Source organism: Canis lupus, chromosome 15, assembly GCF_003254725.2.
Source record: "Canis lupus dingo isolate Sandy chromosome 15, ASM325472v2, whole genome shotgun sequence".
In the NCBI taxonomy this organism is placed as follows: domain Eukaryota; kingdom Metazoa; phylum Chordata; class Mammalia; order Carnivora; family Canidae; genus Canis; species Canis lupus.
In genome coordinates, this window is record NC_064257.1 from 30975589 (window position 1) to 31047677 (window position 72089).

The following is a 72089-nucleotide window of genomic DNA, read 5'->3' on the forward strand; positions in this document are numbered from 1 at the left end:
GATTCCCCACTATTTTTTTAACTGCAGGATATTATAATTTTAAATACTTGACTTTCATGTTTTTCAAAGTATTGGAGAGATATGAATGACCTTTGCAACTGATGCAGGAGTCACTGAGAGGTTCTGAAAAATAGCAGTGTTTCCTGGAATTTGCCAGCTTAAAATCTTATTTTATAGAGAAATGTTATAGTCATTGATGGGAACCTAGTATTTCTTCACAAAAGAAATAGCCTTTTATAAATAAATAGTTGCCATGTGATCACAAATAGATTTGCACAAATCTGGGAATATTTTGAGGGCCCATACACATGACTGTTTTGTGTTCTCTTTGATTTTTTTCTAAAGTTATTAACAGGGATGGAATTTGGCTAAGAACCAATACTATCCAAACCTGTTTTATACATAGTTATATGCCCACTCACTCAGGGTAAATAATTCTTTCTAACAGGTTGAATATAGGATACAGGTTTTTTTTTTTTTTAATGTATTTATGTGCATTGGACTTCATGAAGGCATAGTTCTTAATGGCAAGGTGGAATTAAGCCTGAAAAAAATGAGACTAATAACTCTTACGGGAGAGACTGGGAACAAAATACTAAACGGAACTTACTTTTGGAAATGAATCTTCCAAAGATCTGGTCAGCTGCAAGCTGGTTGAGCTAAGCTCAAACGCTGGATTCCTTGGTCTTGTCCCACAATGGGGCAGAGGTTAAGTGGCCAAATATGAGAGATGAAAATCATAGGGAAGACACTGATCTCTGCAGGGATACCCAAGCAAGAGGGATATGTTATCTAAGCCAAAATAGCTCTTCATGTGTAAGAGGAAATTATTCTTTTTAAAAAAATATTTTATTTATTTATTCATGAGAGACACAGAGACACAGGCAGAGGGAGAAGCAGGCTCCCTATAGGAAGCCCGATGGGGGACTCGATCCCAGACCCTGGGATCACGACCTGAGCCAAAGGCAGACGCTCAACCGCTGTGCACCCAGGTGCCCCAAGAGGAAACTATTCTTTAGTAAAAGTGCTAGCATATTTCTTGAAGCCATTTTTACTGACCTTCAAATTAAATTTTAAATTGAGATTAAGAAAAGAAGTTGTCTTTTCACAACATACTCTGTCCCCTAACCTATTCCTGTTAGTTTTAAACATGATTAACCATTTGACATGACTATCCAAATGATAGACTGTTTGTATTAAACACATATTACAATTTATTTTCCTGTATATAATTAGAAATAATCATTGCTGCCAGAATCTAAAATGACACGTCAACGATAAGTAGAGATAATAGCAGCTGCATATAAGAAAAGGCGTACAAAACACCTGAAGCTTGTAATTACATCTCCCTCCCCACCCCTTGTATTTGTGTCATGATGCATCTTAGGTAGCATAGACCTTAGGTAGTCATTAAAATCACATGAATATTCTACTAGGATTTAATGCAAATGCATAGGTATCTCATGGGCGCGTGAATTTTCAATATGGAAAAAGGCTAATAATTTAGGAATGCATTTTACCCAAACAAGATTTCTTTTTTTTTTTCCAGGAAGCTTGAATTATGCATCATCTTTATATTTTTATGCATTTAACAGGATATCCATTCTATGCTGAGTGCTGTGCTCATCACTTTGGAGGATACACAAAAGAGTGAGGCACCAAGACAACAGGTGAAGCAAGAAGAAATGATATCATACCCACCTACTCTTTCCTAAATTGTGTAGTTTGGAGAGCATCAGTGTTGTAAGGAGGTTGGAGAGAGATCAGGAGAGAGATGGAGAAAATGTAAGCTAAATTTTGAAGGCTAAGAAGATTTATATAGGTGTAGATGGGTGTCAGAGATCATGATTCACAGGTTTCATGACTTAGAATTAATTAGATTCTCTTTCTATTATCTGAGCTGTATTACATTCTCTCATTTAACCAGCATTATCTAAAATATAGAGATAATTGCATTTAGCTTGAAAGAGAGATTCAAAAGAAACAAGAGGGATGCTCCCCTATCTGATCAAACTGAGCAACAGAACATACATCCATTAAGCTACTAGATAACGAATACAAAGAAAAGGTCTTTGGTTTTATCTCTGTTTTAACTCCATGGTTATGTGGACCATATGGCTCTAAACTTCCTAACATTTCTCTACTCATAAATTAAAACGTTCTATATAGTAGGCCAAATAGGTTTTGGACAATCCAAAGACCTTTTACAGGGTTCACTTGGAGGCAGTGTTTGACAGGTAAGTTTGTCAATTTTGCTTTCATCTGACTTGTTGAAAACGAAACTTTATAAAGCCATAGACTGGTCCAGCTACAATGTTCTACAGATTATGTTTTAATTCATGTAAAGACAGATTTTTGTAAAGATCTATGATCCTTTTATTTTTGATATTAAACTTTATTTTGTTCTTGTTGGTTAATTATTTCTATCTGCAAAACACACATTAGGCATTTTAAATGAATGACTTTATGGAGTTATTTATGCAAAACATCTTAATCCAGACTTGCCTAACATTATAGCTAAAGGGTAGGTTTAATTTTAGTGACCTAAAATGCTTTATGACTGATTTATGCTGACTTGTATAAGGATAATAAATTCCCTGAAGAGGTGTTGAGATCGGGGAATAGTAACCCTGATTTTATCTTTGGGCTATTTGTGGTCTTTGAGGCCTTTTCTGGGCTGTTATTTGTGAGAAAAATTGTCTCCAAGATCCTGGCTCACCCAGATATCACAGTGTAGTCCTGTAAAGGGTAGACCTCATGGTTTAGGGTGCACAGAATTGTTTCTGTGAGAGCAGCAGATGCAGGCACATGCTTTTTTCCTAACCTTGTGGAACTATAATAAAGATCTTGTGATTCTGCAAGGGTACAATCAGAGAGAAGTACTCAGAATTTTAACTCTTGGAGAGCGCCATCACGGGATCATCTCTGTGCATTGGCACACGTGTTTTCATGCTTTTCCTGATTTCCTGACCACAGCTTATGTCACCCAGATGTATCAGAACTGCAGTTTTTATTTTAGGCTCCTGCGTAAGCACATCACTTAGACCTATTGGGGTAGCTTGCTATCACCACTTGCTCGTAAATACTCTTCAGAAAATAACACAATATTGGACAAATTAACTAATTGTTATTAATTCAAGACAACAAATAACATAATACTTATAGGCAAGATATTAAGTATTATGAGCAATATCCAGGTCCTAAAAGAAAATCCTAACCTTGAAAAGAATGTAAAATCTAGTAAGAGATATTAGGACAAGAACTACAAACACTAATCAAAAGAGGAGAGCTATGTGCTTTGAAGTTGTGATAAGGTCCACAAAGCAGGTAGAACTATAGAAGAGAGATATAGAAAAAATAGAGAGAAAGAAGGTTTCTGTGTGTGTGTGTATGTGTGTGTGTGTGAGAGAGAAAGAGAGAGATCACTTCTGAGTCAGAAACATCAGAAAAGGCTTCAAAAATGAGGCAGGATCAGAAATGGAACAAAAAGGGTGAGCAAAGCCAATGTAATCTTCTGATTTTGCAACTGATTTTTAATTTTCTCGTTTGCAAATCTTCATTCCTGAGAATGGTTTCATTAAAAAAAAAATATCCCAGAGGCCCATAAATGAATGATTTTATCTATGGAGTAATAGCATCCAAAATTTTGCAGATCACTAAGTATAAGAATGTGATACAGAACTTAACTCTGTGACATAGAACTGAATATTCAGCGGACACTGACCACACTTTGAGAGAGAGAGACGAAGGGATGTCTGTGTGCATCACTTATTTGGCTTGTTATTAGTCACAGCTTATTACATTGGTTATTGTCATTGAATCCTTTCATGCTGGAGTTTTGCTGCTGTTGATGCCTTTCCCTTAGAAGGATAGCATTACAAGTCTTGAAAAGGTCCTAGAGATCATCTTATATGCCCCTTTTCCTTATATCATAGATGTCCAAACTAAAGCTAAGCCCTGAGAGAGGCAAACGTTTAATCTTTGGTAGCAGAATTCAGATGTTAACTCAATTTGGTAGAGCTCAGGTTCCTAGAACTCATTCCACCATGCATAAAATAAGACACCCCCTTCCTAGGGTTTAGCTTAATTTATTTTGACTTATTTTGTTCTTCATAAAACCACTGGGAACATTTCTGGAACAACAGTGTCAGTGACATTGGTCTTTACTTCCCCCTTTTTTTTTTTAAGATTTTATTTATTTATTTATTTACTTATTTTTTCATTCATTCATTCATTTATTCATTCATTCATTCATTTGAGACACAGAGAGAGGCAGAGACACAGGCAGAGGGAGAAGCAGGCTCCATGCTGGGAGCCCGATGTGGGACTCAATCCTGGGACTCCAGGATCATGCCCTGAGCTGAAGGCAGGTGCTTAACTGTGGAGCCACCCAGGCATCCCATGGTTTTTACTTCCCATTAATGGGTTTAAATACACACAGAAAATAGTTTTGCATAATTCAGTTAAGATTAAATACATTCTGAAAAGTTCTAGAAAATCCCAGTTTTGATGTAAAAGGGTAATGCTTTAATTTCTAAGAACTATTTCTATTTGGAGACATACACAGAGCTTATCAGTACTTTCTCTGGTTATTCAGGTGTAATATTAACTACAATGATAAAAGTTAAACAGAATAAATTATAGAAGTAATCTCATTTTATAAATTTACTGCCAATTTTGAGGCAATATGTATTCTCAATGTTTCACCTACACATGAGGCCACGTGAAAATAAAGCTTGTCTCGTATTGGACTTTGACTCATATTAGGTGTCAATAGGTTCACTTGAACCCTGAGACTGTTGGAAAAAAATAATTGTAGATAGCATTCTAGGTTAATGGGTTTAGACGAATTGAACTTCTGAGGCTGTTTTATGACATATTGTATACATAGAAAAAATAAAAAGAAGGTCACTGTCTTGTAAAAAAAAAATAAAAGTAATACCTTCCTTTATAAGAACTTCTTTATTGAGGTTATCTTAACCTTATTAAAAACCTTCATAAATACGACCTTACAGGTAGTATTGCAGGGCACTGGGTTCAGCAACGGAAGGCACTGGGGTAGCCTCTGTGCCTTGTGTAGACTGACACACTGGAGATAAATCTACCCTTTGACTCAATAATCAAAATCTTGGTATTTGTCACAGAGAAGTAATCTAATAGAGACAACATATGTAGATGCAAAGGGCTTTGCTATGTCATCATTCATAACCATGTATAATTAGGAAAAATGAAATTTGTATCCAGTAGGGTGACATTAGTTGAGTAACTTATTGCACATCCCCTTAGTCACACAGGATAATGGTGCTAAGTGTGCCTTTAAAATTTTTTTCCCCAAATATTGCTATTACAACATTTCAATAAGAAATGTGACAAAATGTAACAATAAGAAGCTAATCTTCAAAACACACATGACTTTTTTTGAATAGAATTATTGGTTTTGATATGCCCCATTATGTCAGACTAAATGCGTAAACTACTTTGACGTTGAAATCAAAATGAATAGATAAATGTATTGCTTTGATTTCAAAACTAAGCAAAATAAAGAAACTTAAGTACTGTCTTTTCAAAGAAATGGCCAAATAGCACCAGTAAAATAATGGTATTATATAAAATTATGAACAGTATGATAAGCCTAGATTAAAGCATTTACATAATGTTGTAAAATTAGTGTCTTTAAAACACTGATGCATCTTTCGACTCCAGTAATCCCTAATTATATGCCAAGGCCTCCCACCCATGGAAACTGGCATTTGCTGCTTCAGAAGGAAGACAGACACAACTACTGGGATGAAGTTGTCCTTACTTGGCTCCAAATTTCATCTCTTTTTTGGAAGTCCACAGCAGTCAGAGTCCTCTGAAGGCCACAATATCATCAGAAGCCTCTTGGCAGAAAACAGTTTTCACTGAAGTTCAAAAATTTGACTTGGTAAACCAGGAGCAAGGCCTAGAAAATGGAGGTGTTGCACTTATACCCTAAACCACATGGTGGAGGAACTGTGATACCTTCAGGGCAGCTTTCCTTCCCACGTGGCATTCGAGGACCTTTGAACCCTGTTAGGCTCAATGAAGGGAGCAGATCATGGAAGATTTTCAAGGGAGAGCAGGAGTGTGGATGCTGGAGCCGGTCATGCTCCTTGGCCCCTGCAATCAAAGCTCTTCAATCAAAGAATGGGACTCTAATGGGCTCACAGTTCTGAAAGGAGGAGGGGCTGGTATCCTGCTTCCAGGCTGGGATTCTGGAAGGAGAGAGCTCTCGGGCTCTCCATCTGGGTGGGCCTGCCACTGTAGATGGAGATGGTAGGGCGATACTTGGCAGAGGGAAGGTCTGAGTTCCATGTCTGCTGCCTCACCCTCAGATCCCCTCCTTAGACTCATCTAGGAGATCTGAAACATTGTGCCTGAGAGAACATGAAAAGTAGTTGCAAACTGCCAGCCTTCTGCCACGGATCATCAGGGTGCTGAGAGGGTGGCCCCATGGCAGAGACTCAGGTGAGAGAGGCTCAGAGAGAATGAGCAACTGGAGCGAGGGCTGACCTCATAACCTGAGATCAAAGCTCCCTGAGCAGAGCTTCACAATGTTTGACCTGGAGCCTGGGCCACATCACCATCTTGGGAACGCCAATTCTGGATGCAGCACAAAGAGGCTAACTCACCTCAAACAGGAAGGTGAGGTATGTGGCCTAGAACAGATGAGGCCTCTTGGACCAGAAGTCTCTGCCCTCAAACCAGGATGCTCTGTAAGTCCTGACAACTTACCTCTCTCCTGAGAGAAAGGAGAACAACTGCAGATGTGGTGAGCCCTGGGGAGCAGGGCACAAATTGTCAAGAGACTGAGTTTGAAAAAAGAAGAATCTCTTATCCCACCAGTAGCAGAAATGGAGGTTTAAGGCCTAGGTTACTTTTAACTATAAGAAATAAAGAAGTTTCTATTTCTGCACACCTGTGGTTTTGGTTTTGTGTCTCAAGAGATAGATACCTGCTAAGGTGTGTGTATGTGCACGTGCATGCGTGCAGGCATGTGAGTGTACACATATAAACCTCAAAAAGAATGAGATTTTTTTTTAAAAGCAATTCTCTGGCCTCAGAAACACACTGAGGCCTAAAACACAGTGGATCAAGCCTGGACAGACCAGTGGTAAAGATGTGCGGCAGCGGGTGCAGAGCCTGCATATGAGGGAGAGAGCTTCCTGGGCAGGATAGAGGAGACAGGGGTCAGTAGTCTCAGGTTCACTTTTGACCTGGACATAGTTGTAGCTTTGGAAATGGGGAATTGCTAGCAATTTGTCCAATCTGAGGTAAATCAGGGTTAGTCTGGTAGTTGGGAGGAGAACCAATTTGTTTAGATCCTTAGGTCCAGGATCTAGGAATTTAGGAGATAAAAAAATAAATAAAAAATTAAAAAAAGACTACAAACCAAGATATTTGAGGCATATTACCTCCGAGTTATTTTTACTTTGTTTCCTACAAAAGTCAGGGACACAACTGGCTGCCCCCCGGGCATATGGAGAGGACAGGGCTGTTGGAGGCTGGTTAAGAGTAAAAGAAACCTGGTTGCAAATGTGCTGTGGGGAGTGGCTAGGGTGAGAAGTAACAGGTGCAGCAAAGCATTGTAGGAAAGTGGAAAATGGAATTGAATATGTGCATCTAGATTTAAATCTTGGGACTTCTGTTTACTTGGTGTGACTTGGGCAAGTTGATTTCTTCAGTTGCAAAATGGGGACAATCCTACTCGCACTGCTAGGTTTCTGTAAGCGTCAGGGGCATGCACAGAAAGCAGGTGACTCCTCTGGGTGCCACTCTGGTAGGTGCTCTGCAAGTGGTATGGAACACTAGAAAGAGATACAATTCTTTTGCGGGGGGGTTGTTTTTCTATCACCTCTCTTTCTGTTTTCTGTGTCTTCACCGATTATATAGGTTTATGGGGCTGCTGTAACAATTTAATTATGGGGCTGCTGCAAGTGTGGTGGCTTAAAAAAATCAAATTTATTGTCTCACAATTCTGGAGGCCAGAAGTCTAAAATTACGGTGACAGGCTGCCCCCAGAGGCTCTAGTGGGTGAATCTACTCCTTACCTCTTCTCGTATTCTGGTGGCTGTTGGCATTCCTTGGCTTGTGGTTGGATCTCTCCTCTGTCCTCACACCACCTTCTTCTGGGTATGAGCCTACTCTCCCTTTCTTTCTCTTCTACAGATGCATGTGATTGCATTTAGAGCTAACCCAGACAATCCAGCACAAACTCCTCTTATGATCCTGAATTTAATCATATGTATCGGTCTATTAGGTAATATCCACAGTTTCTGAGGGTTAGGGAGTGAATGTATATTTGGGGGGCAATTTCTTTTTTTTGCCCACCACACCTGTGTAAAGCTTGTGCTATGTTGAAATTCTAACGCCTTCTGTAATTGTATGAGGAGGTGGGGCCTTAGGGAAGTGCTTGGGTTGTGTGAGTGGAGCCCTCATGAATGGGATTAGTGTTCTCATAAAAGAGGCCCTGAACCTCACCCCTTCCTCCAGGTGCAGATATGATGATAAGTCTGCCAGCTGGAAGCCGGCCCTCTGCTCGACCCTACTGACACTCTGATCTCAGACTTCCATCCTCCGGAACTGTGAGAAAGAAAATTCTGTTTGTTGCAGTCACACAGTCTGGGGTATTTTGTTACAGCAGCCTGAATGGACTAAGACGTCTTATAATAAGAAATTTTTATAAAAATGAAAGCTGAACAAAGCAAGATTTCAGAAACACGTTAGCCTTTGCCTTAAAGTGGGCTGAGGAAAGAATATGTTGGGAATAGGGGATCTAGTTGTCAAAATTAAGGAGAAGAAAACCCCAAAGATGAGCCCTTGAAACAAAACAGGTGGGAAAGTGAAAAGGAGACTTGGAAGAAAGAGATATCTTTAAAAAATGCAGTATCACTTACTTTCCCAGATATTCTGACACATTTAGCTCTAAAGTGAATCCCTAGAAATCAAATCCTATTTTGCTACTGATTTCTACTATATAATTGAAAGTATGCGTCTGCAGAAAAATCTTCTCTGTCATCTGAACTGAAACTTTTTTCCAAGAGACTTCCAGCTGAGCCCGTTCCCATAGCATTGTATCTGTTTAGATACTGATAGCATAAATATTGCTTACTTCACCCCTCTAAAGTTGTTCCTGAACTGTGGGAATGCCTCCTTGACTCAGGAACCACTGAATTGTGTAGTGGCAGCTTCTTTGATGATCCTCTACAAATAATATTTAAATATGACCTTTGGACTTAAGTGACTTATATATAACATATTTCCAACTGTTATTATTCTATTTTTAAAGAGTATAAGTGCATATAAAAACATACATTTGTTTTAAAATATAAAAATAATTCTATACTAAGGCTCATTTAAAGTGAAGGAATTATATGCAATTAGCAAAATGATGTCTTATTTTTTGTGTAGTCAGATTTTTGCCTGCAAAGACATAATCTCATACTTATTCCTAAACTAGAGATTTATTTATTCCTGGTCCTGATATCAGCAATAGTCATGCTTTTTTCACAGCACTTTGTTTTGTTTCAATCTCAATGACACTGTGGATTGTGTAAATGATCAGATTTCTGTGTTAATGCAGATAATTAAATTTATCGCCTGTCTGTAAGAGTATAAGGGAATTTTGACATATATTTGTGCAATTCTGCAATTTTTCCTTGGCTGCCTTTTATGTTACTGCTCTCATTTTGTCCCTTGTGTGCATCTGTCAGGAGCTGAATTATTGTCCCCCGCTACAGACTCAAAAATTGTCAAAATCCTAACCCCTGATATCTGTGAATATGACCTTACTTGGAAATAGGTCTTTGTGAATATAATCAAGTTAAGATGAAGTCACGTGGTTCTGATGTGACATTAGAAAGACATGATGAACATATTTTTGGAAACTGGAAGAAAGGCAATCCTTGTCAAGAAGCAGTAGAAACATGTTGAAATTGTGTTCTGCTTTTGAGTGGAAAACAAAATTTTTCAATGATGAACCTGGATGGTTAGCCGAGGAGACCTCCATACAAAGTGTAATGGGCATAGCCTGATTTCTCTTCACTGCCTACAGTGACATTCAAGAGGAAAGAGATAAACTGAGGATGAAGCTGTTAAGACAAAAAGAAACCAGAACTTGAGGATTGCAAACATTTGAAATTCATTCAGATCATGTATTCTGGAAGCAGAGCCAAGGATGTTGCTGGACAAACCTTCCCTGAAGGGATCAGGTGTGTAACCCATGGAGCTAATCAATCATCTCAGCAGAAGGCAGAACGAGGGATGGAGTTACCCAGGAAACTTCCATAGAAAACCCTAGTATTGAAGATCCCCTTGATATCCATGAAGGCTGAGAAGGTCTTTGAGAATTTTATACCAGCTGAAAGACTGTTGGCCTAGGTGGAAAGGGACAAAGAAGAAACAAAGTGAAGGAAGAATGACTGAAGGCAGAACCATGGATGCAGAGGCCACAGAGAGCAGGACAGCCATTCTGGAGGGACAAAAGGACAGAACACCGAGCCACAGAGGGTCATTCTCAGGCCTCGGAAACCTAAGAGGATTTGCCTTCCTGTGTTGCAAACTTTTTAGACCAGAAATCCCTTTATTCCTTTTTTCTTTTCCCTTTCATAATGAGAATGCCTATCCTGGACCTGTCCCATCGTTGTATTTTGGAAACAGATAACTTGTTTTCTAGTTTCATGGGTCAGAGGACAGAGGCTGGATGATACTTAGAGTCTCATCCATATTTACATGATTACTTAGATGAGGAGATGTGAAACTTTTTTTTGAATTGGTGGCATTTCAATGAGAATTTTGGATTTAGAATGAATGTGACAATGGCCTAAGCCTGTTTGGGATGTTGAGATGAGCTGAATGTATTTTGAACGTGAGAATAATGTGAATTTCTTTGTGGTGACAGAGAAAGACTGCAGTGGATTGAATAGGGTCCCTCAAAAATTCACATCTACTTGCAACCTGTGATCTGATTTGAAAATAGGGTCTTTGCACATGTAATCAAGTTAAAATAAATTCATACTGGATAAAGGTGGGACCTAAATCCAATGTGACTATCATTCTTATAAGAAGAGGAAGGGACAGATAGACACAGAGACACAGAGAAGGAAGATCACCATGTGAAGATGGAGGCAGAGATTGTGGAGTTGTGTCTACAAGCCAAGAAATGCCAAAGATTGCAGTCAACCACCAGAAAGTAGAGAGATTCAAGAAAGCATTATTTCCAGAGCCTTCATTATTTCCAACGTCTTCCAGAGCATTATTTCCAGAGCCTTCTGGATCATGACTAACATACTTTGATTTTGAACTTCTAGCTTCTGTATCTGTGAGACAATAAACTTCTTTCAAGCAACCTAGTTTGTGATATGTTGTTACTTCAGCCCTATGACATTAGTACACATCCATGTATTTGATTGTGTGCATGTGTGTATATGTGCATGTATGTGTGGTTTTTACATATGAGAGGTATTATCACTTACTTCAAATTTTTATCATCTAACTTAATTTTTTAAGTGAAATTATTAAAATATTCTTCTCCTATATCACTCAGATTTTATCTCTTTTTTCAAGGTAGTTATTGGGATATATCCCCATTTGGATAAAAATGTAATGAGCTTTATTGCTCCTGGGACAATGACCCAGGAGAGATTTTCTTAACCTATGTATTGTCCTGACTCTGTCAACAATAACCTTGATGGTATTTTTCAGGAAGCTGTCTCAGATTCCAAACAAGGCTCAATATGATTAGGGGGCACATGACTTCTGGGCTTGAAAGACCAGAGATTCCCTCTGTGTGGGTGTTTCATTAAGATGAAGTGCATCTGGATTTGCTAAGAGATGGGTCAGGCCAGCACACATCCAGGTTTGTCCCTCTATGGCATCTGCCCTATTTCATGTGGTCACAGAAAGCCTCTGGGTGAGATAGCAAGCAGATGCACTGGAGACATTTCTAAGACAGAAACAGATGAGTGACAAAGGCATTTTCCCTCATTTCCATTTTATGCATTTCAGGGTTTGGGAGGGGTGAGCTCTGCTTTCATGTAGATAATAATGCAATGCTGTAAAGGAATCAAATCAAGTAAGATTCTCGCTGAGCTATAGACTGTTTCCTGCTTTTTTTTTTTTTTTATGTTTTCTTTTATTCTTGAAAACAGACAACAATAAATCTTAAAAGCAGGGAGGCAGCTTTTAAGTTTGCTATCGTTATTCGAATCAATTTGGAACCAAGTCCCACCTCCCATCTCTTCTAATTTGGATGTACATTCTCTGTTGGCCACTGGCCAGAGCAGAATTCAGGAAATGATAAATACTCATTTATTCCCAGACACAGAGGTTAGTGCTGAAATGGGTGTCAGCATTTATAGTCATTAAACCTATTGCATTTTTTGTTTCTATTAGTATCAGACTGGGTTAATGTTCGTGCCATCCATACTAGAGCTGGTCAACTTTTGCTAGCTTTGGGAACAAGCTTGTTTTTAGTGACTTTCTGGCCCAGTGGTCCATATTCACTGTCTTCAAACTTCAGCAACGAATTATTATTATTTTTTCAGATTTTTATTTATTTATTTGAGAGACAGAACAAAAAAGAGAGAGAGAGAACATGGGGAGGAGTAGAGGTAGAGGGATAAGCAGATTCCCCGCTGAGCATAGAGTCCAACTCGGGGCTCAATTCCACAATCCTGAGATCATGACCAGAACTGAAATCAAGAGTCGAATGCTTAATGGACCGGGCCACTCAGGTACCCCTTCAACCTTCAGCAATGAATTATAATATGAATGCCAAATAGGGTTGAACCAATCTGGTTTAACACCAACTGGCCATGACCAGATATCAGAAACTCCTTGTAGTTTGATATAGCAAATACCAGAGAAATCCAGCACATGTTAAAGATAATATCTTTAGAAGAAGAGAACAGCTTGTTTGTTTTAGTGCTCAAGAAGAAATTTCTCCAATTTTAAAAATTCTGAGAGTCATGGGGCGCCTGGGTGGCTTAGTCAGTTAAACATCCGACTCTTGATTTTGGCTCAGGTCATGGTCTCACGGTTGTGAGATCCACCTCTGCTTCGGGCTCTGTGCTGGGAGTGGAACCCCCTCAAGATTCTCTCTCTCCCTCTCCTTCTGCACCCCTCCCCTTAAAAAAATTCTGAGTGTCTCTTGGCAAGTAGGTCAATTAGGTAACCCAATGATGTTTTTTCTCACTGGACAATTGGGTTGATCATCAAGCTGAAGTTAGTGGAAGAAATACAAATCAGGGTTCTCAATTTCTTGCTATGTTTTCACGCATTCAATACTCTGAACTGGCCTCAACCAGATATCACATAACTGAGAAACACCCTACATTCTTTTATTTGACAAGGATTACAAGTATCTGAAGCAATGAGCTGGCACAAATACACCAAGCTTTAGCAAAAGCATGGCCAGGCTTGATATGGTGTCCCACCCAGACAGCACCTGCCCCTGAAATCAGGCCCACCACTCTTCAAAAGACAGTCCCTCCCCCACAAATATGTCCTTTTATTTGTTCATTTTTAAATTAAAGATTGACTAAAGAAAATAGAAAGCACAATTACTCTGGTTTGGACACACATACAGCCATGCAATTAACTTGAAATTACAAAGGTAAAAAGCACACTGACTAAATTATCATTTAATGGTTTGTAATAAAGAGAGATGTTTGCCTGCTTTCAAAACAGAACCCAGAAAACGGAATGCAAGGTATGTGAGCATGACATGAAAGCACAGAGTGATATTTTTCTGGATTAAGTAAGACAAAGCACTTGAGAAATTAGAGAGGTGATTCCAAGCAATGTTGAAATATACAATTTATACATTAAAGCCGGCCTCTGTACCTGGAAACATAAACATCTTTAATCTAGCAAATTTATGTTTACTAAAAATAAGATTTGATCCTGTTTCTCTCCCATATTTTTTTCCCTTTTGAAAATTATACAGATTGTTTATTTATTCTTTGGTATACTTTAAGCTCAGTGACATCATTAACAAGGAGAGGGGGTTTTCATCTAAACTAGAAGGTAAAAGGGATCAAACCTGGGGCAGTAATGATGGAAACAGAAGAAAAGGAGACACTTCATGGTCAAATTGCTGTGAATTGTAAATCACATTTCCCCCCTTTTATAGAGATGTTTATTATTTTATTTCCAGGTAGCATCAGATGTTTGCTAAAATACAGTGTAATCCTAGAAATAATTCAGTATATTGATTCTATGACGTGCCATCAGGTATCTGATACCAAGCATGGTACCCAGAGGTAGAAACACTTAATAAAACATTGCAAGTTCTTAAGATAGAGAACATTTTAGACCAATAAATGCAGCAGCTTTGGAGTCAGACAACTTGAGTTTGAAACATGCTGCTATTCAACAGCTGTGATCTAGGCCATTTACTTAACCATACAAAATTTCAGTTTCCTCATCTGTAAAATTAGGATAATAGTAAACCTAACACATGAAATTGTTGTGAAGACTAAATGGAGTAATGCATGTAAAGGCTCAAACAATACCAAGCACATTATAATAGCTCCATAAATGTTAGCTAGAATTAGTGTTGTTGTGCCTGCTGAAACACTAATTTTCAAATGAGCCATATAGCACTTGAAGATCATTTGGGAACTGAGCCATGATGCAGATGAAATCACCAAGGATTTGTTTTTGTTATTTGCATGAAAAGAGAAAATGACAGCTAACATTATTCTGTCCATCACGTGAGCTAGATATTTCTGTATTGGCCCTTGGCACACTTGCTATCTCCTTGGCTGTATCCTGTATTGCAGGGACTGGAAGTCTGAGAGCTTTACATTTCTCTGTCTCCTTTGCTAGCAGGGTTCTGAATTTGTATTAAGTTCCATCAGTGAAATACATATGTATAACATTTGGAAAGCAGAAGAGAGGCAGAAATAGTGATGTGTTGACCTGGCTCTTACAAGCTCGAAGAAAGCAATTGTGAGCATCTCTTCCCAGCTCTGCATTCAGCGGCTTTAAATTAGCAGAAGTGGGAGTATTTACTCCACAAAATTGGCAAATACCACAAGTCAGCACTTTACTTTTGCCCAGTGCTAGATATTTCTAGCACACCACTGGGTAGAAACTATATTATTAATTTACTAGTATTGGCAGGCAGATAACTGGGCATTAACAGAAGTGAGGTTTTGCAGTAATCTCTGGATGTTCTTCTACTTATCATCCCCTGTGTCAGTGCTGCAGACATCTGTAAGCTTGGGGGCAGTTAAGTCACATTCCTGATTAGGGTTATGGTTACAATTTTCTGATTGTCTGAATCCAGCAGTAAGCCGGTGCTGTGCTAACCTTCTTAGGCTTTTGTCCTTCCAACGGTCTTGTAAGCATTGCACTGTCTTTGTTAGATTACTTCTTGCCTAAACAACCTAGAATATTTTCTATTTTCCTGATGAAACTCTGATAATATATTATGACTTAAATGCGTGAACGTCAGTATGATTACCTTGGTAAAACTCATGTCAACTTGGAAAAATTGATAAAGGTTTTAAAAAAATCAGTGATAGCAGACTTAGAGTATATCTATGAGGATGCCGTCACTGAATTTACTTGAATGTGAAGATAAGCTCAATGGAAGAAAGGAAGCAAGTGAATGTACAAAAGTACTTGTAGGACATTTAGACTTGAAGACTTTGGCACTTATAGATTTTAGAAAATTTAAAATCAAAGGACAGAAAAACCAGCTAGCACTTTGAGTGAGGGAACTTTCTTTTTGTTTTTCTGCAGTCAGAGAGTCAGTAGACTATTGTGTCTGAATAAACTTAGCTCTTTCTAATAGAGCTGAGCTTATATATCAGCAACCAAATTAACATATTAGGAGAATATTTAGTGAAAATCTACGTTGAGTTTTGTGGTATTCATCTGGGGGTATATAAAGGTAAAAAGACATAATTCTTTCTCTTAAAAATATTAAAAATAATACTCAAGTATAATACAGGCTAGAAAGTTACAAATTGCTTACAAAAAAACCCAGGTAAAGAACTTGGTGAATACTAATGTGAGAACATAATGCTTCCAGGTGAGTAACTCAATATTCTTTATTTAGTTTTCAGGCTGGAGCATGAATCAATTTTATTTTATTTATTTATTTATTTATTTATTTATTTTTAATAATAAATATATTTTTTATTGGTGTACAATTTACCAACATACAGAATAACACCCAGTGCTCATCCCGTCAAGTGCCCCCCTCAGTGCCCGTCACCCATTCACCCCCACCCCCCGCCCTCCTCCCCTTCCACCACCCCTAGTTCATTTCCCAGAGTTAGGAGTCTCGATGTTCTGTCTCCCTTTCTGATATTTCCCACACATTTCTTCTCCCTCCTCTTATATTCCCTTTCCCTATTATTTATATTTCCCAAATGAATGAGAACATACAATGTTTGTCCTTCTCCGACTGACTTACTTCACTCAGCATAATACCCTCCAGTTCCATCCACGTTGGAGCAAATGGTGGGTATTTGTCGTTTCTAATGGCTGAGGAATATTCCATTGTATACATAAACCACATCTTCTTTATCCATTCATCTTTCGATGGACACCAAGGCTCCTTCCACAGTTTGGCTATTGTGGGCATTGCTGCTAGAAACATCGGGGTGCAGGTGTCCTGGCATTTCATTGCATCTGAATCTTTGGGGTAAATCCCCAACAGTGCAATTTCTGGGTCGTAGGGCAGGTCTATTTTTAACTCTTTGAGGAACATCCACACAGTTTTCCAGAGTGGCTGCACCAGTTTACATTCCCACCAACAGTGTAAGAGGGTTCCCTTTTCTCCAAATCCTCTCCAACATTTTTGGTTTCCTGCCTTGTTAATGTTCCCCATTCTCACTGGAGTAAGGTGGTATCTCATTGTGGTTTTGATTTGTATTTCCCTGATGGCAAGTGATGCAGAGCATTTTCTCATGTGCGTGTTGGCCATGGCTATGTCTTCCTCTGTGAGATTTCTCTTCATGTTTTTTGCCCATTTCATGATTGGATTGTTTGTTTCTTTGCTGTTGAGTTTAATAAGTTCTTTATAGATCTTGGAAACTAGCCCTGTATCTGATACGTCATTTGCAAATATCTTCTCCCATTCCGTAAGTTTTCTTTTAGTTTTGTTGACTGTATCCTTTGCTGTGCAAAAGCTTCTTATCTTGATGAAGTCCCAATAGTTCATTTTTGCTTTTGTTTCTTTTGCCTTCGAGGATGTATCTTGCAAGAAGTTACTGTGGCTGAGTTCAAAAAGGGTGTTGCCTGTGTTCTCCTCTAGGATTTTGATGGAATCTTGTCTCACATTTAGATCTTTCATCCATTTTGAGTTTATCTTTGTGTATGGTGCAAGAGAGTGGTCTAGTTTCCTTCTTCTGCATGTGGATGTCCGATTTTCCCAGCACCATTTATTGAAGAGACTGTCTTTTTCCAGTGGATAGTCTTTCCTCCTTTAACGAATATTAGTTGACCATAAAGTTCAGGGTCTACTTCTGGGTTCTCTATCCTGTTCCATTGATCTATGTGTCTGTTTTTGTGCCAGTACCACACTGTCTTGATGACCACAGCTTTGTAGTACAACCTGAAATCTGGCATTGTGATGCCCCCAGATATGGTTTTCTTTTTTAAAATTCCCCTGGCTATTCGGGGTCTTTTCTGATTCCACACAAATCTTAAAATAATTTGTTCTAACTCTCTGAAGAAAGTCCATGGTATTTTGATAGGGATTGCATTAAACGTGTATATTGCCCTGGGTAACATTGACATTTTCACAATATTAATTCTGCCAATCCATGAGCATGGAATATTTTTCCATCTCTTTGTGTCTTCCTCAATTTCTTTCAGAAGTGCTCTATAGTTTTTAGGGTATAGATCCTTTACCTCTTTGGTTAGGTTTATTCCTAGGTATCTTATGCTTTTGGGTGCAATTGTAAATGGGATCGACTCCTTAATTTCTCTTTCTTCAGTCTCATTGTTAGTGTATAGAAATGCCATTGATTTCTGGGCATTGATTTTGTATCCTGCCACACTGCCAAATTGCTGTATGAGTTCTAGCAATCTTGAGGTGGAGGCTTTTGGGTTTTCTATGTAGAGTATCATGTCATCGGCGAAGAGGGAGAGTTTGACTTCTTCTTTGCCAATTTGAATGCCTTTAATGTCTTTTTGTTGTCTGATTGCTGAGGCTAGGACTTCCAGTACTATGTTGAATAGCAGTGGTGAGAGTGGACATCCCTGTCTTGTTCCTGATCTTAGGGGAAAGGCTCCCAGTGCTTCCCCATTGAGAATGAGATTTGCTGTGGGCTTTTCGTAGATGGCTTTTAAGATGTTGAGGAATGTTCCCTCTATCCCTACACTCTGAAGAGTTTTGATCAGGAATGGATGCTGTATTTTGCCAAATGCTTTCTCTGCATCTAATGAGAGGATCATATGGTTCTTGGTTTTTCTCTTGCTGATATGATGAATCACGTTGATTGTTTTACGAGTGTTGAACCAGCCTTGTGTCCTGGGGATAAATCCTACTTGGTAATGGTGAATAATTTTCTTAATGTATTATTGGATCCGATTGGCTAGTATCTTGTTGAGAATTTTTGCATTCATGTTCATCAAGGATATTGGTCTATAATTCTCCTTTTTGGTGGCGTCTTTGTCTGGTTTTGGAATTAAGGTGATGCTGGCCTCATAGAACGAATTTGGAAGTACTCCATCTCTTTCTATCTTTCCAAACAGCTTTAGTAGAATAGGTATGGTTTCTTCTTTAAACATTTGATAGAATTCCCCTGGGAAGCCATCTGGCCCTGGACTCTTGTGTCTTGGGAGGTTTTTGATGACTGCTTCAATTTCTTCCCTGGTTATTGGCCTGTTCAGGTTTTCTATTTCTTCCTGTTCCAGTTTTGGTAGTTTGTGGCTTTCCAGGAATGCGTCCATTTCTTCTAGATTGCCTAATTTATTGGCGTATAGCTGTTCATAATATGTTTTTAAAATCGTTTGTATTTCCTTGGTGTTGGTAGTAATCTCTCCTTTCTCATTCATGATTTTATTAATTTGAGTCTTCCCTCTCTTCTTTTTAATAAGGCTGGCTAATGGTTTATCTATCTTATTAATTCTTTCAAAGAACCAACTCCTGGTTTTGTTGATCTGTTCCACAGTTCTTCTGGTCTCGATTTCGTTGAGTTTTGCTCGAATCTTAATTAACTCTCTTCTTCTGCTGGGTGTAGGATCTATCTGCTGTTTTATCTCTAGCTCCTTTATGTGTAAGTTTAGCTTTTGTATTTGAGTTCTTTCCAGTTTTTGAATGGATGCTTGTATTGCGATGTGTTTTCCCCTGAGGACTGCTTTTGCTGCATCCCAAAGATTTTGAATGGCTGTATCTTCATTCTCATTAGTTTCCATGAATCTTTTTAATTCTTCCTTAATTTCCTGGTTGACCCTTTCATCTTTTAGCAGGATGGTCCTTAACCTCCACGTGTTTGAAGTCCTTCCAAACTTCTTGTTGTGATTTAGTTCTAATTTCAAGGCATTATGGTCTGAGAATATGCAGGGGACAATCCCAATCTTTTGGTATCGGTTCAGACCCGATTTGTGACCCAGTATGTGGTCTATTCTGGAGAAAGTTCCATGTGCACTTGAGAAGAATGTGTACTCAGTTAAGTTTGGATGTAAAGTTCTGTAGATATCTGTGAAATCCATCTGGTCCAGTGTATCATTTAAAGCTCTTGTTTCTTTGGAGATGTTGTGCTTAGAAGACCTATCGAGGGTAGAAAGAGCTAGATTGTAGTCATCAAGTATAAGTGTATTATTATCTAAGTACTTCTTCACTTTGGTAATTAATTGGTTTAAATATTTGGCAGCTCCCACATTCGGGGCATATATATTGAGGATTGTTAAGTCCTCTTGTTGGATAGATCCTTTAAGTATGAGATAGTGTCCCTCTTCATCTCTCACTACAGTCTTTGGGGTAAATTTTGTTTATCTGATATAAGGATGGCTACCCCTGCTTTCTTTTGAGGACCATTTGAATGGCAAATGGTTCTCCAGCCTTTTATTTTCAGGCTGTAGGTGTCCTTCTGTCTAAAATGAGTCTCTTGTAGACAGCTAATAGATGGGTCCTGCTTTTTTATCCAGTCTGAAACCCTGCACCTTTTGATGGGGTCATTAAGCCTGTTCACGTTCAGAGTTACTATTGAAAGATAAGAGTTTAGTGTCATCATGATATCTATTCAGTCCTTGTTTTTGTGGATTGTTCCACTGAACTTCATCTTAAAGGGGGATTTTAAGAGTCCCCCTGAAAATTTCTTGCAGAGCTGGTTTGGAGGTCACATATTCTTTCAGTTCCTGCCTGTCTTGGAAGCTCTTTATCTCTCCTTTCATTTTGAATGAGAGCCTTGCTGGATAAAGTATTCTTGGTTGCATGTTCTTCTCATTTAGGACCCTGAATATATCCTGCCGGCCCTTTCTGGCCTGCCAGGTCTCTGTGGAGAGGTCTGCTGTTACCCTAATACTCCTCCCCATAAAAGTCAGGGATTTCTTGTCTCTTGCTGCTTTAAGGATCTTCTCTTTATCTTTGGAATTTGCAAGCTTAACTATTAGATGTCGAGGTGTTGAACGGTTTTTATTGATTTTGGGGGGGATCTCTCTATTTCCTGGATCTGAATGCCTGTTTCCCTTCCTAGATTAGGAAAGTTTTCAGCTATGATTTGTTCAAATACATATTCTGGCCCTCTGGCCCTTTCGGCGCCCTCGGGAACCCCAATTAAAAGTAGGTTTTTCTTCCTCAGGCTGTTGTTTATTTCCCTTAATCTATCCTCATGGTCTTTTAATTGTTTTGTCTTTTTTCCTCAGTTTCCCTCTTTGCCATCAACTTGTCTTCTATGTCACTCACTCGTTCTTAGTTAACCCTCGTCTTTAGGACTTCTAGTTTGGATTGCATCTCATTCAATTGATTTTTAATTTCTGCCTGATTGGATCTAAATTCTGCAGTCATGAAGTCTCTTGAGTCCTTTATACTTTTTTCTAGAGCCACCAGTAGCTGTATAATAGTGCTTCTGAATTGGCTTTCTGACATTGAATTGTAATCCAGATTTTGTAACTCTGTGGGAGAGAGGACTGTTTCTGATTCTTTCTTTTGAGGTGAGGTTTTCCTTCTAGTCATTTTGCTCAGTGCAGAGTGGCCAAAAGCAAGTTGTACTGGGAAAAGGAGAAAAAGAGGAGAGAAAGAAGGAAAGAAAAGAGAAAGAGAAAAAAAAAAGGAAGAAAAAAAACGAAAAAAAAATAAAAAGAGAAAGAAAAAGAAAGGAGAAAAAAGGGGGGTGGGGGAAGGAAACAAATTAAAAAGCAAAACAAAAAAAAAAAAAAGAAAAAAGAAAAAAAAAAAAGAACCACGGGGGAGTATCTTCTGATTCTGTGTACTTTAAGTCCCTTGGCTTCTCCTGGAAGTTGTCCGTCTAGCTGATCTTCTGGGGGAGGGTTCTGTTGTGCTGATTTTCAGGTGTTAGCAGTTGGGGGAGCTGCTGTGCCCCTGCCTGGTGCAGGGCTCAGTGGGGGTTGTTTACCCCGTGAGGCCCCAGGAGCAACAGCCCCAGTGGCGGGGCCAGCTCTGGAAACCTGGATTCAGCTCCGGCAGGAACTCCGGAGCTCTCCGTCTGCAGGGCCTGGAGGCTCCGGGGCGGGGCCGCTGATCTGCTCAGCTGGGGCAGGAGCGTCCTCGCTGTCCTGGGCCCTCCCGGCCAATGCCTGTCCCGGGGGAGGCCGGATCCTGGGCTGTGTCCCGGCGCCCTGGGCTCCCGGCCTGCGCTGTTGGATTCGGGCTCCAGCCCCGCAGCCCCCTCCACGGAGCCGCCCCCGAGCCCCCCGAGCTGCTCCCGCCCCGCAGCCCCCTCCGCGGAGCCGCCCCCGAGCCCCCCGAGCTGCTCCCGCCCCGCAGCCCCCTCCGCGGAGCCGCCCCCGAGCCCCCCGAGCTGCTCCCGCCCCGCAGCCCCCTCCGCGGAGCCGCCCCCGAGCCCTCCGAGCTGCTCCCGCCCCGCAGCCCCCTCCGCGGAGCCGCCCCCGAGCCCCCGAGCCGCTCCCCCCCGCAGCCCCCTCCGCGGAGCCGCCCCCGAGCCCCCCGAGCTGCTCCCGCCCTGTAGCCCCCTCCACGGAGCCGCCCCCGAGCCCCCCCGAGCTGCTCCCCCCCGCAGCCCCCTCCGCGGAGCCGCCCCCGAGCCCCCGAGCAGCTCCCCCCCGCAGCCCCCTCCGCGGAGCCGCCCCCGAGCCCCCCGAGCTGCTCCCGCCCCGCAGCCCCCTCCGCGGAGCCGCCCCCGAGCCCCCCGAGCTGCTCCGGGTCCCGCCGTGCGCGCTGCAGCCCTTAGGGAGCTCGGCGCACTCTCCTGGGCGCGGAGTTGCTGTTACTGTCCCCGGGAGCCCGAGGGCATCCCCGCCCTCCTGGGTCCTGCTCCAACTCCCTGCGAGCCCCTTTCCGCCCGGGAAGGTTGGTGCAGCTCCTGCTCCTCCGGGACGGGGCTCTCCTGTCCTGGGGACACTCGCCCCGGCCTCAGCCCGGCTCCTCGCGGGGCCCCTCCCCCTTGGAGGCCTTTTGTTTCTTTATTTCTTTTTTCCCCGTCTTCCTGCCTTGGTAGAAGCGCGAACTCTTCTCACTGTAGCAGTCCAGCTGTTCTCTCTTTAAATCTCAGGCTGAATTCGTAGATTTTCAGGATGATTTGAAGGTTATCTAGGTAGTTTGGTGGGGACAGGTGATTTGGGGACCCTACTCTTCAGCCATCTTGCCCCTCCTCCATGAATCAATTTTAAAGGACTAAGTGGAAATGCGGACTCAGGTTGTTCAATGGGATGATAATGTGGTAGGGAAGCTGGGTAAAAAAGGAGAGGATGGATTCCTCAATTACTTCTTAGTATATACTATGCGCCAAGCTGACCCTCATGGAGTTCATAGTCCAGTGGATAAAGCTGACAAGTGTAATGGGTTGAATAGAACTCAAAATTCATGTCCTCAGGAAAGTCAAAATGCTACCTTATGCTGATATATTTCGTTAAGGATCTTAAGATGAAATCATCCTGAATGTAGGGTGTCTTTATAAGAAGAGGAGAAGACAGGGAGACACAGAAAAGAAGGCCATGTGATGACCAACACAGAAATTGGAAGCCAAGGACCCCTGGGAATCACAAGAACCACCAGAAGCTGGAAGAGACAAAGAGGGGTTCCCCCTCATACATTTCAGAGGTAGTGTGACTCTGCTAAAACCTTGATTTTGGTCTTCTGACTTCCAGAACTGTAAATAAATTTCTATTTTTTTTTTAAGTTACCAGTTTTATGGTACTTTTTTACAACAGTCCTAGGAAACTAATACCATGAAGTAAATAAATAGGTAGAATGCTGTATGGTCAAAGTGCTAGGGTTTTGAAGATTAAGTTGCTCTATAAGAGTGGATGGGAAAGTTGCTAACCTAGAGTAAGTGAGGTAAAGATTAGCTAATGCTTTCTTAGAAAAAGACATATAAACTGGGGTTTGAAATATGAGTAGGAGTTAGAGTTAGCAAGGCCATATGAGTACACAGAGTATTCCACGTAGAAATTGCTTGTGTGGTATGATAGAGGCCTGAGGTGTTTAGGTCATTTTTTAACAAGATCATTTTGGCTCAATTATAATCAGTGAAGATCAGGAAAGCCAAGAGATAAGGCTGGAGAGGTAAATGGCAGCCAGATGATAAAGGAACTTTTAAGCTGTTCTAAGAAATTTGGACTTTAACCTAGTAGCAATGGGAAGTCACTGAATGTACTTAGAAAAAGAAAGAATCTGAAATTTTTGGCATATCACTTGTGGATACCATGTGGAGAGTGGATTGGAGGGGAAGGGGGCAAGACTGAAGCCAGGGAGATTGGTTGGGAAAATTCTGAGTGATGCAGAGAAGAGAGGAGAGAGATCTGGGCTAGACTTGCGGCAGTAGGCACATAAAGGAGTGGACGTTGATTTGAGATATGCACTGATAATAATAATAATACTAATAATTAGAGTATTTACAGCCATAGGCAAAAATTATTGAATGCTTATTATGTGTTGGATATCATATTTGCATTATTTTATTTACTTCTGAATAGTCACTATTTATATTTCTATTCTTTCAAAGGTGACACTGAAGCTTAGAAATCTTAAGCAATTTGCTCAAGGGACTAAATTGCAGAGCCAGGATCAACACAGTTCTCTAAATTTCTGAACTAAATATTTTATAATACACACTTGATAACTGGAGTTAAAGATAATATGCACTGGATGGTGGTGTCATTTGATGGTTACAAGGAGCAAAGAAGAAGGAATAGAAAGGAAGATTACATTGTGCATTTAGTTTTAGTTACGTTGATTAGAGCCCATATGTCTTGGGATGAGACAGAGAGTGGGGGCGGGTAGAGAGAGAGTGAAGATAATATGAGAGAGAATAAGCAGAGACAGCAATGTAGACTTGGGAGTCATCAGTAAAAATCATTTGTTGGGATTGTTCAAGAATATGGGTCAAATAAATTATTAATTATTAATAAATTATTCAGGACAGAGTCCCAGGAATGTCAAGATTTAAGGGCTTGACAAAGGGAGAGGATCCAAGAATGAGACTAATGAGGAGTGTTAGATAAATGGAGATGGTTGAACATGTTTAAATACTTATGAGAAGAAGACAGTGGGAGTAGGAGTGGCGAAAATTTGTGAAAGAGGGAATACAGTAGAACAAATGCCTTGGGAGCCCTGGAGAGGATGTTATCCAAAGTATGAACACAGAGATTAGGCTTAAATAGAAAACATTTATTTTAATAAGAAATGCAAAGAAAGAATAGATGGCAGATGAGTCAGTTTGGAGGTTTGATGGCAAGAAGTTCAATTCCTTGTATTTTCCATGGTAGGTAAGATGCAAGGTTGCTCAACATATTAGAGGTTTGAGAGAAGTGGAGAAAATATGGAAACACTGTTGTGCTAAACATGAGTCCTGACTATGGAAGGTCAGCACTTGCAGAAACTGTGGAACTATGGGCATCATCAATATGCTAGGTACACTGAAATTAGATTGGTAGCAATTTTCCCAGTTGGGTGGTTTTCTCCAATAACAACTCAGCAGATTGAGCACTGGACGAACCATAACCGGTGCTTTGCTAGGTAGGTACCATGAAAGGACAAGTCAAAGGTCAAGAGAATTGAGAATGTTGGCAAGAGAGTGAGCACAGTAAAACCAGTGATGGGTAAATGGAGAAGTGAGTGGGGGAAAAAATGGAAGTCCAGAATCTTGGCTTCTATTTTGGGTCTACCATTAGCTAGTTGGGTCATGTTGGTGATATCTCTTAAACCCCGTGGGCTTTAGCTTTCCTTTTCTATAAAGTGAAGAATTGAACTATGTGACCAATCTCTAAGGTTATGCCAGCCTGAAAATTGTGTGAGTCTGTGGCTACTTCAGGATAGAAGGGAGTTGAAGGTTCAAAGTAAGCTGTAAAAATTCCCAGAGTGGAGACTCTCAAATGAATGCATTTATTCCAACTGAAATGTCTACATAGAATAAAATACATTGTTAAGGGGCACCTGGGTGGCTCAGTGATTGAGCATCTGCCTTTGGCTTAGGTCATGATCCCAGGGTCCTGGGGATTTGAGTCCCACATCAGGCTTCCCGTGGAGAGCCTGCTTCTCCTTCTACCTGTGTCTCTGCCTCTCTCTCTCTATGTCTCTCATTAATAAATAAATAAATCTTAAAAAAAATACATTGTTAAGTTTTAGCAAATTTCTATTTTAATCAGATTTCTACTTGAACATAAAGAAATCTTGGCAAGTCTGATTATTCCCTGTGGTAAGACAATCAGTATGTTCAGGGATCCACAGTGAGATTTATGAGGACTGGGATACGGCATGTCCATGATGGAGGAGGGGCATCAACTAGAGGATGAAGTTGAAACTGTGGAACCCCTCCCTAACTCAGCTACACCCACACAAGAAATGACACAGCCTTACTTTATGAGTAGATAGTGAATAATTTGGTGAATGCTAGTAACCTCATGTTGGCTATGTAACTTGTAACTCATTTTTTTCAGCTGTTCGGATCCTAGTTTAAACTGGTTAAAATGAGTGAAAAGTCCTTTGGGATTAAAAGCTGATGGCTTTTAAAAGCTAATTCTTAGCTTTTAGTCTAATTCTTTGCTGAGACTTAGACTGCTTTTCTCTGACTGCCACTTACCATTATCAAATTAAGTGAATTCTTATGGAGTAGACTAAAGCCTAAGGTTATAAGGTATTTCCCTATCTCCTTTCGTATGGTTTTGTCCTGAATGGGAATAAAAGTTTGCAGAAGACTCTGAACCCAGTTACCTCTCAGTCAGGATCTGTAGCACAAATGGCCCCATTTCAAGATGATACATATGTCAATGGATCTGGTGGTGCATTTTGGGACATTTTGGGATGAAACATCCTCCCGTGTAACAGAATGCAACTGACATGACCTCAATATGTTCTGACTCACTCCAGGAAGACTACAAGAAAACAAAATGGAAAGGAACAAGATTTTCAAGTGTGAAGTTAAAGAAAGATTTTTGTGTGAAAGACAGATGATGGCATTATTAATAGTGAAGGGTAAAAGCTGAAACATTTGAATGTTCAACTAAACATCTCTAAATTTCTCATTTCAGTGTGGATAGAAATAACCACTCTTGAGGTATTTCCGTAAACTCAGTTTCAACTCCAGCCAGGAATCAGGAGAGAGAGAGAGAAAAAAAGGCCCTTTTCCAGCAGTTTATAAACTAAAAATAAAGATGACAAAAAGTCAGATTCAGATTAAATTGGAAAAGCTGGTCGTTTGGAACAGTAGTTTTATCTCCCCAAGACAGAAATATATAGGCTACAGTAAGAGAACCATAAGTATTTACTGACATATACAGAGAGAAATAACTAGTGCCCAGTCTCATTCAATACTCATTAACACATGATCAATTAAATTTTGGCAAACAACACTGATTATTAATGAATCCAAAACAGTCACATTTTTTGATCACCGAGAGCTAGAATCTAAAGGAAATAATGTGTACCACTTGTTATACAATCTCTATTGAATATATTCCAGGGCTTTGGTGAGCTAAGACAGAAAAATATAGCTCCAGTTCTGCTGAGTTGTTCTCAAGGACTATAATTATATTTTATAGTATTTAGCTCAACCAAATCATTTTTCATTTTAAGTATAATGTAGCAACAATAGCTTGAGACCTTTAAATTTTGCCCCAAAGATTACTGTTTTGTCACTTATGTCCTAAAGCCCCACCTGTACCATAAGAGAACCCCAATAATATGCTCTTCCTGTAATGTAACTCTGAGACAGGGCTGTTTTGGTAAAATTTCAACCTTAGAAGTTATATTGTTTGTCTTTACTAACGAAGGCAACCTTTTAGACTAGAAAGAACATTGAGTCTTTAGGATATCTGGATTCCAGTTTTGACTTTATCTATCTGCTGTGTGACCCTGGAGAACTCATGAAACTTCTCTGGGCCTCATATGCTTCTATGTCAAATGAAGGGTAGCTTTAGCCTCTCCAAGATGCCAATGCTAATTTTCATGATTCCCCGAAAACATAGGCAACTTACAAATGTGGATGATACCTATCAGTATCCACTGTGATTTCCTGCTAAACAGATCTATGAGAAGTTGCAGAAGTCAGAACTACTGGCTTCTGCTTTGATTTGATTTGATTGTTTTTAAAAAGTATCTCTGACACAGTTTGGGGGGTGACTCATTTCAGGGAAGGGTAGAGAGAACGAATAAAGAGAAAAAAACTAATTTCAAGTGGGTGAATGGAGGAATGAAAGAGTCATTAAAAACAAAATTCAGACTTGGAGAAAAGCACTTGTGTGATCTAGATAATCTATGGAATATTACAAAAGAATTATAAAAGAAGAAAAGATGTAGGTCTTACAAATTTGGTGAAAGAAGTAAGAAAATTGAAAATATCAACTAAGAAGTTATTTTTTATTTTGGGATATATATATATATATATGAATATATATCTACGTGTGTATATGTGTGTAGGTATGCATACATATACATACAAACATGCATAATATATGTGCATATCCATAAGTATATAAATTAATCTCTTTAATGTGTACATATGCTGTGACCATGGAAAATAAGGAGAGGGAATCAAAGACTCCTTTGTACACTGTCTCCCAAAGTTGAATTACCCATAGTAGAAGATAAATGGCTTCTTCAATCTAATCTACAGATGTCATCAGAGATTGAGCATGGGGTTGGGTGCTAAGATATGGTCGTGCTAATTATGCTAATTTGCTTTCCATTGTCATAGACTTATTGAGAAAGTGTGCTGTCTTACTCTACAAGGACCAAGTCTTAAGGGGAGCAAGTGGTGGTGGTGGAGATCTAGTGACTCAGGTGAGGATGGTCTATCTAGAAGAGAATTACTATTTGTTCTGGAGCAAAAGAGGAGAGCTATCAAACTAGGTGATCACTGGATCTGGTGATTGCTAGTCACAGCAATAGCAATGTGATGAGTGCCTCAAACATGTAGAATACATTCTATAAACTGTACAATATGACTGTATTTTAAGCTTCACAAGTGCAAGATTAAAAGAATTTGAGATGGATTAGTGATTCTGGAAGAACGGTGGTTCCAAGTGATGATATGGTAGGCCAAGGGTGATGTGGTTGACTGGCGCCCATGTTAAAATGGATTCAAAACCATGAATGATTTTGACCAGTTGATTTTAGGTGTGAACCCAGAGGTTTCTGGACAGCAGAACTTTATATTGTCCAGATGAGAATTACAACTTCCACTGGAGACTTTGCTATGGTGTTTGCAACTGATGATATAGAAACATTCTATTTATGCATTCAGTCATTTACTTATTCATTAACCCATTTATCTAACTTTGTATCAGACATGACTAAGGCACTTGATGGTCTAAAAATGTGGTTCCTACCCTTTAAGAGTTTAAAAATTAACAAGATTATATGTATTATATAGTACATTTAATGTATTTAATGCAGTAACATGACACATGTAATACTGTATAATGTATATATGCACATGAATTGTATGTAGATATTATGTATACATACACACACGTACACAAAGGGTCATGGAAATACTAACTGAGGTGCTTCAATGGTACTGGGGGCAAAGGCCTTCAGATAGGTAAGGGTGAGTTATATTTGAGGGCCGTGAGGAAGTTGGCGTGGCTGGAGCAGCATTTTCTAGGAAGGGGGAGATATGGAGGAGGTAAGGTCAGAGACAGGTTAGCACAAGAAAACTCAGTAGGCCTTTATGAGGACTTTGGCTTTTACCCTGAGTGAAATGGGCAGCCAGTGTAAGATTACATGTAAAGTCAAAATTAACCACTTAACTTATTGGGAGATTTCCCCAACAGACTTTAAAATGACAAGTGTTGAGCTCCAAATCACTGGGCCTAAACTGATGGTATTCTATGAGGATAAACCAAAACATTTTTCTCTGTTTATGACCTTTCTCTCACGTAGCACTGAATTTCCTGGACTCTGGGTTCTAGGATAATGCTTTTGCCTGTGATCATACTATAGAGTCTGGGGATTGACATGTTATAATTTTGTGGATGTGGGAATAGTACTGTGAAATCTTGCTTCTGGTGAGAAGACCCATGCTTGCAGTTTGGGCCCATTTGGCCAGATTTGGGCCATTATCCTCCAACATAGCTTACTAAGAATAGATGTTACTTTGATCTCCATTCAAGATACTCTACCTTTATCTATCTTTCAATTAGTTCTAAAATGGAAGGAAAAGAGGGGTGTTAGAATCAATGCCTAAAACATGTTCTATGTGTTTCCACCTAATGCCTAGGTGCTACAGCTGAAGATGAAGCAGAAAAGGGGAGACACAGAAGAGAATGAGGGTCTGCAAGAAGAATGATAGTATTTTTAAAGAAGATTATAATTGTAATACATTATATTTAGAATTATACTTAAGAATCTATTCAAGAATGCATCCTCTCTCTGCCCCTCAGTTTCTCCTCCTCTCTCAGACCCCAGAGAACTAGAGCAGTGATCAATTAAATATTCCTTGAAGTGCTCTGTTATAATGACAAAATGAAGTCTCTTCAACTAAAATGAAATTGTTAACGGAAACAGGTAGATGTGGCAAATTGGGGTTGGGTGAATTGGTTTTCAGTGAAATGGCCATTTGATGGATTGGTCGATTGGCAAACTGACTTAAAACAAATTGGTCTTACATAGATCAATGGAACAGAATAGAGAATCCAGAAGTGGACCCTCAACTTTATGGTCAGCTAATATTCGACAAAGGAGGAAAGACTATCCACTGGAAGAAAGACAGTCTCTTCAATAAATGGTGCTGGGAAAATTGGACATCCACACGCAGAAGAAGGAAACTAGACCACTCTCTTTCACCATACACAAAGATAAACTCAAAATGGATGAAAGATCTAAATGTGAGACAAGATTCCATCAAAATCCTAGAGAAGAACACAGGCAACACCCTTTTTGAACTCAGCCACAGTAACTTCTTTCAAGATTCATCCACGAAGGCAAGAGAAACAAAAGCAAAAATGAACTATTGGGACTTCATCAAGATAAGAAGCTTTTGCACAGCAAAATATACAGTCAACAAAACTAAAAGACAACCTACAGAATGGGAGAAGATATTTGCAAATGACGTATCAGATAAAGGGCTAGTTTCCAAGATCTATAAAGAACTTATTAAACTCAAGAGCAAAGAAACAAACAATCCAATCATGAAATGGGCAAAAGACATGAAGAGAAATCTCACAGAGGAAGACATAGACATGGCCAACATGCACATGAGAAAATGCTCTGCATCACTTGCCATCAGGGAAATACAAATCAAAACCACAATGAGATACCACCTCACACCAGTGAGAATGGGGGAAATTAACAAGGCAGGAAACCACAAATGTTGGAGAGGATGTGGAGAAAGGGGAACCCTCCTGCACTGTTGGTGGGAATGTGAACTGGTGCAGTCACTCTGGAAAACTGTGTGGAGGTTCCTCAAAGAGTTAAAAATAGATCTGCCCTATGACCCAGCAATTGCACTGCTGGGGATTTACCCCAAAGATACAGATGCAATGAAACGCCGGGACACCTGCACCCCAATGTTTATAGCAGCAATGTCCCCAATAGCCAAACTGTGGAAGGAGCCTTGGTGTCCATCGAAAGATGAATGGATAAAGAAGCTGTGGTCTATGTATACAATGGAATATTCCTCAGCCATTAGAAACAACAAATACTCACCATTTGCTTCGATGTGGATGGAACTGGAGGGTATTATGCTGAGTGAAATAAGTCAATCGGAGAAGGACAAACATGATATGGTCTCATTCATTTGGGGAATATAAAAACTAGTGAAAGGGAATAAAGGGGAAAGGAGAAAAAAATGAGTGGGGAATACCAGAAAGGGAGACAGAACATAGAGACTCCTAACTCTGGGAAAAGAACTAGGGGTGGTGGAAGGGGAGGTGGGTGGGGGGTGGGGGTGACTGGGTGACGGGCACTGAGGGGGGCACTTGATGGGATGAACACTGGGTGTTTTTCTATATGTTGGCAAATTGAACACCAATAAAAAATAAATTTATAAAAAAAAGGAAAAGAAAAAGAAACCATTCCAAAAAAAAAAAAAAAAACCCACAAATTGGTCTTTATCAATTTGACCTAGAATGAAATGATTAATGGATCCTCTGTGTAAGAACCATGACAAATGTCATCCAGCCTCAGCTTAAACAACCAATAATAAGAAATGCACTATAATACAAGACAATTCAAAACTATTAAAAGCATTTGTTTTTAAATACTTGCATTATATATGTTTCTTTATATTGTACTAAAATTTGTCCACTGGTCCTTATCTGACCCTCAGGAGCAACATAGAATTTTTTCTGGTCTGCTTTCCATATGCAAGCCTACTAGTAGAGGTTAAATAAACTATTGTGTCTTGCTTACAATTTATCCAGCCTGAACAGTTGAGTCCTGTAAGTAGTCTCTTTTGTGATTTGATTTTTGTATACTTTTTCCATCTTGGTAGCTCTGCCCACATCCTTCTTTAGGAACATCATACAGAATAGAACATAATCCTGGTCTGAGCACTGCTAAGGACATGATCATGTTGTTTATTCTGAAACTTATTGTCCTTGTTATTTTGAACAAACAAACTTTGTGAGATCATCAAAATGCAAGTTTTTTTGTTTTGTTTTGTTTTTTCAATTTTCTGGTGTCCCTTTAAAATATTTCAATAGTGGAAGTTCTTCTCTTCCCTCTAAATAAAAGAAATCTGTCAGGTTCCCAAGTTTTCTATTCATTCTAAGGTAATATAGAGTTATCTGGCCAACGTAATTCAACAAATACTATCTTAATTTGGCAATTAAAATAGCAACCTTTAGGTTTTCATTCCAAATTAAGACTTCTTTCTCTGAGTTAGGGCATGACTATAGGCAAGTGGACTGCCTTTTGGAAAGTGGTGTGGTTGGCTGTTTCAGCTTGCTTCTGTCTCCATCAATCCAATTGCTGCTGTTTCTGGTCTTTTCAGGGTCCATTAATGGTGGACGGTAGGATGGGGGTAGATAAAGAAATAAGAGGATAGGATATTTCTCACTTATTACTTACTCTTATAAAATGGTTGGATGCTCTCTAGGTCTGGAAGATGGTGAAGCTTTACTTTTCTCTCCTGGGCACTTTGGTGGATTCTTAAGAGGTTTCCCTGTTGGCCCATCAGAATACTCATAATTCAAGCAAATTTTTTTTTTTTTCAGCTGCTGCTTCAGATCTTAACCTCATGGCTCATTCCACACAGATCATTGTTTGAGGTGTCCTATTCTCTGAGTGAAGCCCTCTTGGGCAAATTCCCAACTCAAATGGCCACATCTGCTTTCCAGAAAACACACACTTATTTTTTACTTTGGTGAAACTCCAGAAGTTCAGACAAATTTCAGTGCAGGGCATCTCTCTCCTGACTCTACCCTCAGACTTCCCCTCTGTAGATCCCTAGGCTCCTCTGGCACCAGCACAGCATGCTTCCCAACACTCAATAGATACACATGAAACTCTCTGCAGGTCCTACTGAAGCTCTGGTTTCTGTGCTTCAGGTTAGGGAGAAGTGTCCCACTTGGTGCCGTGAGGCTGGGAGTGGAGATTCAAAGTGCCAAAGCTGCTCTCCCCAAAATATCTCTTCACAAATCTATTCTTATTTACTATTACTATACCTTTTTATATCTTTCTTATGGACTTTAGAACCTTTGAATCAGTTCTAGGTCACTAAATTAGAAACTTTTGCTCAGTGGTCCAATAGGTCACTTGGGAATCTAACGTTGTACCTATGGGGTTACCTCAGCCAAAACTTCCTATCTGAGCTTCTTTTAAATGCAGCCCAAGATCAAATTAAATTTTATAGCATTCTTATGACTCTCTCTCCTTCTTTGATCAAATTGCTTTACATCTTAGCCTTGTAATTAGGGTGTTGGGAAGAAATGATAAGATATTAGAAATAATAACACAGCTTAAGCGTGTGTTATATATTCATTAACTACATTTAGAAACCGCATTGAGGAGCTTGAGGGCTCACATACCATACACAATCTTAAAAATTGTGACTTTTTGTGCAGCTTGCCAGCTGGAGGAGATAGAAATAACAGGAGGAGAGGGAGCTGAAGGCAAGGCAAGGAATGGCTGCTACAGTCTGTGCACCAAGAGAATAAACAAGCCAGGAGAGCATCACCTCCAACCGTAAGACACAATTTCAAGGGCTATGTTTACTTTCCCGGGACACCAAATGTTTTCCAAATAAGGCCCATGCCTGGTAAAGAACAGAGTGGCATGAGTTCTCAAGAAACTCATTCAAATGGAAAGTAAATTCTTGGATTTAATCCCGTGTAAATTATCTTTTCATCAGATGAGGGGTGTACTTCCATGTCCATATATAATATAAAAATCTTGAACTGAAATAAAACTCATACCCAGAAGAGAACAAATCCCCAGGAGCCATTTTCCACCAACCTGTTTTTATCTCCTGGAATTTATTCTCCTCCTTTACCAAGAGATTCCTGTGAAAGTATGACTCAGGTCCTCCAGCAGCTCTTGACAAGTGCCTCTGAGACAAATTTCAAAATTGATCTTACACATTTGAAGAACACTTATTCACACAGCATTTTCTGACACACTTTTCAGTGTTCTGGAAAGTCAACTGCTTCCATCCCCCACTCTTCAAATCTTTGTGCTTTATTTTAGCCCCTCATAAAAGCAATGTACATTCGTTAACAAAATATAGACAGGCAAAGTCACATAAACTACACTCATGATTCAGCTAGAGATATCCATTATGAATGTTTCTCAGAATATTTTTCTAATATCCTTTTTAGATGCATATGTTATTAATTTATACATAGGAACAATATTTTGAATGCTATTATAGCCAACTATATTAAACCAACCCAACAGTTCTTGACCAATTGGATTGTGGCATATTTCCTTACCATAAGTATGAAAGAGAAGGAATAATTAGTTTTAAATGAATTATGCAAAAATAACAAATATATGGAAGGACTTTGAATACTCATCTTGAACAAATTTGCATTTTCGCCAGATAATTGTGTTCTCTCCCATGCCTCTAACTCCTTTCCTAAGTTCAGTTTGATTTGTATCCTTCTATACTTATGCTCATTCTTCCACACACATGCACATACATTTCTTTTTTCCTAAACAAAATAATACACACACATGTAACACTTTGGTGACTTTCATTTTTCACTAACAATATCTTTTGGACATTATTTCATATCAATAAAGGTAGACCTAACTAATCTTTTGGATAGTGGATTATAAGCTTGGATTTTTTCCTTACAAATGATGAAGAACTTAATATTTTCCTAAATTAGTACACCAGATGGACAAACAGATTCTTTGATTGCTTATGGTAAGTAGTCTCTTAGAAATAACAATTTTACTTGTAGATTGAGACATTGCAAAATAACTCATGTGGCTGACAACTACTGAAAGTGTCCCACTTGGTGCCATGAAGCTGGGAGTGGAGATTCAAAGTGCCAAAGCTGCTCTCCCCAAAAAGGTGAAATTATATTCATTATAGGATTTAAAGAACTCTAAACTCAAAATTTTTTAGCTTGGATCTTGTGTGTGTGTGTATGTGTGTGATTTGTGAATTTTTTGTGAAAAGACAAAAATCACTGTAGTAATCACTTTGTCCTTACAAATTGAAAAGAAAAACTAAGGAAACAGTTATTATGGACTTTCTTTCCTTAGGTGTCAACCAAAAAAGCCAGATAATAAAACTCCTGGAGTCTATCTATTTAAGCAAGATGGCAAAAGGTCTTATAAATTAGTAAGTGGCATAGGGAAAAAAAAAAAAAAAAAAAGAACACTAAAGAAACTTTTGGGAACATTTTTTGGTTTTTTCATTTGTTTGTTTTGTAGTCACAACCTACAATTTGCCTAAATCCGTGGTTCTTATCCTGGGGTGATTTTGTTTTTCAGAAAACATTTGACAGTGTCTGGAGACATCTAAATTTACCCTAAGAAGTATTACTTCTCTATTTTATAGATTAGGAAAACTGAGACTTAATGAAGCTTATTAATTTGCCTAAGATTACATAGTTGTAACAGATCTATCAGATAGTGTAATATGTATATGTTTGCATATTTCTTTATTTTATTTTATTTTTTTAAAGATTTTATCTATTTATTCATGAGAGACACAGAGAGGGTGAGAGAGAGAGAGAGAGAGAGAGAGAGAGTCAGAGACACAGGCAGAGGGAGAAGCAGGCTCCATGCAGGGAGCCTGATGTGGGACTCGATCCCGGGACTCCAGGATCAGGCCCTGGGCCGCAGGCGGGCGCTAAACCGCTGAGCCACCCAGGGATCCCCCTCTTTTTTATTTCAAAAATGGAGGTAGAATGGTACATTTAAAAAAATAAATCAGGAAAATGGGAATAAAGAGAATGTACTATGACAGCAAAGTAAATTTTTATCTTCAAAGTGCTAAACATCATTGTGACTTTTGTGATGCTATTTTATGCTAAAAATTATGATGATTTTGGGGCACCTGAGTAGTTCAGTCAGTTAAGCATCCACTCTGATTTCAGGGTCCTGAAATTGAGTCCTGCATCAGGCTCCCTGATCAGTGAGGAATCTGCTTCTCCCATTCCCTCTGCCCCTCCACCCTGTTTGTGCTCTCTCTGTCTCAAATAAATACATAAAATCTTTAAAAAAGTGATTATGATTTGATAATTGAGGACATTATGCTAAGTGAAATAGTGAAATAATCCAGTCACAGAAAAACAAATACTTCATGAAGCCATTTATATAAAAGAATCAAATTCAGAGAATCAAAAAGATATGGTGGTTGCCAGTGGCTGGAAGGAGGGACATATGGGGAGTTACTAATCAGCTGGCATAAAGTTTCTGTTAAGTCAGATGAATAAGTTCTGGAAATCTGCTGTACAACATTGCACCTAAAGTCAACAATACTGTATTGTGCACTTAAATATTATTAAGAAGGGTAGATCTCACGTTACGTATTCTTACCATAAAAATAACCAAACTAAAAAAACACTGTAGTACGTCCATACATAAAATGAAAACACAAAGAAACCTACTGATACATGCGACAACATAGATAAATTACAAATGTATTCTGCTAAGTGAAGGAAGTCAGATCAGGTTATAGATTAAGTGATTCCATTTATATGACATTATGGAAAAGTCAAAGCTACAAAAATGGAGGAATAGATCAGTGGTTGCTAGGAGCCCAGGGTTGGTGGGATTAGGGGAGCATGGGGGAAAAGAGCTGACTACAAAGGGAAAGCGCTAGGAAATTTTGGGAGTTGATGGAACTATTTCGTATGATTTTGGTAGTAGATACATGGCTGTGCATTTGTCAAAACTCAGAATTGTACACCACAATGACTGAATTTATTGTATCTAACATAAACAATAAATTTTTAAAAATTTCCACAAGCTTTAAATTTTCTGAGTCTTTCAGATTCTTACCAGAGTGATTACACACTTGTTAAATTAAAATAACAGATACAGGAGACCCTTTCTGGATCTCAGTAGTCACTCATGGAACTCAGCAGTTAAAGATGAGGGTAGCATGCTGCTGAGTAGCCTATTCTGATCAGCCTTCCTTCCACTGAGCCAATGAGCAAGGCTTTACTTACTGTTCTATAATGCAGGAGGGAGCACACATTTGGTCACAGCAATGCTATGTAGGGTGAATCAATGAAGCAAAATTGAAGATAGAGGTCACACAGGTTCAATTTAACTTTAGCATTATATTCCTTTTTTTGTACTTCTATAAATTATTCTTAAATAAAATATACTTAGTAATAGTTCTATATCTGCTGAAGGAAAAAAAAAAACTACACTGACATCATGTAACCATATATACCCTTCCATGAAAAAGACTTGTAAAAGCATTATAACAGGTCCTAGGAGTCATTGCTGCATGATTCATTTCATCTGTGGTGATTTGATATGTCTCTACTTAACATATTTACTCCTTTCTCTTGAATATAGGGTAACTTCCTCATTTTATGATTGCTAAAATTGAAAGTTAACAATCTCAATTTTTTTTTTGCTCATAAAACAAGAAGAAAAATATTAGCTTCATCAGAATAAGAGTAATAACAGTGTATTTTATTTGTAGATATAATATAGTAATAAGAAGGACACCATTTTTTAATTTGTAGACATGTATTTCCAGGTATCTATTTTGAATTTGGTAGGCCTTCATTCTCTGTGGCTAATGATACTGAATTACTTGGGTTGCCTCTAGACAAGGATTAACAACTGGCCTTCACTGATTGGGGAAAATGCAGTTTGTTTCCTCATATATCAGTGATCACAATGTAAAAACCTTCCATGCTTTGTTTTATAGTTCCATGGCCGCCAATCAAAATGTCCTTCAACTTTCAGACTTGAGTTCATCTGAACATGGAATATTGTAACTACAATTTCTAATAAGCAAGTTGGGCCATGGAAGGGAATAGGCACTAATGGCTAGTCTTTTGGCATTATAATAAAGCCAAAAGGAAAAAAAAAAAAAAAAGTCTGGGAATGGCTATTGCTGGAGTTGGCAGACACAGAAATGAGAAACATGTCAAAGAGGCAAGTGTTTTTATAAAACTGTACTAAATAAAATATTTTTCTTGATGTAGCTTTTGTGACTCACTTCACCAAATTATGATTCAAATAAGGTCACTTCCTCTTTATTTCCCTGATTAATTTGGGAATATTGGAATGGGAGATTTTTTTTTTTTAAGATTTTATTTATTTATTCATGAGAGACACACAGAGAGAGAGGCAGGCAGAGACTTAGGCAGAGAGAGAAGCAGGCTCCATGCAGGGAACCTGATGTGGGACTAGATCCTGGGACCGTGGGATCACGCCCTGAGCTGAAGGCAGATGCTCAACCGCTGAGCCACCCAGGCATCCCCTGGAATGGGAGATTTGAGGGAAATGTTCCCACAAAGGCCTGAACTCTGCAGATGCCTTGCTAAATAATAATCTTAATTTCTTATTAAACTCTTTCTAAAACAAAGTAAACCAAAGACTTTGTTATCTTTCTATAAGATGTTTGCACAACCACATTGGGGGGGGGGGGAGGATTTTTTTTTTAAACAATCTTGTTTGCTGTCTGTATCTCTCTGTTTCATCCAGTCTGTGAGATCTGTGTCTTTGTTAAAGGATTTTTCTGAAACTTTCTTCTCTTCAAGGTCTAGTGGATTAAACTTTGTGGATATTTCACCAATAAACTAAAACATCTGTCCTCTTAGCTTTGATAGAGGTTAAAAAAAGAAGACAACAGAACGCTCCTTTCAACTGCTGTAATAACAGCTCAGAGTTCCTATAGGCTGCGGCCTGCAGAATCATGACCTCATGAGTACCTATGTCCCAAGCCCTGGAAACTATGACTATGTGATACAGCAAAAATGATTTTGCAGATCTAATGAAGGTAATGATCTTATTAAATGGGGAGATTATGCTGAACTATTCTGGTGGGCCCAGTGTCATCAGAAGGGTCCCTTTTAGGGGAAAAGGAGTCCAGAAGAGTGAGAGAAGATATGAGAGTGGAAGCAGACAGAGGTCAGAGTAATCAGTTTGTCTGAAGGTGGCCACAAGACAAGGAATGTGGGTGTCTCTAGAAGCTGGAAAAGGTAAGGAAATAGATTCTCCCTTAGAGCCTCCAGAAGGAATGCAGCCCTCCTGACACCTTGATTTTAGCCTACTGAGACCCTTTTCAGACTTTTGACCTCCAGAATTATAAGAAAATAAATTTATGTGGTTTTAAAGAACCAAATTTGTGTTGATTTGTTACAGCAGCAATGGAAAACTAATACAGATGAAGATCCCCTCTTTTATTCATCTACCATAATGAATAGGAAATGCTGGCTTGGGCCTCAGGACTTCTGGAACACTTAAAGTTCTCCAATTTCAGACTCAAGTCTCAAAACAGTGTAGATAATGTTAAGTACATTCGGGGATTGCATTAATATGAAAGTAACATGTGCATGAAAGTATTTGACTGATTTCTGTTTCCTTAGTCCTATAATTTTCATTTACTTGTACCTAGAAGAATCAAAGTTCATGTTGGCTGGAGGGGGAAGCCTCTTTTAATGTTGGGCAGACAAGCACCACCTGTCCTTAATAACAGAAGCACAAAGCTCCCCTTTGGCCAGCGTGCACTCCAGTTGTTCAGAAATCCCAGAGGGTGATCAATGCAAAGAAGGAGAGGTAGTCAGTTGGTTTTCTGTTGGTTGAGATGATAAAAGAATAAAGAGGAGCCTCAGATCCCTCCTGCTTTTACTACTGTCTGCCCTGTGGTGTCCTGTGGAAGACGTGTCCACACATGAGCTGATGTTCCCTTCATCTGGTTATACCTTTGCCTACACATGTCCCCACACAGGTCACACTGGCATGCTTTGCTTGGAGGCCACGGTGGTTGGTTGCACATATATTTCATTAATTCTTCTTTAGACACTGGCCCCAGTAAACTACCACCCAAGGGACTTTCAATCTCAGGGACACTTGGCGCCAAACTAGCTCTTCCCCAATAAACATCTTACGTGCTCAGCTTCAAGCAATAAATGGTTTTCTCCTGGCCTTCTGATGAATTTTCCTTTTGGGGTCAAAATCCCCTTAGTCCTCACTTACAAATTTCCCTAAATTTAAATCTTGGGTTGTGCAGGCCAGGATCTGAGTTTCTTGAGACTCGTGGGCTTCTTGTGTTAGTAGAACCATTTCTTTCCATAGCAATTGTTTAATGGGTTTCCTTGGGGGGAACTGTTAGGGCAATTGGGCATTGACTACCTACATTTACCCATGGAGACCACTCAAGTGATTCTTGGAACAAAATGATGTCTTCCACGGTGATTCTGACTACCTTTATGTCAGTGAATTATCATACTACTAAGATGTTCAATCACTGCTTTGCATGGCACTGCATTTAAACTCTGCCCTAAAAGGAACCTCTCATATTTACGTTGTGCTAAAATCTGACTCATAGCAACTTCCCTCCATTAATTCCTGTGTTGCCTTTTAAAGCTCCCTGGATGATAGAAGGACTACATAGTGAGTTCTCCTCACACGCCCACAGTACAAGTCTTCTCTCAGCAAATGTAGTGGTCATCTTTCTTGAATCTACTCTAGGACCGGATTAGATTCTTTATTATCATAGTATCCACTGTGCAATGTTAAAGTGTTAATTTGGGTCTAAAAATGTTAATTTCCTCCCTCCTTCTGAACTCGTTCTACTGTTAATGCAGCCCAGGAATGAACTCATTCCCTTAGCAGCAACTTCTCACTGTTAATTCCTTGAACACAGAGTCACGTAAAATTCTTAAACTTGCAGGACTATGTAGTCCATGTCTGAGAACTCTCCACAATATTTTACTATCATTTCCTGCTCAGATTCCAGTTCTTTCACTAACATACAACATACACTTCTGAGTTATTTTCAGATTTGACCATATTGCTGTCTCTATGGTCTTTTAAATTTTTGAAAGCTGAAAAGGCCCAAGATACTTCAGGCCTTTCCTCAGCTTGCTGTCCCTTTATTTTAGTTAGCATTAATTGAACAACAATACTCATAATTGGCCAGAGAATAGAGACAGGAAATTCTAGCTTCAAATTCATGATTTGCTGTTACTAGTTTTGTGACCTTGGAAAAATTGCCTCACTCCAGGTTTCTCTGTATCATGGGGATACTTACTGTCCACATTAGATTTTTGTTCTGGTGTGTGTACATATGTGTGTGTGTGTGTGTGTGTGTGTGTGTATTTATGTGTATTTGTCTTATAGGAATAAATGTACTTTGTGTGTATGGGTATATATATGTATACATATGTGTATACATGTGACATGTTTCAGTACACACATGCATGCATATATGCCTGTATCATGTCTAGAGGTGTGTATAGTGCATGTATGTATAGTGTTCATAGTATTTGTATGTATGCATATGTGTGAACACATTTGTGTGTATATGAATGTCTGTGCATACTGTGCACATGCATGTGTGTATGTGTATGTGTATATATGTGTATATATATGTGTATGTGTGTGTATATATGTGCATGTGTGTTGTGTAGTGCATGGACACACATATGTGTGTATATTCTGAGGCACAGCGGATCGTCAACGCATTCTGGGTATTATCATAACTAACAAAGCAAACCAGTTATGACTATAACCATCACACATAATATTCCACTCTATCAGGGTAGTACGTCACACAGTACCTGGCATAATGAAGATTTCCCTGGATCTCTCTGATAAATGTAGTCCAAAAAGGGAATGATATAATCCCAGCCTATATTGGACTTCATAAACCTATACTGGTCCCTAATGATTACCTCTTTGCTTCCTAAGTATTTACCCACATTTTATATTCTAACATTTTGTTAGGGATCCATCTAATCTCTTTGGCTATAGTTTAAAGAATTTAACTTCTTTCAGTTTTTGAAAATGGAAACATTTATTTGCCCTTTTCCCACCTGCCAGCAAGACTTCTGTTCCCATAATTCTTCAAAGATGACTATTTACAGTTCTCTGATGTCATCCGAGCCTTCTTTTGGTTTTATGGAATGGAACCAAAATCCTTTGAAAGATGCATTTTTTTTCAACCTTCTTCTCTAGCTTGGACTTTAATTTTCTCCTCCCAATATTTGCTTTCTCTTTTCTAATCTGACAATTAAACTTCTCCACTAATGTATTAGTCAGTCCTCTCTTGATTACAAATGCAAGAAATTTAATCTAAACTCTCGTAGGATAAAAAGGAATTCCTTGGCTCCCACAGCCAGGGCATTTAGGGATAAAGCTTGCTTCAATCATAGCTGGATTCAGGGATTCAGAGGATGTCATCAGGAGCTGAGGCATCTTGCAATACCTGGGTTCTGATTTCTTTTGTGGATGAACTTTCCCCACGGTAGAGAAGATTGCTACTGAGTTTGATTTAAGTCCCAAGGGAAGAGAAACACTTTCTTCCTTGGTATTCATGTACCAAATCGCATGAAGAGCATCTGACTGGCCCTGTTTGGTCACATGTTCACAGTGATGGCAGGGGCACAGCGGGCACTGTGACTGACAGGCCCGTTAACAGCCTCATGAGATGAGGGAGGACTGCAGGGCAGACAAGAAACAGCACCGGCCACAACAGAGAGAAGACCCCGAGAAGCTTTGCCTTCTGCCTCTTTTCTAAAGACGCCATAGTATTTTTCCCAAATCTTTCTGTTGCTCCTTGTTTAACTTTAGCAAACCTATTTTCACCTTGGTTGGTAGTTTTCATAAGCTTTACTTGATACCGTTGTAATTAGTTTTCATTTCCTTATGGTTATATGTTGGTCCTCCCATTCTTCACAAATGACACCTTTGAAATATCTCCTTTTTTCTTGAAGCTGGTTGGGCTGCCAGAATGGTTTCCTGAGCTGCCTCTCCATCACTTTCATGATTAGTTCCTAAGAACTGTGTGTTTACAAGCCTGACATTCTTCTTTGCTTCCCCAGTAGCTGGCCATAAGATCATGCCCATCTTCTCTCTGAACCTCTGGAAATCTGTCTTCTTTTAGTTTAGGCCATATATCTCGATTTGCTCAGGATTCAGAACATTGGCTATCACAAACTCTAAGGTAATATACTGGTTCTCCCCTCTTCCTCAAGGATTCCATCAATTCCACTTTGCCAACCAGTCCTTTCCTTGCTTGTCAGACTGTGGTCCTAAGGAATAATTTCCTTCATTGCTTCTCCTGCCTTCTAAAAGACGACGTTGTCAGTAAGATGTATCCAGTGCTTTACTTTTGCTGACTGACTTCCTGGAGATGTCCAGATAAGCACAATCCTTCATCACCTCTGCATCCTGCCTTTGTTGCTTTGCCAAATTTGTGATTGATGTCAGGATGTGATTGTCCATTCTCTTCTCTTTGGAATGGCTGTTTTACCAGACTTTACCTCCCCCCCCCCCCACCCTGCTTTAACAATGATATCATTTTGACGCCCTTTCCTTTTATCTCTACGCAGATGTTCTTTATCATTCAGCCACCCCTGATTTGGGGTTTTTGCATTCTTGATACAGAATGTTGCCCCCTTTGCACAACGTGGCGCATTCCATAAGAGTTGCCACTTAGGAATCTTATTTTGCCAAGGCACAATCATGTCTATGAGGGGTGTTGGTTTTCTTGCATGAAGATCAAATTATACGTTTAATATATTGTTATTCAGGAACTAGGAACCTAAGTGCTATGTTCTAATGTCTCCTGGATTATTTTCCCCTGTGAATTACTAGGTATGTTCAGCAGTGATCTCATACTTAGAGTTTTATCTGAGTGTTCGCCTCTCTGTTTTTCTTCTTCCATTTTTTTTTTAAATTTAAAATCCTCTAGGACAGACTGACAAATACCCCACTGAACACACTCTTCTCTTTGGAAAAACTGACCGAATTTGATTACAACAAATTTAAAGGAATGATTCTCATTTTTTTCTTATACTTTTGGGATTGTGAGCTATCAAATAATACTTAAAACAAGTGGGCCCCTAGATTGGGTTTGCAAAATTCCTTCTTTTGTAACTATTCTTATAATGGAGACTCAGAGCATGTTTGAATTGTGGCCAGTGTTTGGTTTGATTCACTACACCATAACACGCTCAGAGGTATCCACATCTATAGAACACGCTCCATGTGGAGGTTTTAAGGACTCTTCTATCCCTAAGGACTGAAGCAGGATTACTGGAGAAGTGAAAACTGGCTCATCAGTAGTAAGGGAAGATCTTTTTTTTTTTTGAAGGATGGCCAGTGTCTGCTAGATCTGAAGGCTAACAAATAGAAAAGCTTGTAGAAACCTAGGGAGGGCCTCTATCTCTGCCTTCTTCTGCCTCTTTCTGTACTGTTTACTACCCTCTATCCTGCCCTTACCTTTACCCGAGTCTCAGACATTTCTCTTCTTCTTACTGCATCTCTGCCCACTTCTGTGAATCTTGGCCCTACCTTAGTTTATGCCTGCTGTTAGCCTTGCTTCAGCCCCTTCTCTTATCTCAATATCTGCTTTCTCTTTGTGGCCAAGTTTCCTGGAGATAATGGCCTCCTGAATTTGATGTGAATTTTGGAGCAGCATGCCTGAGGATGTCAATGTGCAGTGTGTATCAGTTTCCTTTGCACTTCCTGTGGCAAAGATGGAGAAAAGGAATAATGGGCACCAAATATTTAGAAAATAATTAAGGGGGCTTCAAGCTTCCTTAGCTGAGTGCATCCCCTCAAGTGCAGATACAATTCATCGCAAAGATCGCACAGGTTTTAGAGATAAAAGTCCCATGGTAGAAAAACTGAGATTTGTAAAGAACGGGTCTCAGCCCATAACTTGGTCAAACTGCCATACTTTGGGTGAGTCACTCACCATCTCTGAGCCTTTTCTTCCTTCCTTCCTGTAAGACAAGGATGACAATGCCTAATGTGTCATGTTGGGTGGGCTTTTGGGATAAGCTATCAAAACAAGGGGGGTAAAATCAGAACTAGGCGGAAGGCAAAGTTAAACTTCAGGTTGTCCTGAATTGATCTGAAATTCCTGGACCTTTCCATGTGTCTTAGTCAGTTTGGGCTGCTATAACAAAAATACCACAGACCAGGTGGTTTAAAAAACAAAGAGTTATTTTTCCCAGTTCTGGAGGCCAGGAAGTCCACGATCTAGGTGCCAGCTGATTCAGTCTCTGGTGAGGGCTCATTTCCTGATCAATCACTCAAGGACCAGGTGATAGCTCACACATATGTATTTATTAGATGCTAACTATCTGCAGGACTTTGGAAAAATGAATCTTTTTCTGCCATAAAGTTATTCCTTGGGTATTTTAACACTATACATGGCCAAATATAAATGGAAATCATTAAGCAAGATAATTGCTAATACATAATTTTTAATACACTATGACATCATTATAACAACATTTACATATTTTAGTACTTCTTGAAGAACAAAATTAAAAATAGTTTTAAGTAAAAACTCTCCCCGAAGAATATATAAATGGTAGTACAATAACCAAGGTTCAGGAAAAAAATAAAGGAAAATGCCATTTGATATGTTTTATTATCAACTGGAGAGCCAAAAATAAGTCATACGTAATGGAATTTCATTGTATGGCAGTGGAATTTCCCCCAGAGTTTATTAAAGCCTTCAACATAATTTGAACTCTTTAGTGAAGTCAACAGGCCTGTCCAAGGGCTTAGTCAGCATTTATATATAATGCTAATTTCTAAGTTCAACAAAGAAAACTGTTGCTTTCAGTGCATTTCCGATTTAAAACAATCTTTTTACTCTATTGTTTATAGACTATTCAGTGGAGCCTAAGTGAATATTTTGATTGCGTACGTTTAAATTTGAATTTCCTGAACAATCTGAGAACATTTTACTTGTTGACTGATCCTAGTGAAAAGATTAAATTAATAGTCCATGAATTAATAAAAGGTGTATTAGATGTTGATACAAAGCTTAGTGTAATTCATAACAGTGTTCATCTTGCTCTTGCATTGTGTTTTACATTTTAAGAAGGATAAACGGTGTACTCCCTGGTTGCTTTAAAAAAAAATGTTAGACATATCTATGCATGCAAATGAGAGCAAAGAATGAGAAAATCCAGAAAATCCATTTTCACATTTTCCTACCTTTACCTTCTTTTTAAAAAACATGCAAGAATAACACAAGAGTGTATAAACTTACCACTTAAAGTGTGAACCTGGGGCCAGCAGAGATGCATCACCTAGTTGCTTGTTAGAAATACAGATCTCAAAAAAAATAAAAAAAAAAAAAAAAAAAAAAAAAAAAAAAAAAAAAAAAGAAATACAGATCTCAAGCCGCACAACAAACCTGGTGAATCAGAATCAGAATTTTAACAATATCACCAGATGATCTATGTGCATATTAAAGTCTGAGAAACAGTACTCTATAAATCTTTTGTCTCTAGCAAATTATAACTAAAATTCTATTTTTTCTTAAATTATCCAAATGACTGCTTCTTCCCTTTAGTTGTAGGAATAGGCATGCATATAAAGAATTATGAAGCATAAAAGTCAAAACAGAAATGTGAGTTGTTGAATTTAATTTCTGTTTGGAAATTGAGTAATTAAAACAGAGTAAAATCAGGAATTTTTTTTTAATAAAAATATTCAATTTTTTTGCTTACACAATACAATTAATAAGCCACACCTAATTTTTGCATATCTTTGGCTTTCTCCATCAGACTGGTTTTTTAGAATGTTAAATGGAGAATTCAGGAAGCAAGCAGAGAAAAAAAAAATACCGTCAAATAACATTATTTGATCACTGCTTATATTGAACCATCACCTCATGAACAATTTTCTCATTTCTTTGCATTAGTGAAATTTTGAAACAATGCTTTCCTCCACTAACTTGCAGCAGGTAGGATAAGAGGATTTGCAATCCTGCTCGGTTTGTGATTCTCATATTATTGACTTTGCAGAAGGATGAAATAGGGCCTCAAATGCAGTGGATGTTAAGGTTAAAGCCCCTCTTATGTCATTTAGAGATTGTTTTTTAGATTAAGGATCATTTGACCTTGAGTCACAGCGGTTGCTTTATTATCTGATCATGGTGCCTCCAATAAGAGGGTATCCAGTGCTTTCAGCACATTACCTGCCTATGTCGTTTTAAAGCTTCTTGCTTCAGAAGATCTCTCTGCAGGGTTAGGTAAAGAGCTTAAATAAGCAAGCTATATTTATCAGCAATAAACAACAGTCCCTGGAAATGTTGTACCCAGCAAATTAATCTATAAAGTGATGGCTGTAACTGTATGAGAATAGAAATGACTTGATAGTTTAAAAAAGTGTTTATTAGTATTATCATGAGCTGGTAATACTCTATTGCTGATAAAAATAGAGACTTCTATTATAGTCTCATTACAGTCTATATAAATATGTCAGAATATGATGATATTTATACACTAAAACAATTTAACCAGACTAAAATTCCCCCTGTTATATACTGAAGTGGGAAAATCACAGAAGAGAGGGAACACCTAAAGCAACTTAAAAAAGATTCTGTAGATGAACTTATTAAATATTTGAGATTTAAGATAAGTTTGGTAAGATGAAAGGTTTTTCTTTTCCCAGGTGGTTCAAGTTGAGATAATTTCACCCCAAACACTGCAACTATGCGATCAGTCAAGGAGATCAAGGTTGGTGGCCTGTGATACGGAGGCAATAGGTAGTAAAATAGAGTTGGATTTGGAGAATTAAGATTTCTTCCAGCTGCAGTTATATTAATAGCTGGGGCAACATTTAGATTACACATTCACAGTTAACCCTAAAATTCCACTTGCTAAATAGCAGAACCTGTACTTTTCTTTGTGGGAATCCTGGCCACACTCCATTGCCACCCTATTACCTAACATAATGTATTATACATCAGAGGAAGTTCTTACATGTTTGTTAATGAGGATGAATCTTTAAGACTCTTTAACGGAATGATGACCATAACATGACCTCAGACAGGGGAACAGTTATAGCAGAACTGTTACTAAGTTCTGTGATGAACTTAAATAAACCAGTACCAGAGCTTTGGTTGTGCCACTTAAGAGTATGTTCACAGATCACAGATTCTCTTTCTCACTCTTAAATACGATTGAAAAATGCTTGCAGCTCTGGTAAAAAGGCATAAGGCAAATGTAGATCAAAGAAACATCTAGGTACTTTATTTTCTTAGCCTCTGATATGAAATGGGGTATCATGAAAGAGCAGTTGGCTGCCTTACAGAAATAGAAAACCATTTTATATATTTTGGTCACCATTTAAAGACAATATATTTAGATATTTTCCATATCACCAAAGGACTTCTATCTTAACAGTAGTGTATGATAATGGACTTAGACAACAGGGTTCAAATTATTATAATAAGGTTATACCAAATTCATCTGGGCCATAAAGTAAAGACATAAAAATAGATTCGTCTTAATATGTGACTCACCCTCAGGTTAGGTGCTTTTACAAATAGCAGTAATGGATCTGCCCGGATCCATTTCTACTCTCTTGCCTAGCAGCAGTCCTTGGTGGTGTTTGTGTTCACTGGGAATTTATGGCAGGCAGCATAATGAGCAGTACTTGGTCTATTTTTGCAGGTATGGAATGACTGGGGAGATTGTTATAACTGAGGAAAATCTTTTTTAAAAACACTTTATTTATTTATTTGAGATAGAGAGAGAGAGAGGGCTAGCAGGAGTGGGGTGGGGAGGGGCAGAGGGAGAGGAAGTAGCAGACTTCCTGCTGAGCATGGAGCTCAACACAGGACTGGAGCCCAACACAGGGCTTCATCTCAGAACCCAATCCCAGGACCCTGGGATTATGACCTGAGCCGGATGCTCAACTGACAGAGCCACCCAGGCACCCTTAAGGAGACTCTTCAATGCAGATGCTGTCTTTATTAAAATACAGGGACTGTTGGCGAACAATACTATGACAAGCATGTAAAGCAATATATAGTTGCCTTGTAGAACTTTGGAAAATAAATGGCTTGTCTAATAACCGCATATTATTGGTTGTCAAATATTAGTTAAGTGTAACAAGTAGCCCAGATGATCTATGAGTCTGCCATGAAAGAGAGACCAAAGAATAAGTCTTCCATAAGCATTGAGGAGAAGAGGGAGCAAAGTTCTAAAAGTGCCAGAGTTGAGTAAAAAAAAAAAAAAAAATGAAATGATGGGGATAAGACATACATGACAATGGAGAAAATCTAAATTAAAGTTGATATTTGCCTACCTTAAAACTAGGTTGATTTATTACACAAGAGCCATTTGTTTTACGAAGTGAAAGTGCCCCAGTCATTCATTCAGAGTCAATGGGTAAAGAAGGGTGAAAAAGAGCTGTTCCCTGTCCTTCAGACAAGGATAAGAGTGGAAATTAGGAGAGTTTATTCAGGGTTAACATTAGCTGGGCATCATTTTTGCTCTAATAGAACTCTGGGTAGGAAAAGGATTTTATAAAAATTTGATAAAAGATCGTTTCTGCTCTGAAAGCCCAATTGAGAACTAAAAGCATGTGTATATTTTCTTTCTATGGACCAACTACAAACCAGTGCAAATGGGTCCAACTGGAATTATATTAGGTTAGGTCATTAAGAAGTGAGCCTCTGATAAGACTCGCAACTGATATTTGAAATGACATTTGTGGCCAAGATGGCTTGCTGGTCTTCAAAGATTTGTGCTTCCTTTCTTTAATATGGAATTATTGGTAGGATGTTCCTGTCCAGCTGGGAATTACATCTTGGTGGAGCCTTGTGTCCAGTTCTTGCTAATGGAATATGAGCACAAGTGATGTCTTTCTCTTCTTCACCTCCTTTTTCACCATCTATGGACTGGAAGTAAAAGATTTTCAGGCCTGAAAAGTTAGTGTAGCCATGAAATGGTAGGAGCCTAAGGTCCTGAATCACTGCCTAGAAGGCCACCCCTCTAATACCTGAATTAACTATTAATGAATAAAGAAGTAATGTCTACGGTGGCAATTGCTATAGCAGCCATTGTATCGGTAGAGTCTGCCTACTATATTCAGTTATTTTGCAAGATAAAATCAGATCATCAAGAAGAAAGCATAGGGTTATGTGATCAACTTCCTTGGGTTTATAGTTGAGTAAAATGGCATGACAAATGCCATAGAGGAGCCACTTTAGTCCCTGAAAAATCCACAGGCCTATTTACATAACATTTTTTCTAACAGCCTTATTAGTCTACATTTTTTTTTCACCAAACCGAATCTTTATCCTTAATAACTTCTATGGATTCCAAACCTCTGCTACAGACTGGTGGGTCTGACTTCTTAGCTAATTTGATCAGTTCCTCATTTTCTATTTTTAAGTAAAGTCACAAACTGAAGTACCTTTGCCTCCTTAAACCAAGCTTTATTGAAAATTTCCAAAATCAAGTATCCTTGATAGAAATTACACCACTAAGCAAGCTCCTGTTGAATTCCTCTATTTGTCTTAAAGTTTCCACACCTTTTTTTGCCCCTCTTCTCCAGTTGCCACCACTTTTTTTTTCTGCTTTCATCCATTTTCCGCCTCTTAAATCACAGAAGGATTGCTTCCCATTTCGTTTCATTGTTAAACGATAGTCATGCAATTTACATTTCACTTTCTTGGTGGGTGGTTATCTTGGTTATGATTTTCCACCTATAAAGAATCTTTAAGTTTCAACTGTGGGAGTATTTCAAATGTCTGAATTGTTTTGATGCCTCTTCAGCTTGAACCTTCCCTCCTCTTTTTTAAATTGCAAAGTATACAGGTTAACTACTTGGTTAAAGGTACTGTGGAATAGGTTAAGGACAACATGAAAATGGATTTAGCAAATCTGAATAGTGTTTTTTAAAGTGCTTTTATTTATTTTTACATTTATTTTTTATTTTAGTTTTTTTTTTTTTTTTTAGAGCAGGCATGCACTAGAGCATGTTGGCAGGAGATGGGGGGTATGGGGGAAGGAGCAGAGGAGCAAGGGAAAGAGAATCTTAAGTAGGCACCACACAAAGCCCAGAGCCCCATGCTGGGCTCGATTTCACAATCCTGAGATCATGCCTTGAGCTGAAATCAATAGTTGAATATTAACCGACTGAGCCACCCAGGCACCCCTCAGTGTGCTTCTTAGGTTGTTGGTGGGAAAAACTGAATAAAATATAGTATCATTATTTTACTAAATAAAATTTAGTATCATTCTTGACCTGTTGGTCAGCAGGAACCCCTTTGCAATGTGAATTAAGCCTTTCAAATTTAAAGATCTGTTTATCTTAAAATCTTTTCTTAGGATCAACATCTTAAAATTTTTCACCCAGGTGACTGGGTGGCTCAGAAGGTTAAGCATCTGCCTTTGCTTTAGGTCACGATCTCAGGGTCTTAGGATCCAATCCTGTTTCAGGCTCCCGCTCAGAGGGGAGCCTGCTTCTCCCTCTCCCTCTGCACTTTTCCTCAGCTCATGCTTTTTCTCTCTCCCTCAAATAAGTAAAGAAATAAATAAAATCCTTAAAAAATATTAATAAAATTTTTCTTTTTTTTTTTTTTTTTTTTTTTAAATATTTTATTTATTTATTTAGGATAGTCACAGAGAGAGAGAGAGAGAGAGAGAGGCAGAGACACAGGCAGAGGGAGAAGCAGGCTCCATGCACCGGGAGCCTGACGTGGGATTCGATCCCGGGTCTCCAGGATCGCGCCCTGGGCCAAAGGCAGGCGCCAAACCGCTGCGCCACCGAGGGATCCCGAGATAATAAAATTTTTCTGACTATAATGGATGCTAAGGTAGAAATGTGTGTGTGTGGGACCCTAAAGAGTATAACGAAAGAAATACAAAATATACATATATGGCCCAATAAATCAGAGATATTTACATTTTTACATTACATTACACATTTACAGTGCATGACCTTTTTCTCCAGATATGTGTTGACTTTTCTGGTTTGTTTTAATTCTGTTTATTTTGAACTTTTAATAATAATATTTATAGTAACATTGTAAAAATACAAATAATAAAAAAAGTACTTGAAATAAAATGAGAAAGTCTCCTTTTACTTCACAACTCTATAATGCTGTCCAGAGTAAACACCATTTTCAATTTCAAGTGCAACCAACCAGACCTGATACACTTTCAAATATAGTATGTACAATATTTTAATATATGGGTATATATGTCTGCATTATATTTTTGTACTTAACATATTTTTTTAAAAAAGATTTTATTTATTTATTCATGAGAGACAGAGAGAGAGAGAGGCAGAGACATAGGCAGAGGGAGAAGCAGGATCCAGCCTGATGTGGGGCTCAATCTCTGGACCCCAGGATCACACCCTGAGCCAAAGGTGGATGCTCTACCGCTGAGCCATCCAGGCGTCCCTGTACTTAACATATTGAGAGGATTTTCCTATGTAATGAAAAACAATGTTCTTCATATAGTTGTTTCATAATCCATTAAGTCATGACATCTTGGTAACATAATTTATTTGTTTTAAAATTATTGTTAACACTGCCATGGACATCTTGTACACATATCTTTTCATATTCTATTATCTTTTGGAAATAGACTTATAAATTAAAACAGATTTTTCTAAAGATAAAACTCTTTCATGACTCATGATATAAATATTGGTTTCCCACTACTTTAAAAATATATCTCCCAAATGTATACATATGTCTTTAAGATTTCTTGGTCTTATAAGTGTAGAAGTCAGAACAGAGAAGGAAGTTTCTTATTTACCCTCCATTCTGAGATTTGCCTACTGGAAAGCAACAGGAGTCAGAAATGTCATAGAATGGTGGTTCCTGAACTTTTCATTACAATCAACTGGGGAATTATTAAAACTACTGATGGTTGGCTTTCACCCACCAAATATTTTGATTTAACTGGGATGGATGTAACCTGGGCATTGGGATGTTTTATTTATTATTATTATTATTATTATTATTATTATTATTATTTTTTTTTTAACATAGGGCTTGAACTCATGACCCTGAGATCAAGACCTGAGCTGGAGTCAAGAGTTGGAGCTTAACCAACTGAACCACCCAGGCATCCCTGGGCTTTGGGATTTTTAAAAGCTCTCTACGTGATTCTACAGTGCAATAGTTTAGGAACCATTGTCATGGAGCATTTAGCCATTGGAAAATACCCAGACACATGTGATGAACAGGTCAAATGAGGGTCAGTGGGAAGATTTCTATCTGGGCTTTCTATTCAGAAGGAAGATTACTTCTTCTGATATCAAAAACATTGCTGATAGTATGCAATACTCTTAGTCACTTTGACTTTCAAATAATATAAATCCAACTAGAAAAATAGGATCAACCTAACCTAATACTGTAATACTCTCAAGCATTAGATCTGTAAAAGCATCTTTCCCCAGTGACTCCTGGAGTGTTTGGAACAAAGCTTTCCCTTTTTGCAAATTGATTTTTGTCTTGGCTGCACTGTTTGCTTGTTTAAGCATTAATGACTTGATTTAGAAAGAAATAGCTTCCTGTATGGCCTGGATTAAGAAGAGCCATCTTTACTCCTGCCAGAAATTGTGTACAAATGCTAGCATGTAAACAGTGCATCCTGTGACATTTTTTTACAGTCAAACAAGTAAGGTGACACACATGGCCTAAGGGCTAACAGAAACAGGAGAGCTGTAATGCAGAGTTATAGTCGGAAGTGCTAAATTTCCCCTGGGACCGCAAAGAAAGCTTCCTGTTCTTTGTAGATTGGCCTATTATTGGAATACATTTGCCCACAGTTAATCCTCAAAGTAATTAAATGGAAGGAAGTGATTAAATCACAAAGAAAAAAGTGACTGATATATCTGAGGGATTCAGTCACAGTAAGATTTTCATTATTATAAGTTAGGGATACACATTAGGGAGGCATCTCCCAGTTAACCTAGGCTTACTGAATATTTGTGTGTGTGTGTATGTGTGTGTGTGTGAGTGTGTAAGCAAACTGTTGAAATATAAAATAAATCTTTAATTTGACTAAGAGCAGGAATTTTTTAAGTCACAGATTACCTCGTAGAATTATGGCAGATACACATTTTAGGTAGTACGCTTGTCAGTTTAGTAAATCTGGATTAGAATATCTCCCCAATTTCTATAAATAAACAAATGTTTAATTGACCTGAGCTGAGATTGGAACTCAGAGATCCTAAAACCTCTTTAATAAATGTTAGTTTTCCTACGCAGCTTCCATTTTTAGTGGGGTCAGGAAACTTTGTTGTTAATCTTGCCATTTTCTTATTCTGAAAACTTGAGCAAGTCACTGAAACTTTCTGAATTTCAGTAAAAATAAAAGGATTGGTCTGTATGATCTTTAGGTTCCTTCTGGCTCTAACAAACTACAGACCTAAGAAAAAAATACAAAAACACAATCAAAGCATTTGTGATATGCTTAAATTTTGAGATACCATCAAAATAAATACGAGTGGAAAATAAACGATGCATAATGGAATATTTTACGTACATATCTGTAACCCTTACAAAATAAGATTATAAGATCTTCCAGAGCTTTGTCCTTTGAGCAGAAATAGAGAATAATATGAACTAGAATCTTGTGAGGATATCTGTTTTCCCATGCTTCTCTGCATTTTTCAATGATTTCATGCATTGAAAATGCATTACATTTTCAGGATTTAATGCATTTAAATGAGGTAGTTCTAAACAGCAACCAAAAATTGTCCTTTTAAAGTAATGGTCTGTATTTATAAATAACTTTAAGACAGATGCACAAAATTAGATAATGAGTCTTGTCTTGGTAGCAAGAGGGAAATAAAGTGCCTGCTCTTCGGAGATAGAGTGCATAGCTCTTTTAGGCCATCTGTGTATTGTTAGCAACTTCTCTCCTTTAATGCCCTGAAAAATTAGAATGGTATTCCCAGTGTAAAATGATCTGATTGTCCCATGGGTGGCCTGGTCATTTTGGCTGTGTTAAATATCAGGGTAGCTTGTTACATACTTGACTTGACCATAATGATTGGTGACATGTGGTGGACAGAATTATTTAATTGACTATCATACTGTTAGCTTTGTTTGCATGTGTTTAATTTTAATAAATATTAACTGGGCTCCCACTATGTTCCATATTACATAGCAGGAACACAAAGATCTGTGACCTTAAATCTCCATTCTTCAGTAACTAATGGTGGAGTGGCAGATTGGAGGACAAAAGAAATATATAAACTGTAACTATAACGCAATGTTATATTCTCCTAGGATTAAATGTAAATTGCTCTGGGGCAACAGAGGAAGAAGAAATGAATTTTTTTAACTTAAAAAATATTTTATTTATTTATTTTAAAAAGATTTTTATTCATTTGACAGAGAGAGAGAGAGAGAGAGAGAGAGAGAGAGCATAAACAGGGGAAGAGGCAGGCAGAGGGAAAGGGAGAAACAGGCTCCCCACTGAGCAAGGAGCCAGATGTGGGGCTGGATCCCAGGACTCTGGGATCATGACCTGAGCCAAAGGCACACACTTAACCAACTGAGCCACCCAGATACCCCTTATTTTATTTTTCTTAAGAAGAAACTAATTTTGACTAAAGTTATTCTATGGGATAATGTGGTGGACAATTTTACAAAAAAATGTATTTAAAATATACTTAAGAACATGAAGATATATCAGGAGTTTTAATCATCATTGATGAGCAAAGGCAAAGGGATGTATTAAACATACACAACATGTAAGGGAAATGATGAGCAGTCCAAAGTCCCAGACCATGTAGATAGAACTGATGAATGTGGTGAATAATGGAAGGGACAGGAAAGCATGTTGGAGCCAGACTTTGAAGGATCTTGACTTTCTTGCTAGAGGAAGTTGCTGAAAAATGTCAGAGTGTGCATTGGCTCCTCTTAGCTCCCCTACGTATTACACAAAGGAGATGAGATAAGGCAAGAATTGGCTGATTTTCAAGCAGAAATGGAAAGAAATAGAGAAAAACCAGAGGAACTACCTCAGGCAGCTGCAGTCCGTTGGTGGGTTGGCTGCAGTCAGTTGGTGGGTTGGCCTTAACTGTGAAAGCTGAGTTGACTAGATATCTCTATCTTTGTCTTTCATTCTCAGGAAGACTACTAGATTGGGGCTGAAAGACTACTAGATTGGGGCTCTTCAGAGCATGGTAGTTTCAGGGTTCCAAGAGGGTGAAAGGAAGTGACGGGGATTCTTGACGCCTTGTTTGAAAGTAGTGCCACATTGTTTCTGCTGCATTCCATTGGCCAAGGAAATGAGATAGCAAATTATATCAGATTTGGGAGAAAAGAAATAGGCCTCACCTTTCTGCTGAGAGGAGCTTCAAAGAATTTGTGATTATTTTTTAATCTTTCACAAACTCCTAAAAAAGTGCCTGGACTATAGTAAGTGCTCAATAAATAGTTGTTGAACACGTCCACAAATGGAGACAAAGTTGTTTGGAGCTCTGAAAAAAAAAAAAAAAAGATAAAATATTGGCACAGCTGTGATTGAGAGTGGGGAAGGGAACCAATCATGGGTAAGTAAAAGAATTGCTGAGCAGCACTGACAGTCCAGCTGAGCTTGAAAATTATAAATTTGTTTTAGAGCCAATTTACTCCAACTGCATTTGGTAGCTTGGGAGCAAGCCCACAGAAACAGATGGTTGGGTTGATCCAGGTTAGGGATTGGCACTCTCCAAACTAGCAGTAGTGAGAGATCAAGGCTGCCCAACTTGGTTCTGTGCCTTCACAGCTCTCTGCTCACTCAGGGGCTGGTCACTAGCAGTCCATAGAATTCTTTGCACCCTAAATGTCCTCACTTTGTTGGTCCATTATCTGACACCAACCCTCCACATTGGATTCCAAAGCAATTCAGTTGAAGCTGTGACTTATGTGATTCAGGCTCAGAGTAAAGTACAGATACACAGACACACACAAACACACAGACACACACACACACACACACACACAAAATGAAGAATTCCATTTATTTCCTTGGAAGATCTAAATGGGATTCAGTATTTGAATTCTTTCTTTTTTCCTTGGCAATTCTCACATACTTCTGGATCCTCCTATTTCCAACTTCTACCCCTCTGTCTCAGTCCAGCCCTGAGGGGGGCTCTTCTGTTCATACTCATATTATTTTCCTTCAGCTCTTGATGGAGTCGATGAATTCCTTTCCTTCTCTTGGCTGATGACGCCTTCCCTTTCATCCTGCACACACAAGTCCAGGAACATATCTGGCAGAGTCAGACTTGTTTCCAAAGGTGGAGATGAGGGTGAGAAGAGGGAATGTGAAGGAAAGTTGAGCAGATAACCACAGGCAGCTAAGAGTGCTGAGAACTGCAACACTAGCCAGACTAATTTTTTTAGCCAGACTAATTTTACCCGGCTTCATTATACTAAATGTTTGGGACCCATTCTTACTTCCTTGCTCTTCCTTGTTCAAGATGAGTCACTAATTTCCCTTTAGTTACGGGGCTCACAGTCCATATGTCTTTTGCCCAGCGCTCCCAGCCTAAGTCAAACCCCTGCCTCCATCCATCCTCCCCAGTTCCTAATCAGCTGCTCCATAGAGAGGAAAACAAGTAAACTGGGGAGTCAAGAGTATAATGCTGGGATATAAGACACTGAATCAGTGGAAGTCAAGGAATTAGAGGCTTAAATGATTTTTCAGTGTGATGATTTTAGCAGAGTTGTCTAAGACGATGGTTGGAGACTACAGGAAGAGAGAAACTGTAAACCAAATTCCAGTATCCTCAAAGAATACAGGGAGGATATACTGGATATTACTAGATAGCAGATGGCATGGGTAAGAAAGCAATCTCAATAGATGGAGGGTCTCAAGGAAGGAAAAAAGGTAGCAGAACAAGGCATGGTGGTGACAGCTGTGGGAAAGGAGAGCATGCATTCAGCTTCCTTCATATATGAAGCCAAGTGGACACACGAGAGCATCACCCTCCATGGAAGGATCAGAAGTGATAGAAAATGTAAAAAACTTAAGTTGAAGGGGAGCCAAGAATTTTGGATAAAAGATTTTCACCTTAGTGTTTAAGTTGCTATGGCTCCTTGCCCACTCTAGCACTCCTCAGCCATTGTGCTATCTTGGAGGACAGTCCTGGAAATCTTGGAGCTGGTACTTTTAGTCTGTGATTTCAGGATAACAATATTATGCTCAGTTCTAAGAAAGTTACCCTGTCGGGCATTTTGTGACTCCACATGGAATCTTGTTGTATGTAATCCCTTAGTTCATTCTTTTATCAAGGAATTATTGACCAGGAACAGAACTGGATGCTGAGGACATATGGGGGAATAAAATATGATTCCTGCCATTAAGCAATTCATGGATCTCATTAAGGTAAATGGCAAACAGGTAATTTAAAAAATAAGCTGTAAGTCTTATGATAGAGGTGAGCATGGGGTACTATGGGAACACAGGGTGGGGGGTAGGGTGGGATCTAGCCAGAGTTGGGAGCGTGAGATTGGGTCAAAGAGAACTGCAAAAGAAGGAGAGATTCAAGTTTGCAGGGTGTGTGTGTGTAGGGAGGTTGAAGGTCAGGGACAAGAGGGAACACATTAGTCAAATTAATTGTATTTCAACTCTATCCTGAGTAGTCATAGCCTAAATATTTGAATCAAGTTTAACTGAATCTTCAGTGTGACAACATTTTCCATTCTTGACTTTCCTAAGGGAAGTGGAGCCAAGCCCCAAGCTCACATTCTGGCAACTAATGCTGTGTAAACTGTACCGCTCCCTGAGCTGACCCTCTCCAAGGCCAGGGACACTTGTGCTAAGGAGTTGATTTGATCACAGCACAGCTTGAGGGAAACCAGTATCAACATACCTCTCTTTGGGCAGGCAGAAATAGCTTTTCCATTTTCTTTATTTGAAAGGCTCTTGTGTCTTAAATCTCAGGACCAGCCACATTGAGAATTGCCTGATTAATGTCTGAATTATTAAAAAGTCTGACAAACATAAGCTCAGAAACACCTCTCTATTTTAGTACTAACCACCGAGACAGCAAATAATAGCTGCATTGTTCAGTAGCCATTTTGAGGCAAAATGCAGAGCACCAGTGGAAGCTTGGCTGGTTATGATGCTCTGGTCAATTCGGATTGCTAAGAAGATAATTTATGTGACTTCCACTTCTATTACTGAAACTGCAAGGCTGTTCTTCTATTTAAACCTCCAGAATGCATTGTGTTGCTTGCAGTGGGTGCTGTGCTTGTGTTAGGTTATTTATGGCTCCTGAAAATAGAGAACAGGAGATAGCAAACCTTTTATCTGATGTTCACTATAATTTGGACAATTGCATAGTAGTTTCAGTTCTTGGTCTATACCATTTGGTGGGACGCGAGAGTTGCATGTGTGACATCACAGCTACCTAAAAAGAATGGAAGAGGGAAAATGGGTAAGCATTTGATAAGGAGCTAGGCTTCCAGTTGCTAGGATTTTCCTATTTAAAGATAAAGATATAACATTCAGCTTTAGAAAGAAAGCATTTTATCTTCCACAGGCTTGGTTAGGTGGGGAGGAGAGAATTCTAGTTGAAGCTGACAGGCAGAGAGGCAAGGAATTTTAATGAAAAGACTAAGTGCTTTCATTTTAAGCAGATATGAGTCAAGACAGTTCTGCCCACTGGAAACTGTTGCAGTAATCATTTCCCCTGGGACTTAAAAAAAAATAACTATTGACATTAATTGCTCTTTGAGTACCTACAAAAGAGTGCCAGCTTCTTAGCAGAGCTATAATATTGTTAGTTAAGCCAGAAAGAAGCTATAATACAACTTCCAGGTTTCACTAGAATCTGTAGTATTTTATTCCATCAGCTATTCAATTTTTAGTGAGTACCTACTGTGTGCTTTCTTGTTCGGAGAAGATGATAGAATTAGAAATAAGAAGGCTAAAGTATTTATTCTCATGGAGATCTGAGTTCAGCAGAAAGAGAGAGAGAGCACTCCAATAATGAATGAATTACGATGGTGAGTATGTACCATTAAAGGAAAGGTGCTGACAGGTAGGGGAATGTGCAATAGGATAAAGCAGTGTAGGTGGGAAGCATGGGGAAGCTAAAGCACCCAAGTAAAGACGTCTGCACACATAAAGGCCTGGGGCAGGAAGGCATTCAGCTCTTTGAAAGATTTAAATGAAGGTGCCTGTAGTTGGAGAAAGGAAAACAGGGAGGAGAGCGGCACATGGTAAGTTTGGAGAGAGAGGGAGGGGCTAAATCCTGCTGGGCATCCTGGACTTGACAGAAAGGGAAGGGGAATCTTTGAGAGGCTTTAAGTAGGGGAGCAATGTGATAAATGTCACAGCTTAATGGAATTTTAATAAAGCACACTATTGTCGATTATGGCAGTAATTTTCCTTCAGTTTTTTTTCCCTACTGAAAACACACTTTTTCAATTTAATTTTTATTCAAATTTGTTTTGCAGATAGTAAAAAAGATAATTTGTATGTAACTGAAACACCACATTCTCCTTAGCTAGAAGTCACTGTGATGGCTATGAATTTATAAATAGCAAATTTTCTACTGGATTTAGTTATCTGTCATGTTTGGGATTTAGAAGTGATAGATCTCTCATCAGTGACCAAATATCAAATACCAGAAATAGGACCAGAGAAATCTGTAGTTAAAGAAGTGGTATGTAGCTGTGATGAAACTGAGGTGAAAATCAAAGCTTGTCTGCAAATGCCTACACCATCCCCCTCTCTGCAAATATGTATCGCAAGTTTTTCAGGTCTAAAGGAGAAGTAAAATTTCCAAAGGCTGATGGTGCTACGTGAACACTTTACTTAGTTCAGCACAGTTGAGGACTCAATGACATTGAGGTCCCAAAGTAAGGGGCTTCCTACTGTGGGACCCTTCCCAATTAAACATTGGCAGCCCAAACTCTAATATATATGAAAGGCTCCTCGAGATCTGTTGTCCCAGCTGGGAGTACCCCCATATTCTATGACAGTTTTGTTATACATGATCTCTTGCATTCGGGGTTTCCTGATGCATTTTAGACAACCACGTGACTCACTCTTGTTTTAATTTCCTCTTTCCTTTTTTTTTTTAAAAAATTTTTTTTTCCATTTCATCCTGAAAACCGGAACTCAAGTTCCTGTAACCTCAGTTCACAAATTAAATGTATATGCAATCTGTACCTTTTTTTCCTCCCTGTCTTTGAAGATGACTCCTGCCTTAGTCTCTTGATCCTTCTAAGTTTAGCTACACAAATTCATGAACGGCAACGAATGTGTTCAAGGGATCACAAATAACCAAAAAGATGAAGACCAGCTCATAGGTAGATAGCATTTCATTCTTGGTTTTCTTATTACTCTTGGCTAAATGTCTTAGAAAATGTCAATCATGCCATGAACCCTAATTTGGGATTGCCAAAGAAATGGGAAAAAAAAAATCTATGTTTCATTTTGTGATGGTCCAGGGAAGAAATGTCATTCATGAGGAGCAATGGGCTGGACAATTCCTAAAACACTAAAAATGAAATGATGATGGTAATGATCAAATAGGTACCATTTTAGAAAGCTTATTTTGTACCACCTCTGTGCTCAGTGCTTTACAGACCCCTTATTTGATCTTCCCAACAACTGTGTAAGGCTGTATTAATATTAATTCTTATCATTGGAGATGAAGAAACTGAGACTTAGAGAGATTAAAACAAAGTGATTCCATTGTAAGTGAAGAACCAGAGTTCCATGCCTGTGCAGTCTGACTCCAGAGTCTATACTATGAACAACTACCTATCAAGAGGATTAACAGGTGAGCTGATCTATGGCCAAGAAATGTCCCTGGAGATTGCATGAGTGTCTATACTGTGTGTGTGTGTGTGTGTGTGTGTGTGTGTGTGTGTGTGTGCGGGGGAGGCGGGGAGGGGGTCTTATGCATTCAACCCTACTCTATTCCATCATTCTCTTTCATGTCCTCTTTCATGAAGCTGAGCTTTCTATGGTTTCAAAAAACAGTGCTTTAAAATGGTTTTCTTGGCACGGCCTGGGGTTTTAGAGCTATCGCGAGAAGAGTACGCAAATAAAACATGGAACATCCTACTGAGACACAAGCCCAAGCAATGCTGCTGCAGAGATCCAACAAAGAGAAATAAGTCCTGGCTTTGGCAAGAAGTAGCGTAGACGTGTAGGGAAGCAGCTTGTCTACAAAACTCTTGGGCGGATATAGATGGGGAAGCTCTGTGCCAGCACCCAGCTCTCTCAATGGCAACCATCAGTCAACCCTTCAGTTAGTGTATAAAGAAAGGATTTGCATGCATCAGAGGTCACTGCCAAGAAGCAGTGTTGTATTCAACATGAGCAGCATAGGTCTTAAGTGTTATTTCCAGGGCAGCCCGGGTGGCTCAGTGGTTTAGCGCCACCTTCAGCCCAGGGCCTGATCCTGGAGACCGGGGATCGAGTCCCAGGTCGGGCTCCCTGCATGGAACCTGCTTCTCCTTCTGCCTGGGTCTCTGTCTCTGTGTGGCTCTCATGAATACATAAATAAAATCTTTTTTTAAAAAGTATTATTTCTATAAGGAACAGGAACTTTCCTACAGTTTTGGTGTCAGGATTTATTGTTAAATAAACTGATGTCCGGGAAGTGTCTCTCAGTGTTTGAACAAGTCAAGATCTCTAGAATCAAGTGCTCCTCCCACCAAACAATGATGGCAAAAGGTAATTTCTTAAGACCAAAAGCTCCTGATTTCAAATTAAGACTACATCTGTGAATGCATGCAGTAGATGATGACATAACCAAAATACTAGTTCCTTTCCTTTCTCAATAGCTCAGGAAGTCCATAAGCAGTGATTCCAGGGTTTTGGAAGAACTTCTGGTTGAGTTTTTTGTTTAGTTGGCTTTCACCCTCCCCCCCTACTACCAGAAAATTTAAACATAACAACCTGCTTTTGCCTGAATGACCCAGGTAACAACCTACTTTAGCTTGAACTGCTTAGATATTTCAGCTAAAAATGGCTTATTTCCATGAGTCACCTGGATAATTGCTTTACTCTGTTGGCCCACTTAGCGGGGTGGGCCAGCAGGTGTTAAGTCAAGTGTCAGTGAGGACCTCATTGTTTTCAGCCGGGAGAAGTACAACTTAGATTCACTTTCAGCCCTTGAAACTCCTTCTTTCAGATGGATCATCCATGTCATGTGACAAAAAAAGCCCCCTTCTATCTTTGTAGAACACTTTGTGTGTGTGTGTGTGTGTGTGTGTGTGTGTGTAGCTTTGTGGTTCTGAAGAAGCAATAAATCAGCAAGTACTTCTTAAATATCCACTGGCCAAACACTGTGAAAGATACAAAGGGAGAAAAAGGCAAGATTTCTTCCTCAAGAGGTGGCTGCTTAGGGAGACTGGTGCATTTGTACCATTAGAATGTGCTTACACATTTGCTGTTGACCTGTTGGAAGTGTAATCAGTGCTAGAAAAGGACAAATCAGAGTTGGAGAGGGACAAAGTGGTTGCAGAAGTCCCTGGGAGGGATTAGTTTTGATTACTGGAGGTATAGCTAGATTTGTCTTTTTCTTTTGCAAATGTATTATATTGCTTACTTTTACAAAATGTAGCCTGTTATCCCAGGATGGTACCTCTGAAGAGAGCTGTTGGTCTTATTTAGAGGGTAACACAGAGTTCATGGTTCTACAAAGGAAAGGCAGCAGACAGCCTTGGCTATAAAAATAGTTGAGGTATTTAGAAAAAAAATCCACTATACACTTTACTTTTATGACTGAGTTTTTCAGATGCTTTTAAGAACACAATAAATAGAAAACATATACAGGAAAAAAAAAAAACAACAACCCTGCTTCATGTAGAATGGTCAATGTTGAAAAACTAAATCTTACATGATTTTTTTCTTGAAAATTTATTTATATATAAAAAATGGTGCCTGGGTGGCTCAGTCAGTTAAGTGTCTACTTCGGCTCCCGGCATGATCCCAAAGTCTTGCATCAGGCTCCCTGCTCAGTAGGGAGTCTACTTCTCCCTCTGCCCTTCCCTCTGCTCATGATCTCTCACTTTCTCTCTTTCAAATAAATAAATAAAATCTTTAAAATAAAAAGATATTTGGTGCCCTAGCTTCATTTTGTAATTTCAATTGTTATAATTTGTTGTCATGAAATAACAAAGCAAAACAATGCTATATTTTCTGTTTCTGTTTTTGTTTTTTAATTTCCCCCCCCCCCCCCCCCCCAGGATTTGAAAATTAAGTGGTGGGACAAAGTTGATTTTTTCTTTTCTTTTTTTTTTTTTTTTTTAAATAGAGATTTGAACTTTGATGTAAAAGCCTGCTATTTCTATGCTCACACAGTTTAAATTCTCTCGCATGGAACTTTTAGGCTTGAGATAAATGTCATGAACATGATTTTGAAGGTCAGGCTGGTGAACCACCAAAAATGTCTGACAGCTCCAAACGGGAATATTTACATCTGGCTCATGGCATCGTGCTCTCTGCTGTGATGAAGTCAGGTTGAATAAGTGGAGCAGTGTGAACTGAACCTCGATAGAACTTGGCATTTGACCTCAGAGGCCTTTATGCCTCTTTTTATCCTCTATCCCCTCCTGCCTCCCACCATGGGGGAAGAACAACCATAAAAATCCACTGGCTTTCAGTAGAAACATTTGGCCTGGTTTCCCTGTAATACCTGTTTATACATGAATCAGCCCAAAATTAACTTTGGGGACAGCAGGATACTTCTGACCTTGTGAATTCAAAATGCACTAGAATATATGATTAACCAGACTTCTTAGTAAATGGGTTGTTCTATTTAGTTGGATTTCTGGTTATTTAAGAGTGAGTTCTAGGAGTATATTGTATTTTAATCTTTGTTACTGAATAGGCACTCTGAAATATATTAGCGTTCTTGTCATTGGAGGTATGGTAATTGAATGCTACTTGAATCTTCTTGAAGGTTTTAATCTTACAATGTCTTGGATCATCATTACAAACCTAAATCATCATTTACAGTAACCTAAAAATACTAGCATAAACGCAGAAGGAGGCTAGAACTAGTTGTTGAAGGGTAGGATTGAGGCAAATTGGATGATATGACATGGCAGGAAACAGTTTTAGTTAACTGGGACTATATTTCAGGGTAATTTTCTGATAACTGGTCACAAAGCATTCAATAATGTACCCTGTTATCATGTAAGCGGGATTTTAATAGAAAACCCTAAAGAATTTATCTTAGTTATGTGTGAGATCACCTCTTTAAAAGAAAGTAAAATAAACTCTCTTCTGTTCCCAACTTCATTTTGATAAAAAGAAAATGTGTACATACTAGGTGAAAAGAGTCTAGAAAATGATTATGAAATCATCTTAGTGTTATAGCTGGGGCATATGCAGCAATTTCCTAAAAGTAGAAAATGTCACCATTTTTTAAAGCCACATTTTGTTAGGTGATGGCAGAAAAGATTAAGGAATCTGCAGTCTGAGTTACCCTCTTGTCATCAACCTGTGGTTTGTAGGTTGAAAGAAGCATTAAAATAAACAGAGCTGCTGAATTATGCTCTTTTTTTGCAGATAGAAATGGGTAGTTTGAGGGAAAAGCAAAATAGATGCAGGGCACTCTTAAGAGATTACTTGTAAATCCAGATATATGTCAGATTATTAGAATAATTAAACTTTCAGTGAATGAGGGAGAGAAAAAAGGGAAGGTTCTGTTTGTATCTCTTGAAGCATGGCCTATAACTCTGTGTGGAGTTTGAAATGCCAGTCAGCAAGGAATCTAAAAGGATCTGCCACAAATGAACAATGAGACCAGCTGTAATTTTTTCTTTAAATCGAGATACCTATCTGTGTCGCCTGTAACAGAATCATTCAATCATTCCTTTGGTCTATTAATTGTACGAAACAGCCCTATCTCCTCTGATGGCATGCTTTCTTTAAGAACACGGAAAAGTATTTGAAGATACTAAGATTTAGGACATTCTTTACCTAAATCAAGTGCAGATTGGAAATATGGAGTTTATACAGAAATTTAAAAAAAAAAAAAAAACACTAGAAGGATAAAGAGAAATAGCGTGTCAGAGGGGTCAGAGGATTGATGTTGGAAACAGACAGACCTGAGATTAAAAATCAGCTTTGCCGCTTTCTCACTGTGTGACCTTGGGTCAGTTGCATAGTTTTGGCGAATTACAGTTTTCTTTCTACATAAGATGGGGTTAATGGAAGTTGTTGTAATGACTAAATTTTATCTATATTATTATCTGTATATTTGCAGCTCTGTTTTTAAATCACTGGGATAGTAGACGTGCCCAATATTTCTCTTAATTTATTTTTGTATGTGTTCTTCTTAAGTTGAGGTAAATAAAATTGCAAGATATTTAAAGTGTACAGTGTGATGATTTGATATACATGTGCTTTGTGGAAAGATTCCCCCCATGGAGCTTCTTAACACATCCACCCCTTTATATACATACACATATATATATATAATATTCATATATATAATATATTCATGGTATTCATATATTATAATATTCATATTATATATCATATATATAATTTTTGGAGAGAGTATTGAAGTTCCACTGTTTTAGCAAATAACAATTGTACAGTGTATAGTCAGTCACCACCACCTTATACATTAGATCCTTTGACCTTACTCATCTTACAAGTCAAAATCTATACCCTTTACAACCTCTCCTTATTTCTCCCACCTTCAGCCCCTCACAACCATTTTTCTACTTTCTAGAAGTTTGATTTTTTTTTCTTTTTAAAAAGATCCTTCATATAAGTGATACCATGCAGTATTTGTTTTTCTGTCTGGCTTATTTCACTTAGCATAATGCCCTCCAGATTCATCCATGTTGCTGCAAATGGTAGGATTTCCTTCTTTTTTTAAGGACAAATAATATTCCATTGTGTATATGCACCACATTTTCTTTATCTGTTCATCTGTTGATGGACACTTCGCTTGCTTCCATACCTTGGCTATTGTGAATAATGCTGCAGTGAATTTGGGAATACAGATTTCTCTTTGAGATAGTGGTTTTGTTTCTTCTGGATTATTTATCTTAATTTTAAAGATTATAGATTATAACACTCTTACAGATATGAGAACCAATTTTTCAGAAGACTATGTGATCTGGCAAAAGTATATTGATAAATTGTGACATTCATTCACTCAGTTACTGATTGACCCATCAGTCCATGAATATAGCACATGCTTGCTGAGATTGCTACAGCTTCAAGGGTAGAAGTCAGACTCAATCGACACGTTTTCACTCCCAATCTAATGCTTTTTTGTTTTTACTGCACTCTCAATAATAAAAATTTTCTAAAGGTAGGAAAGAAGGAGAAGAAATTTAGAATTTTTAAAAGAATTTAATTAGGAATAAAAAAATTTTTTTTTCTTTTAGTAAAGCATGTTCTATTAAGCTAGGAGACAATCAGAACAGCTATTTGTTGAGAAAGCTTAATTTGGACAAAAAGTTCTGAGACTATAAGACATGAAGTCACAAAAAATGTGAATATAAAAATAGGAAGAGTGGTGGTAGTCATGAAAGTTTAGGAAGATTAAACTATATATGTGGTAGTCTGGAAAAGATGCTACAATTTGTGTTCATGTCATGAATGTTTATTGGGTTTGCCCATGTCTGTGGTGTTCTATGAGGGGTGGTGGTGGTAAGGGCAAGAGACACAGTGTTAATAAGAAGTGTAGAAGGAGTAGCAAGTGCAGAGCAGATACAGACTGCGACTTGGAGGAGTTTATTATTTAGTTGGGATAATAAAACATTTGACAAAGTAAATCAAGAACATTTCCAAAGCAACTGGTTAAGTGCACATTGATAAAGCATTAGGTGTAAAGGAGGTTTATAATCTCAGAGGTAATAAGCATTAACTTTCCATTTGCCCATTTTGTGCTAAGGAAACTCACTGTGGGTTCCGGACTTTGTTTGACCTATTTATAAATGGATGAGAGGTGGACAAGTTTTATCACTTTTATGGCTTTAGATATACCTTTCAAGATACTACTTTGGAGTTCTACTATTACCATCTGTCTATTTTCTTCCCTCTACCTTCAGTTCTCAACAGGGAGGCAGGCACACACACATACTTATTCACACATACACACACACATATACCCCACATTCAAACATGACATGCTAATGGAAATGAACAACTTTATGAACTTATAGGTGAGTTACTGCAACTTTTATGTTGAATCCCAATGGGAATCAGAGATTCCTCAATTTCCCTTTGATTTTCTGTTTTGCCACCACATACGGAATAAGCTAAGATCTCTTGGCAAGGAGTTGCCAATATGTGGCAAAACAGGAGGGAGGGAGAATTTTCTGTTAGTTTGGTTAAAGAGTGGAGTTGATTAGTGGCAATGATGAGATTGAACTCTTGTAGATAAAATACAATGCTCTGTGCCATCTTTAGCCATTCTTTCAAACATTCAACAAATACAGATTGGCATACCCATATCCCATTTTGCATTATAAGGTGGTGGTTTAGGATTAGCAAAACACTTGTGGAGGGACGCCTGCTGCAATGAGTGGAGATGTGAATTGCTCAGAACAATTTCCTTTTGAGATTGCCAGTTCTACTTTGAGACTAGACTTATTAACACAAACATCCAAGCTGTACCTTGGAGGCCCCTTGAGGTTTACCTGTCTGCAGCTATTCATTAGTTACTTAGTCATGAACTGGTAACATGTCAGGCATGTAGAAGAAATGGAGTTGCTTTCCTATTTAGGAAAGCAAATTCTCTGTTCAATTCAAAGGTATGAGAGCTATTTCTCTTGGACTATTTCCTTTAAAATAGCAAGAAACGGGTCGGTTATCAATGTTAAAAACTAATTGTGTGTATGTGTGTGGGTCAGTGTGTGTGTAATTAGTTTTCCCATCATGTCTTCCTTTTTTTCTCAGAAACCCTCTCCTCACTCCCATTTCAGCATCTCCACATTACTTTTCCTGGAATAGAAAAAACATAGACCTATAAACCCTTACCATTTTTTCATCCTCAAAATCTGATCATTCTCTTGCTTGAATTGAATAACCATTTATGTTAGATATTTCATTACCCCATTCTATAATTTAGGAATATCATTCAACTTCTTTTCCCTTGGTTTTCTTGTTTGTTGACAGGAGAAGATTAGATAACATATGAACAGTTTCTGCACTCTCTGCCTGTGCAAAACGGTGAATTTTAAATTCATTAAACTCATTTTAATGTGCTATAAGCAATGTGGAAGTGGACAGCTAGGAGACTGCCCATTGACGTACTGTGTCCAACATAATATGCCCCTTGACCTGTCATCACTGTATCTCCTGGGTAAAAAGCAGATATTCAATTTTTTTTTTTTAACACATTCATTTGGTTTTCAACCCTGGCTATCTAGAAATGTGGTCAGCATGGACTGTCTTAATTGCCTACTGTCTTAAATTTGGAGAATCTGACTGAGTCACCCTGTGGGTAGTGGAGTGAGGATTGTTCTTCCAATGGTTTTAATCTGTGAATTTGGATGTGCAGGCACTACCAGTAGAACTGTCATAGAATTAAAAAAAAAAAAATCTGCGTTTTTCTAACAATATTATAGTGGGTAATGATGATGTTGAAACTTTGAAATTTTCAAAGTCACACAGTTGCTAAGTGTAAGACCCAGAGCCGGTCCCCAGATCTCTGATATCGACACTTTCTGAAGTCTTCTATGACCTCATCAAAGAAGTCATCACTCGTCTTGTGTTCCCAAAGTATTTAATTTTTACTGCTAGCCCATCACTTATAACATTAATTTTTGCATGCTAAGCCCTAGGAGGGTACCTGGTACATGGTACTTACTCAAAAAATGGTTTGTCAATTGAATATCTGAATGTCCATATATGTATCTGCTGACCCCAAGGGGCGTAAAGAATGGGCTGGATCTTACATATTATTATTTCTAGGTCTTCAAACAGTGCCTGATACATAGATGGTACTCAACAAATATTTGTTGCACTGAACTAGGTTCTTACCAAACAAGTTCAGGGTTGCTGGGATCTTATCATGCCTTTTCGAAACCTTCCTTTTATTTCAATGCCTTTTCTAGTTCCTCTTTCTTCCATGTCTCCTCTCTTTATCTTCCTTTGCTTTCTTCGATCCTCTCATTTTAATGACATATGTACATATTTTCCCCACAGCTCTTCTATTTGCTTGTTATCCTGAGGGGTTGCTGAAAATGCCCATAGACAAATCTCAGTGTAGCAAGTTATAAAGTTGCTATGAAGTGAGGTAAGGCAAGTTTTATGCCAGACACATCCATTCTGTGTATGCATAGTGTTGTTTAGGAGGCAAGGGGCATCTTGCTTACAACCTTGGGCTGAAGTGAGGAAGATGATGGTTGAGTCCTTAATGCCCTCAATATTTAATTCTTGGCTGAGAAGGCAACATTCACAGGGAGCATTCAAAACACCAGATGCTGTTTATTAGTGATTCGACATTAATGTTCATGACAAAGGTACAAACATACCAAAGTCCAGGTCGCCTTCAAACCCATTTTGTATGAATAGGCACCATGGACAGTCGTGGCTATTTTTTAACTAGTGAGATTGTACTTGATTATGCCTGAATGCCCAATTATTGCTTTATTGGGACTAAAGGAGCCTGAATTTTTAAATGAACAGTTTTCCCCAATCATTATGCAATTGAATATAGTGCCATGGCATGGCTCTCAAACTTGAAGTGAATCTGGAAAAAAAAAATTGCCTAAGTGCTCTGCTTCTCTCGGCTTGTCTGGCTTCTTCAGTGCTTAAAACCAGAATTGGTATTTTTTCGTTTCACACTCCCCTTTAGTTTACCTAAAGGCATTAATTTATTGGTTTTCAAATTATAAATCCACATGCATTTTTGTCTCACTTGTCTTCAGTTTATCTGCTCTGTTTTTAAGTCTTCTATGACCTCATCAAAGAAGTCGTCACTCGTCTCTGTGTTCCCAAAGTATTTAATTTTTACTGCTAGCCCAGCACTTATAACATTGCTTCTAAGCCCTAGAAGAGTGCCTGGTACATGGTATTTACTCAAAAAATAGTTTGTCAGCTGAATATCTGAATGTCCATATATGTATTTGCCAACCCCAAGGGGCTTAAAGGGCTGTTTTTCTATTTTCTTTGGACTGCTCCACCAAATATGAAAGATGTTCATCTTAGCACACCCTTTCTTATTACTGAGTCCCAGCTTCTATTTCTCTCTCCTAAACACCCAACTCCATTTCATAGCTGCATCAATTTAGCAGCTCTGTGGCACTCTATGTTAGAAGGATCTTCTGGAAAGAAAAAGCATATAGGCTACATACTAATTCTAAAAATAACAAGCATTATAATTTTACATAATTTTTACTGCAACGGCTTCTGTGTTATCTAAGATCACTAACTGTAATTGACTTTCAGTTCTTCCTGTCTCCTCTAATTCATCACATGAGGTAGTGCTGGAGTGATTAACTCGTTCACTTACTGGATTCTAATAGTGAACTTGTTATAATATTAGAAGATTTTGGATTTTGATGGTTCATAAATATACATCAAGAACCTAACAATTGACAAGATGAGATCTGTGTAATTAATGACCTACTTAGCCCATAAATTCTCTTGCCCACTTTCAAATCTTTTGGAAGCGTTCATTTTAATAGAAATTTCTTGTATAGAACTGAAATATATTTGACTTGGAAGGGGCCTCAAAAAATAACCTAGTCTCAGTTCTTTGCTTATTGATAAGATCCTGTGTGGAAGAATTATATATATATATATATATGTATATATATATATATATATATTTTTTTTTTTTTTTAAAGTCATCCAGTAGCTTAGTAGCAGAACCACAGTGAGTCTCAATTTTGGCTACACATTAGAGTCACCTGGGAAGCTTTAAAAAGCTCATGCTTGTGCCCTGCCTTGGAGAATTAGTTCAAATTAATTAATTAATAAGTTAGTTAATATAGTGAGAGAGAGAGAGTGAGCATGCTTGTGAGCAGCAGAGAGAGGCAGAGGGAAAGGGTGAGAGAATCTCAAGCAGGCTTCATGCTTAGCATGGAGTCTGATGCAGGACTCAATCTCATGACCCTGAGATCATGATCTGAGCGGATTTCAAGAGATGAACACTTAATCGATTGAGCCACCCATGTGCCCCGACCTTG